General features: G+C 36.1%; 1 protein-coding gene across 2 annotated transcripts; it reads left to right on the top strand.

Moving 5' to 3' along the window:
• The first annotated feature begins 62,573 nt into the window (after positions 1-62,573).
• LOC104896336 (phosphate transporter PHO1 homolog 1) lies at positions 62,574-70,970 on the top strand. 2 transcript variants are annotated; one of them, XM_010683079.3, is made up of 14 exons: positions 62,574-63,101; positions 63,204-63,498; positions 64,458-64,851; positions 65,442-65,490; positions 65,585-65,656; positions 66,424-66,553; positions 68,287-68,410; positions 68,627-68,876; positions 68,973-69,077; positions 69,173-69,217; positions 69,317-69,469; positions 69,557-69,835; positions 70,392-70,528; positions 70,619-70,970. In XM_010683079.3, the coding sequence occupies exons 1-14, from the start codon at positions 62,874-62,876 to the stop codon at positions 70,707-70,709; spliced, it is 2,352 nt and encodes a 783-aa protein (XP_010681381.2). In that variant the 5' UTR covers positions 62,574-62,873; the 3' UTR covers positions 70,710-70,970. The 2 variants fall into 2 exon arrangements, with proteins under 2 accessions (XP_010681381.2, XP_010681380.2); XM_010683078.3 differs by having other exon boundaries at positions 62,575-63,101; positions 64,455-64,851.
• The last annotated feature ends 1,119 nt before the right edge of the window (positions 70,971-72,089 follow it).

Below are 72,089 nucleotides of genomic sequence, written 5' to 3'. Positions count from 1 at the left end.
ATGGCACTACGTTCAAGCCATTCAACATTTTCCTCACACTTCTCTCCCTTCAAAGCTGCTGCATAATCACTTTTTAGATCTATCTCTCCAAGTGACTGCCTAATTTTTTCAGTCTCCTCCCCAAGAGCTCTTGAACTCATTATTCTGTGCTTTGTTGGGTTGGGTTTGGCTGTGGTTGAATTTGTAGGTTTCAGGTTTTTTTCAGGGTTTGATTCGGTTTGTTTAATGATGGGAAAGGTTGTGACCTGAGCTGCCTCCTTATACGATCGATTATCCCTGAGAGTGAACTGGACATTCTTGACTTTGCTTTGATTTTGTTTATGGGATGGTGGTTGGGGATTGAGGTTCATGGTGGTATGTATGAGACCTGGTTTATCTTGTTTGGCTGGGAATACAGATATGCATTTGTTCCCTATCATTCTCTTGGTTCATCTCTTATTGCAGTTTTGAAGAGATTGGGGATAATAAAATGAACAAAAGCATATATGGTGTTGAATGTTTTTGGATCTGGGTATATGGATATTGGCTATGGCTCCATGTATTCTGAATATTTTGGCTAGGTCTGAGATGTTTGTGGATGTTGGTAGGTGATTAACAAAACAAGTTTTTGTGGCAGATGGTTGAAGGTTTCTGGGTTTTCGGCGCTTCACTTCGGTCCATTGAGTTCCTCCATTGTTTCTCTCTCTAGGATTCCTCTCCATCTCTCTCTACCCTTTAACGATTTTCTTAAGCTTTAAGTTTTATCTCGGCATGCGTTCCTTATTAATAATCTTAATTTGACCAAACTCCTATGTTCTTTTTTAATCTTGATGCTCATTTGGTATACATGAAAATTTAATTCCTGTAGTTAGTTTTATTTCCTAGGAAATTACTTCCCTTAATTAATTTCTAAAAAATGGCCTAAATTTGTTTGGTTGACATCAAGTAATTTGCATTTCCCATGAATTCTGATTTACCAAGGGAGGGTGGGTAATTAAATTACCAGATTTTATGGGAATTTCTATTGCACCCATTTTCTCAACTTCCTATCAACCAAACAACTTCTCAAATGAGAAATTCATGAGAATTTTCATTGCACATTGCATACATAAATTGATGTCAACAAAACGAACTATTGGTATATAAGTCCTCTTATCCTAATTTGAACAAACTTGGTGAAAAAGTACTGTCAATACGCGATGGAATAATGTTAGCCATTACGTTTGAATCTACTTTTTAATTTTTAAAATTTTAACCAAACTTCTTTCTATTTTACACTTCTAGCCCTTTCTTCTTCTATGATTTTTATTCCTCTTTTTTTTTCCCATGAATTCTTTACCCTTCAATTTCTCCAAATTTCAACCCGTAAGAAAATATTATGATGCAAGAAATGATTACTAAAATTATGAGACAAATAAAAGATCTAGTAATTCAAACTTAGAAATGCAAGTACACGATCCCCAAAAATTTAAAGAAACGATATTTCTTAACTATGAAAGAAGGTAGAGTATGATATATATGTTTTAAGTATATTTTAATTTTTTTAGAACGTGTTTAACAATATAAATGATCAAATGTGTGTCTCAAAAATTGTGATAAAAGAGGTAAAATACAAACAAAGTATATTAAAAAATTTCCCCCCTAACTTTGAATTCCTGGCTCCGTCGTCGATATCCATTCTTCCTATTTTTTGTAAGTATAGTGGGTAACCTATAACTTAAATTTATGGGCTCTTTAGTCTTTCCCACTCCCCGACGTTTTGCTACATGAGATGAATCTAAATGTTGTAGTGTCCCTTAATAGGTAAACCCCTTTACCCTCTCTTTCCCTTGAAATTGGCTTTTAGTAGAGTTCAACCACCACGATTGTCGATTATGCATGCATGTGCCCTTTTTGATGCCCTTTCATGTTTCGCTGGCCTTATTGGATGTTTTATATGCCCTTTCATATTTAGTTAGAGGTAGCAAACGGATCGGATACAAGTCGAGTTGAAACGGGTCGGGTCATAATCGGGTCAAATTTTTGTCCGTGCCGGGTCGGGTTTGTTCGGATACGGGTTAATATCGGGTCCATGAGATGTCGGGTCATATCGGATCGGGTTAAAACGGGTCGGGTTAGATCAGGTTTTCAATCTCCCATATAAATAAAACACATATAAAACTAATGAGAGTAGATTAAATAACTTCCTCTCTACACATAATCTTGCTACTAAAGCCAGGGAAAGCTAATCCCCTCTCTTTATCATGTTTTACCCTTTGTCAAAAAAAAAAAAAGAGTAAATAACTCATGGACATTGGCTAAATTATATATAATATTTCAATACAATATTTTCCTTACATTTGTTAAAAAAGTAACTAATATAACAACTTTTCGGGTCGGGTTCGGTTTGTGGTCATCATTATTGGGTCATTTTCGGGTCCAGTAGATTCGGGTTTGGGTAGATTCGGGTTCGGGTCCTATTCGGGTGTATTTTAATTCGGGTCGGATTTGGGTTGGGTCGGGTTATTTCGAGTTTCGGGTCATATTCGGGTCGTTTTTTTCGGGTGAAAAACGGATTTCGGGTCGGATCAACAAGTACGGGTCAATTTTGCCGGCTATATATTTAGTCACCCTTTAATTGCCCCTTTTGCACACAGTAAACATAGGAACCAAATTATTTTGCATGTGTTGTTACTATAAATAGAAAAGATACTTGTAGTTGCTTGATGTAAATAGAACACATCTGAATCAGTAGTTAAATATTGATTAACGTCACATTATATAATCAATCCACAACCACGTTAGGAATAAATTCCTTCCATTTGATAGTAATGGTCTAATTCTTTGTTAAATAAACATGACTATTATTAATTACTGTATCTCATTATTTATTCTTGAGATACCTTGTTCCATTTTGTTTTGCTTGAAGTTACTTTATTGAAATTTATCTCCTTTTGTGTATTTCCAATAATACACATACAAGGTTAGCCATCAATTTCGTCTTTTAGATTCTCGTGGCCCTATCAATACACAATATATTAAAAGGCGTTTCTATCAAAGGAATGGTTACACGTATGTAAAAATATTAACAATATATAGTTTTAGGAAGCAAGACTTCATATCTTCCCGTGAGCAAATTGTGAATTTGTGATATTAAAAAGAATATTAGCCTAAAAAATGTCTAGCGAGAGAGAGAGAGAGAGAGAGAGAGAGAACCAGGAAAGAGAGAACCTTAGTAAGGAAAATCACCATGAAACATGGATCAAAGTCTCACGATCTAAACTCCCTAAAACTAAAAACCTCAACCCCACAACAAAAAAAACAATCTTCATTTCTCAACTTCCTCCTGATACTATCCCACATGACATTGACAACATGTTCATGAAGTTTGGCAAAATTCTAAGCATTGCCATCCCTCCCATCCCAAACCCCAAACCCAGATTTAGATATGCCTTCATCATTTTCGCTGAAAGTCAATCTGCTCACCTGGCCATTCGAGAGATGAATGGAATCAAACTAGAAGGGAGATGTCTGAAAGTCCAATTTGCAAAATATGACAAACAAACTCACCACCAAAAAAGCAGGCCGAATCCTCAAATAATACCCCATAAACACCACCCCCAAACATCGAATCTACGATTCTCATCCTCCCTCCGTGACCACAGATCATACAAAGAAGCATCCATTCCTACCCCTCCAACCAACCCCACTCCAACAGCCCCTATCCATGAAAATCCAACCAGCCAGCATGAACCCCTTGAACTAGCCAAAAAAAACATCCAAAAAATCCAAGAAATTGATCCCCAACCTGATTTTGTTCTCAAAAACCCATCAGCATCCCGTATAGCAAGCACCAAGGTGTTAGGTGATGCTACGGTGCAAGCTAGGAATGAAATCGAAAACGACAATATTGATGATGAATTTGCCCTGATAATCAATGGCGAGCGGAGCTCTGAGAATCAAGACCTGTTCACAAGAAGCCTAATTGGTGTAGCCCACTCCTCTCAGTCATCTTCAGACATCTTAGAAGGCATTCTGTCAGAAGGAGTAAATTGCCTCACCTTAAAACCACTTGGGGGCTTGTTACATCTAATTATTTTCGAGACGTATGAGGACAAACTTGCAATGTCTGAAAGCAAGTGGTTGGAGAAATGGTTCATTGACTTAAGAAATGTAAACAAGTCAGTCGCCCAACAATGGAGAGAAGCAACTATAATCGTTCGTGGAGTGCCATTGTCTGCATGGAGTTACTCAAACTTCCATAAAATAAGCAGTGTCTTCGGTAGAGTAGTGTCCATTGATTATTCAAATTTCATGGATGCAAAAATCTCTTTAATCACTGATTGTTTATTCAAGATAAACTGCAAAATGTGGTTTAATCTGGAATCAAAAAAATACCCAATCTTCATCTCCGAGTTTGACCACCAAACATACCCAATAAAACAACCTGAAAATCCTCAACAATGTCAACAGCCAAAAGTCAAACCAATGGAAACAAGTCAGGGAATTTCTGAGGATGATGATGATGATGTCCTTCAATACTGGAATACCAACAGCCCAATACCACCTTCACCTTCCCAACAACTCACACCCCCCCAGCTGTCATCTCAAACGTCATTACCAAAAAAAGAGGCAAGTAGTGATTGCCTCGGGTACTCAAACACACGTCACTCTGAGACATTCATTAACCCACTTTTTGAAAAATGTGGGATCCTCTTCAGCTACCCGACAAAAAAACCACCCTCCCAGCAAAAAAAGCAGAATCTGTCCTCTCCATCATTACCCAATCATTCCCCGTATAACCTCCGTACTAAATTGTCCCCTCCTCCTTCCGTAAGTCCCATCAAACCTTCCTTATCCCAAAACCTTAATCCAAAATCACCTAATACCACAAAGATCAACGACCAAAAAAATTCCCCCCTGCCAACAGTAAATAAGTTCAAACCTCTCCAGTGGCCCAAATTTTCTTGCTCTTCCTCATCACTGGACTCTGGCCCACTCTTCCCTCCAGGGTTCGAAAACGCCATCTCAACCCCCATCAAATTCGCCCATGAAAATAGAAGGATGAGAAAACTAAAGAAAAAGAAGCTGAAACGAGAAAAGAAACAGAAAGCTCCCTCCTTTTCCCCCTCAACCTGCTCATCTCCAAATCACAACCAAAATGCACCTTTTATAACCCCACCCATCTCGTCTGATGATGTATTATCTTTAGCAAACCAGCTAGGTCTCATTTATCCCGGACCTCAATCGGAACTCAAAGGAAAAATTGAGGCAATCCTTTCAAATCAGATGGCTGACTGGCAAGCAAATAACCAGTAAAAGTTCATCTATCATAAATTCACAAACCATAAATGAATTTAATATCCTGGAATATTAGGGGCTTAGGGGCCAGAGTGAAGAAGACTGCCCTAAAGAAGCTCACATCATCAGAATCCCCGTCCTTCGTGTTCATCCAAGAGACGAAGCTAGAAAAAATCGATCAAAAAACAATCCGTTCATGTTGGAATCATGATAAACTTGGTTTCGTGGCCAGCCCTTCATTGGGTAATTCTGGTGGAATCTTGACCATATGGGATCAAAACCTCTTCTCTATGGAATCCTCAAAATCAGAACGACATTGGATAGCCATATGTGGTTCATACCAAGCAAAGAATTTCAAATGTATGCTGATAAACATATATAACCCTTGCTGCGTAAGTCTAAGAAGAGAAATATGGAATGAAATTGAAGATTTTAGATCCCTCATGAACATCCCTTGCCTCATCATGGGGGATTTTAACGAAGTTACAAGCTTTGATGAGAGGGGAAGTTCAGCTGGCTCTCAGCGAGGGGTGAATGATTTCACCAACTTCATCAACACAATGGACCTGATTGACATCCCCCCCTCAAATGGGAAGTTTTCATGGTTTCGGGGTAATTCCAAAAGCAGACTTGACAGACTTTTAATAAACCCAGAATGGATATCTCACTTCCCAAACATTAAAACTACCCTTCTAAACCGCACCATCTCTGACCACTGCCCTCTCCTTGCAACCACATCCGAAAAAAACTCTGGACCCAAACCCTTTAGGTTTATGAACTGCTGGACCACCCACCCAAACCTCCTCAAAATAATCCAAGATTCATGGACCTCCAACCCCTCTCAACCCCCAACCTCCAAACTCAAAGCACTCAAAACAACTTTGAAATCATGGAATAAATCGGATTTCGGGCATATTGAGACCGAAATTAAGAAGCTTGAATCATCAATAAATTCCTATGATAATATCGCACATTCGAGGGAACTCACTAGCCAGGAAATTTCAGCAAGAAAACTCGCCCAATCTGATCTTTGGGAATGGCTCAAAAGGAAGGAATCAATGTGGGCTCAGAAATCACGAAATCAATGGCTCAAAGAAGGAGATAAAAACACCCGCTTCTTTCATGCCATGGCATCCCTCCGAAAAAGGCGAAACGCAATCGAATCAATTGTTTACAAAGATGTGATTCGTGAAACCCCTGAGGAAATAAAACACGCAGCCGTAGATTATTTCAAAAACATCTTCACTGAAGAATGTCTGAATCGCCCTACCTTTGAAAACCTACAGTTCAAAACTCTTACCCTTGACCAGGCATCATCCCTAACTGCCCCCTTTTCCACCGAAGAAATAGATTGTGCAGTCTCATCCTGTGCTTCAGACAAAGCGCCTGGACCTGACGGGTTCAATTTTCGGTTTATCAAATTTGCTTGGGAAGTCATTAAAAATGACGTGTACACAATCATCAGAGAATTCTGGGAAACAGCAAAACTGCCCCATGGAAGCAATAATGCCTTTATAGCTTTGATCCCAAAAACCGATTTCCCCGAAGAATTCAAGGACTTTCGTCCTATCAGTATGGTTGGCTGTTGGTACAAGATCATCACTAAATTACTGGCTCGAAGAATGCAATCTATCATGGGCCTCATTATTAGCCCCTCTCAATCAGCTTTTGTCCATGGTCGCCAAATTCTTGATGGCGCGTTGGTAGCGGCAGAAATAATTGATTCTTGTAAAAGAAGAAAATCACCAACGGCAATCCTTAAACTTGATTTCAATAAGGCTTTCGACAGTGTTTCATGGCATTTCCTTATATGGGTTCTCTCTCAAATGGGCTTTCCACAAAAATGGTTAGAATGGATTTGGTCATGCATATCATCTGCCACTGCCTCTATTTTGATCAACGGCTCACCATCAACTCCCATTAAATTGCAAAAGGGGCTTCGCCAGGGCGACCCCCTTTCCCCGTTCCTTTTTAATGTTATAGTTGAAGTTCTTCATCTCATCATTGTAAAAGCTACCTCTATGCGACTGTGGGAAGGAATCGAAGCAAATCAAGGAGGACAAAAAATAACACATTTGCAATATGCAGATGATATCGTTATGTTTTGTCCTTCAAATCTCAATTTCTTGAAAAACATAAAAAAAGCTTTGATTCTCTTCCACCTTGCATCCGGCTTAAAAGTTAATTTTCATAAAAGTTCAATAATGGGTGTTAATGTTACTGATGATTGGTTGAATTGTGCAGCAACTGAATTATTGTGTAAAAAGGGCTCAATCCCTTTCACCTACCTTGGACTGCCTATAGGTGGCTCATCTTCCCGCATCAAAACATGGGAACCAATTATTCAGCGCATAGAGAAGAAACTGGCTTCATGGCATGGGAAACTCCTATCAATAGGGGGAAGACTTACCCTAATAAAGTCTTCTCTCTCCAATCTGCCCCTATACTTCATGTCCTTGTTTCCAATCCCTCAAAGCATAATTGCTCGAATCACAAGCATCCAACGTAAGTTTCTTTGGAGCGGGAACCTCGAAAAACTTTCCATGCCGCCAATTGGATGGAATTATGTGCAGAGCCCTCGCTGCTTTGGCGGATTATCGGTTGGAAATCTCCTTCATAGGAACTGGGCCCTCTTGTTCAAATGGATATGGAGACTTTTTTCGGAGCCCGATTCTTTATGGGGCGCTGTGATAAGGAGCAAATATAAATACTCCTGGCGAATGTCATTCGCGGATCTGACCATTCCAACCCGTGGCGGGCCTTGGAAATCAATCTGTGCCACAATCATAAAAAACCCAACTGCAAAGCAACTAGCTTATAGTGGGCTGAGGAAAAAGGTAGGCAATGGGAGGAATACCTTGTTCTGGGTAGACTCATGGTTAACACAATACCCACTTAAAACTTGCTTCCCAAGACTCTTCTCAATCGCCTGCCATCAGCAAGCATCAGTCGGTTCACTGGGCTTTTGGAACGGCACATCATGGATGTGGGCCTTCTCCTGGACCCGCGAGCTCAGAGTGCGTGATATCATTGAGAGAGATCGTCTCTCATCTCTCCTTGAAAACGTATGTATTGCCCTTGATGATGATGATGCATTAATATGGTCCCATTGTAAATCAGGTCGGTTCTCCGTCAAATCTTTTGCTACGGAACTTGCTAAAGCCGATCAACCTCATCATCATGATTACATTGTCGGGAAACTTTGGAAAGGGTTGGTTCCTCCAAGGGTCGAAATCTTCGCTTGGCTGGCATGTCAAGGAAAATTAAACACTAGGGCTAAATTGGCAAAGCTCCACATAATTGACCCTTCCCAAGATTTGTGCCCTCTTTGCAATGAAAAATCAGAAAGCGTGGATCACTTACTTATCCACTGCTCATACTCTTGGCGTGTGTGGTGTTGGTGGCTTCGTCTTTGGAATTTCTCATGGTCCCTCCCTGCAACAGTAAAAAGTGTTTTTGAACAATGGGTAACTCAAGGTTGGGATCCTTTTTTCAAGAAAGTTTGGGGGTCTGCCTTCTACATCATCATATGGTCGATCTGGAAGGAACGGAATGCTCGCATATTCAATGATGTCTCGAACACGGTAGAAAAAATTTCCGAACTCATACTCTTGCGCCTGGGATGGTGGATTAAGGGATGGGGGATCCCTTCCCTTACAACTGCGCCGACATCATAAGAAATCCCTACTGCCTCCGTAAATGCAACATGATCACAACATCTTATAGAGCTGCAACCAAAACCGCAATCTCATGGAGCCCCCTCCGGTAAACCAATTGAAATGGAACGTCGATGCTTCCTTTGACCCTCTTTCCTCAAGGTCGGCTGTTGGTGGGATCCTACGAGGGAATAATGGGAATTTCATATGTCTCTTCTCCAGTCCAATCCCATGCATGGAGATAATAAAGGTCTCAACTTTGGGTAATAATTTTTAAAAAGTCTGAACTATTGATTAACCTGTGTAGGTCCCAACTTTAGGGGGTCTTAACTTTTAGCGAGCCTTAGTGACTTAAAACTTGCTTAATATGTCATCACTTGTAAAACTTGGGTCACATCAGAAGGGTTAATTGAGGGAGGGATGTAGGAACTAGGTGAGATTTTTTTAAAAAAAAATCTTCACATTCTCTTGCCATAATTCTATTGAAACTGTTTTTTTCTACACCTTAGAAGTTCTTTTAGAAAACAATTTAGGAAAAATTGATAATAAAGGTCTCAACTTTGGGTAATAATTTTTAAAAGGTCTGAACTATTGATTAACCTGTGTAGGTCCCAACTTTAGGGGGTCTTAACTTTTAGCGGGCCTCGACGACTTAAAACTGAAGATTTTTTTTTTTTAAATCTCACCTAGTTCCTACATCCCTCCCTCAATTAACCCTTCTGATGTGACCCAAGTTTTACAAGTGATGACATATTAAGCAAGTTTTAAGTCACTAAGGCTCGCTAAAAGTTAAGACCCCTTAAAGTTGGGACCTACATAGGTTAATCAATAGTTCAGACCTTTTAAAAATTATCACCCACAGTTCAGACCTCTATTGTCAATTTTTCCAACAATTTATTATGTTGTAACGTCCATTTTTCAATTTCTCATTAAACAGAATATTACGAAAAGCTAATAATAATCATAATACCCACAATCAAAACCTTAATATGTTGAATATTTGGAGCTTATAAATGTGCAATCGTCGATGATTTTTCCTTTACGATTTGGGTCAATTTTTATTTTGAAGGTTTTTACCATAATCACTGTTTAAATAATTACAGAAGAGAGAATAGAGAAATTAACTGCAACTTTGCTATTAAAAGAAACTTTGGGGATGGAAAGTAGTAAAATTTGAGTGGAAAATTGAAGCGTATATCTTGGCCTTCTTGATAAATTAATATTAGTATTAGAACAGAGAGATAGAAGTGTTGATTGTTACTTCCTCCGTTTCAAAATAGTTGTACCATTTGGCATTTGATCACTATTCATTAACCAATTTTGACAAATTTTTTTTCAGCATTATGTAAGAAAAAACATAATCAAGTGGGATCTTGTTAAATTTATCTAAATATGAGAATTTCAAATATCAACTTTTTATAATTTTTAATTAAACACAATTAGGGATATTAAACCTCAAAAAAAGTGTCTTGGTAAATGTACAAAAGCAAGTGGTGCAACTATTTTAAAAGGAAGGAAGTATATGAGAAAATATACAAGTATTTTTTTTTTGACGATTGGATTTAACACTGAAATTGAGTCCTGAAAAAATGTGACCCTGTGTTGTAAGCCTTCAAAGCACAAGCCACAATCCTGCCCTGTTAGCCATCTTTGAGATTATGTTGCAGAGCTAAGGTGGTTGATTATATGTTCAACAATGTTAGCGTTCAAGTTTAGGAAGGAAGATAATCACGAGGAGGAGAAGAGAAAGTGATTGATGAACTTAAGGCCGAACAAATATAACATTATAGAGAGGAAAAGGAGGAGAGGGCAAATAAATGTCTATATTATACTCTCTTTCACTTTGTATTTTTTTTTATCTTTCTTACTTAGAATCTTGACACTGTTCACAATTAGAGAGAATCATTTAGATTTTTCTCAATATATAAGAAAAAAAATATAATCATTTGGGGTCTTGTAAGATTCGTCTCAACGAGTACTTTGTCTCAACGAGTACTTTATTAATATTCAATTATTATATTTTGTACAATTATGTAATGAAAGATATTTAATGTAGGATAAGTGCATTGGCAAACGTGCAAAGTCAAAGTAGAAAAGATAAAAAATACATTTTTTTAAGTAAAATAAAATAATTACATATCAAATATATTTACACTAATTAGAATAACAAACTACTAAGGAAATAAAAAACCCTAGCCGCACTCCTTTCTCTTTTCTCTCTCAAACCCTAGCCTCCCCTACCTTTTTAACCAATTAGGGACTGCCGTGGATGATTTCATCGATGGTAAGCCATTTTTTCCCTTTTATTTTCAGTTTTTAATTCATTTATTTCTTGTTTTATTAAATAAAGTAGTCTCTCTTATGAGATTTTCTCAAACCGTGTTATGGGATTTGTAGTCTCTGTTGTGGAGATCTCCTTCTCCCCCATGGGAGTTGTGAGTATGGTTCTTTTGTCTTCATGTAGGAGAAATTGTTCTCATTGTTTGAAGTACGACACTAAACAGGAAGGTATTGGAATCTCGGATATGGTCAATATGGCTAGATCAAGAATGTTCTTCCCAAACTATGTCATAATGATAGAATTCCTCATCAATAGCTGCTTGATTCAGTAAATACAAGAGGATTGCACTGTATTGCTCGATGGTTTCATTGTAGTTTCTTGGAATATGAATTTGATGTAACCTCGTTTGATTGGATTTTGTTTTCCTTTAATACTTATTGTAGATGTCGTTTGGCCTTCATTAATGAAATTTCTCTTTTAAAAAAAACTATTACGGAACTAATGCTTGAATTAAGTACACAAGTAAAAACCTAATAGAAACTAATATCTAATAACTTAGATTGTGTTCCAATAATATTGATAATAAAATATAAATGACAATTCCACTATCATCAAGATATTCAATAAATTTAAAATAAGCTCTGATTGTACGTTCAATAATTTGCGTGTATATTTTAATATTTCTTGGCGAGCATCGAGCGCCAAATAACATAATTTGATAAATTTAACACAACTTTAAATTTAAATCATAAATTCTTATATATGTGGTTAATCACACCTATATTTATAGGTGTGACGAGCCCATATACCCCCATTCTGTTCTTCCTCTCCGTTTTTCGTGATTTTCTTATCTCTATCTTATCTCTCATGTTTCCATTCTTTTCATTCCAATACTCGACAACTTTGCCCAAGATACAAGGGAAAGACTCCTTATTTGCTTGCCAAATTCGCACAAAATTAAGGTGAACTAATCGAAGACCTTCGTTCTTATAGCATACTTCGCCTTTTTATAGTTTATTGAGCCTAAAATTGTAATTAATAAGTCAACATTTCACTGTTATTCCTAAAAAAAGTTAACATTATGATTGACTTAGAATAAATAAAGTTTGTGTGAGTATATACTTTAACTAGTATTGGAACCCGGACAAATGCCCGTTTTTTTCGTGGAGAAGATGTAGACTTTTGAAAATTTCACATACCTATTTGATCGTATTTTTTTTCCGACATACAACAACAAAAGTTATATGTAATAACCTGAATTTGAATATTCTAATTCTAAAATGAATAATTTTTGTAGAAAAATCCAATTTTTAATTGCAATTTGTAACTCCAATACATAGCATAGAATTTTTTTAAAAGTTACTTTAATGTAAACTTTAAATAAATGGATCTTATTTTAAAGTATATTTTAAATACTTTTCAGTGGTGCAAATATTATAATTCTCCGAATTATATATTAAAACTTATAATTGATTTACTATATTTCAGTTTTCCATTGTGAACCCAACGAATCCTAATAGATCTTATCCTACATTGTACAATGTATACATGTATTTTTATTAATTTGAAATTGTTTTCTAAAAAAGTGACATGACACTTAATAAGTGTGACATATGACGTCCAATGAAGACACCAAATGTCCCAAACTCGTGAGCTAGCTTTTGTGCCTTAATTCTTATTAAACTCCTAATAATTATAATTGTATTTATGATGCATTTTAGAGCTTATCAATGGTATTTCAAGCCAGCTCGAAAAATGTCGGGGGTTAGGCAGAACTGTCACCTCGATTTTTTAGTATTGGGGACGGGTTTTGGACAAGTTGAAAATAGATTTTAGCCTAAATTTCAGTACGTTCCAATTTCAACCTGGAAAAGCCCGCTATTTTTGGCCCAGAAAAGTGGAATATGGGCACAAAAATTTGACCGAATTTTGACCCGGCTCGGCCTAACTAATGGACAATTTCTTTTATACGTGGCCCAGCCCGAACCCGACCCGACCCGCTATTTGATCACCTCTATTCAATACGTACTATAAAAAATATTTCTTTATAAACGTTACTTCAATATAAAATTTAAATATAGTGTAAAGTATTGTTTAAATAACTTCCAATGGTGCAAAAATTATATTTTTCGGACTACTCACTCCGGTTCTTAAAGATCCTCCTTTTTACTATTACTAAAGATACCAAGGAGGATCAATTTGTATGGGATGTGGGGTGGGTAAAGTAGGAGAGAGAAAGGGGCTAAGGAAAATAAACAAATAAAAAGGGGTTAAAGTAGGAGACAGAAAAGGAGTAAAATTAAATTAATAGTGTAATGATAAAACATATGATATGGACATGAGAGGGTAAAAAGGGGAATAAATTGCAAAATAAGGAATAAAGTAACAGAGGAAAGATCTTTTGGAAACACCCTTAAACAGAAAGAGGGAGGATCTTTGAAAACCGAAGGGAGTTTATATTAAAGTTATATTCGATTTACTATACTTAAGTTTTACATTGTGAAACCAACTCAATTTCTTCTTATCCTCAACTAAATTTTTTTAAAAAAGTGACAAGTCACTTAATAAGCGTGACATGTGGTGTCCAATGAAGACGTCAAATGTCGCAACCTCGTGAGTTGATATTTCTTTTTACATGTTACTTTAATACAAAATTTAAATATAGTATTAATGAATCTTTTTTAAAAGTATTTTTTAAATCCTTTCCAATGGTGCAAAAATTATAGTTTTCAAAACTATATATTAAAAGTTATAATTGATTTACTGTATTTAAGTTATAATTGATTTACTGTATTTTCAAAACTTTGTTTCATTTACTGTATTTAAGTTATAATTGATTTACTGTATTTTCAAAACTTTGTTTCATTTACTGTATTTAAGTTATAATTGATTTACTGTATTTCCAAAACTATAAAAGTTATAATTGAATCCAACTCTATTTATTCTTATCCTAAAATTTATATATGTATTTTAATCAGTTTGGGACTCTCTTTCTTTTCAAAATAATGACGTAGTACCTAATAAGCGCGACAAATAACGTCTAATAAGAACTCCAAATGTCGCAATCTCGTGAGCTGGCTTTTGTAGTCAGTTTTATATATTAGTTATATGATATGATTGAGTCAAATAAACTACGACCTTAATATCAGGTTACTGCCACCAGTAAAATCCCTCAACCTCCATAAACACCAACTGCGAACACAAAATTCCAACCTCACCTATTCTTTCTCCCTTCCTCGCCATTACATAACCACCAACACTACCGTTGTCTTTGCTTATACCATTGACCGACCATCACGTACACGAAACCACCACGCTAACCCTCCACCACCCAACTCACCACTAAAACAACCCATCTAACTTCCTGACCACCGAAACCCACCTTTCCGCCCTTATCTTTTCACTATCGACCCCTTCTAGTAAGTCTCGATCATCTGCTTAGAGCACAAAGAATCCATTTCCACGCAAATTATCACCAGAAAGCATAGTACGCAATCGCAATGACGTTTTGTGTAAAACAACGTGTAATTTATACTTCTCCACTTAAAGAATTGATTAATCAAAAGTAAAGGGAATTGAACCAGGAGTTTAGTGATGTCGGCCTTATGACCGGTAGTGTTAGAATGCGAGTTGTTTAGACTTTAGTGATGACGGTTGAGATTCTTCGTGGTATGTTATACAAAGGGTATGAGATTACTATAGGGATGGTGGATATATATTGTTTGGACCCAAGGTCTGGTCCAAAGGTATTATCCAGTGCCCACCTAAATGATCAACTCAGCAGGCTCCCCAGGGCCCCACCAGCCTTTCACGCAGGTAATAACTTTACCATAAGAGGGAGACAACTTTCCCAAAAGTAAAGGTGTCCCCTCAATAGGGTTTCCTATCCAGGAAATCCCCAACATTATCAAAGCACCAGACCCAATCAGTGAACAGGTATTCAATTTTCACCTAACAAAACCAGAGCATCTCTCTCTATAATTACTCACTTTCTTTCTCTAACCCAGTACTGACTTGAGCGTCAGAAGATATTTTACGGGAACACCCGCGGGCCAGTTTTCCTTGTTTTCCAAGGCTTTAAGTGACAGGCTCGGGATCACACTCCAACTCGGGATTTAACTCTCATCAACCATACATTACTATTTTGACTAGTTTCTAGGTGGAAATAGTTTCGCCCCGTCTGTGAGGAGACTACATTTCAAAGTTGCGTATCGAGAGCAACATGACAACGTGAAGCAAAAAAAACCGAGCGTCGCTACCGCACCAACCCCCACCGATTCAGTCCCAACAACCTCATATGCTGGTCGAATCCTTAGCAATAAACGATGAAGGATCTACCCTTTGAAACGAAGAGTATTCCATTCCCGGGAGCCATTATTCCATCCAAATCCAACTCCTATAACCATGGATGACATAGAAAGGGTAGCCCAACAACTGAATGCTAACATGCAACACAGTTTCGGGGATCCCCCAACTCAACCCAAGGGAACCCCAAGAGCTTACCTAGGGAGAGTGTGGAGTCAGGGGTAATCTCAAGGCTCATGTTCCTAAACGGGGTGGGGAACAAGCGTGAGGTGAGAGATCCCAACAGGCTAACTCCCGGAGGACACTGAATTTGGATGCTCAATGGATCATCGAGGAGAACCGTAAGCATAGGATGGAGCAGGATGCTCGGAACCTATTCAACAACAAAAGAAGAGCGGATCGCGAAAAAACTTACCAAAACGAACAAGCCCATTCTCGGACCCCTCGAAGGGGGAGAGAAAGATCCCCTCTCGGGTCCAAGAAGACGAGGGTTGAAGACGAAGGAGATTCAGGACCCCCTCGGGAACAAGACTCCCATCTTGGTCAACCGAGAGGTACTTAACTTCATGACCCCTTTCAGTCGGGAGATCATAGAGGTGCCTAACCCGAGCAAGGTTAAGGTTCCCCTGATCCATTAGTACTCGGGAAACGGCAATCCCGATGATCACATGGCGGACTATAAGGCCCAGATGAGTGTGAAAACCGAGTAAAAGACTACTTGGTGTCGTTACTTCCCGACGACTCTCAAAGGGTTGGCCCTGTTGGTTCTCGGGACTCTCTCCCGACATAATCACAAACTTCTCACTGTTAGAAGCATTGTTCCACCGACACTTCATGGCCGGGTGTCGGCATAAGAAGAAAAACATTCACTTAATGTCAATCAAGCAGCAAGAGCACGAGAGCCTAGCGGACTATATCAAGAGATTCAATGAAGAGTCCCTGAAAATCTCCGACCTCCAAGATGGGGTAGCCTTCACGGCCTTAATGACAGGACTCTATCCAAGCAAGTTCAGATGGGCCTTGGCTGAGAATGTAGTCACTACATTCATTGAGGCCATGAGTCGAGCCCAAAAGTTCATTAAAGCATCAAACATTTGCAAACCTGTCGTAGAGAAGTCGAAATAGAGAAAGAAACAAATCCCTTACCGTGAATCCAATAAGAGCGCTAAGAGCAGCCAAAAACTCCTCCCGAGAGCGGCGGATAATGGGAATGATCCCGGCTTCAACAGAAACAGACGTGACATCTACTTAGATTTGAAACACGAGTCGGTATTACCCATTCCTCCCCCATAAGAACTTTAAAGGAAAGAAGGGATCAACTACTTTGGTGTGAGTACCACCAGGAATGTGGCCATACCACCAAGGACTGTTGGGAATTGAAGAAGGTCTTAGACCACTTAGTTGATCAAGGTAAGTTAAATAGATACATTAAGCACTCTCGGGAAGAGAAGGGGTCGGAGAAGGAAACATAAAATAATAGTGAAAACACCAACGGGTATGTCAGGGTAATTGCAGGGGGGCCATGCCTCGGGGGACCCAACCGGCCGAGCCCGCAAGGCTCACCTCCAAGCAATGAAGCAAAATGTCTTAGAAGTCGAGCCAATGAAGGTGGGGTCTCCTGTCATGACGTTTGGGAGCCTCACCGGCACGTTCATACCCCCATGGCGACCCCCTTGTGATATAGATGAAAATTGTCAACTCCCGGGTTAAAGGGATTCTAGTCGATTGCGGCTCCTCAGCGGATATCTTTATCCTATATTACTAGCGGAAGCTTAAGTACATCGAGAAGGATGTAACCCCGACCAGCCAGCCGCTGATAGGCTTCGGGGGAGGATCTATATACCCCCTCGGGTTTATGAAATTGGCGGTAAGACTCGGGGGAGAGAGAGAAGGGTAGAAGCCTACAAGTCGACTTCTTGGCGGTTGACACCTCGCTGCACTATAAAGCCATCATGGGTAAGCCCACCATGAACAAGATCAAAGCAGCCATCTCGGTATACCAATTACTCTTATAGAACGAAAGAGATGAAGGATAAGTCGGGAAAATCTACGGAGACCAGCAAACTGCCCGGGAGTGTTATACAAACAACTTCAAAACCAATACTTCAGAAGGACGCCCAAAAAAGAGGAACAGGGAAGACCCCATAGACTACCCCACTGGTCTCGAGGTCTACGTTTCAGAAAATCCAAAGTCATATGAATGACCCCAGCAGGTCGAGGAGGACGAAGAAGTAGTAATAGATGAAGATCTCGGGCATGTATTGAGGATTGGCACAAGTCTCATCCCCAAGATCAGAGAAAAACTCATCAACACCTTGCGGGATTAAAAGGATGTATTTGCTTACTTTGCCACCGACATGCAGGGAGTGGACCCCAACTTTGTATCCCATGAGCTAAATATCAAAGAGGGTTTCCGCCCCATCAAACAGAAACTTCGACATCAAGGTTCCGAGAGGAACATAATATTAACATCAGAAGTTAAGAAGCTGATACAGGCGGGCTTTATTGAAGAATGTCAGTACATAGAGTACTGGCAAATGGGGTTTTGGTGAAGAAGGTCAGTGGAGCTTGGCGCAAGTGCGTCGACTTCACCAACCTAAACAAAGCATGTCCCAAGGATAATCATCCCCTTCCTAAGATTGACAGGCTAGTTGACTCAACCGCCAGTCACGAGTTGCTCAGCTTTTTGAATGCCAATGCGAGATATCACCAGATCGATCCCGATGGCGAAATATGACCGAATACACACAACATTCCTTACCACTCAAGGTGTGTACTGCTACAAAATGTTGCCCTTTGTTAGTCTTGGACGAACACTTAAGCAACTACAAGAGGGGGGTGAATTGTAGTTGGAGAGATTTTCAAACTTTTGCGGAAATAAAAGAATGATTGAGTAAGACAGAAATAATTGCATGAATTAAGAAAGAACTAGGAACACGAGATTTTTACAAGGAAAACTTCCTAGGCCCAATAGGAAGAAAAACCTTGACCACGAGGGATTTTGACTCAATTTTCTTTAATCACTTTTAGGCCAAAAGACTCGCTTTTGTACAACCTAAACTTGGACCAACTCTGTTCCTCTAGGAACTGGTTTCCTGTCAGCCTGTTCCCCCTGAACAGTTGACTTCTCCCTTGACTTCACTCAAAGTCTTTTCTCTTTCTCTTTTTCTCTCAAAATAATTCCAGACTTAGATTCACTCAACCCAATCTATAATACATCAATTTCTAAGAAGAAGAAAACCGAATGTACTTTCTCTAAGAATATTACATAAAATTCTGAAAGTATATTTTTGAGATCATTACAAAACTCTATTTGTAGGGACCTTTTCTTCTCGAATTCTTCTCCACGATCTTCTCCAAGATCTTCTCCATTATCCCACGTAGCTTCAGCCACTTCTCCACAATGTATCCGTAGTGATAATCCCGTTGGTAGTTGGCTTCCTTAGACGTAGCCACTTCTCCACGTTCGCACGCCTTAAAAATAGAGTAGATGTTGTGGTTCCTAAAATGTAGGAACTACCTCAACGTTCTATTTTTAAGCGCATCCTTAGGTTAGTGATTGGCGGCTCCTAGATTGTAGGCAACCGAATGAAGATGCTGCACACATACTAACTCATCACAATATTATGGAACCTTAATATATTCAATTTGTTACATCCATAATATTAACCGGATATCACAAATAAGTTATAAACAACTTAATCTTGATTAAACACCTAATCAATTCGTCATAAGTTATTTAACATGTTATTTGTGAAATATAAAGATAACTAAACTAATTCAAAACTGAAAAGAATAAATCTAATAAAATAAAATAAACAAAACAAGAAAAATAAATCTAAGACATATAAAAATTACTTCTAACATAATAAACTAAAACCCAGATTTAATAAACTAAAATCATGTAAACTTTAATTATATGTCATTATCAAAATAGTGAAATAACAATATCCCCCTTTTTTATTATGACAAATAATTAATTTTTTTTTTTAAGTTTTCATGTTTTTGAAGAAAAGCTACAAAGATTAAGAAAATAAACTACACAAACTATTCACAATCTAACCTAGTTAAAACTCTACTGAGAATGGGAACAGGAGCAGACGTGACTAGGAACAGGGATGAGAAAAATATACAAAGGAACTAAGATAAGAAAATTTTTATACACTTATATCTCTTCCCCCTTTGTCATTATCAAAACCAAGGATTGTACCTGCAGCACTAGAGAGTCAATAGTCTAGGCAACAAGCAAGTTACTCAAATAGACATCTCATAATATTAGCCATCCAAACACACAAACAGAATAGGCATGCAGAGAGCAACATTATAGACAACAATAATCAGTCAATACGCAGAGTAAGGCAAAAAGAAAGTGAAGAAAGTAAAGAGAAATTAAAAGTACTTCATGTGTCTTAGAAGGACACAAGAAGAGAAATCCAAAAGATTGTTTAATAATTATAGCAAAAAAAAAAAAAAACTTGTTCAAATTGTCCAAAGTTAAGAGAAGTTAGGGTTTGGTTCTTTTGAAGAGAGAGGAGACCACATAATCTATCTTGGAGAGCACACCATCCACCTTGTTCCTGATCCCAATATCAGCATTCTTAAAAGCAAGCATTTGATCTTGCTGCTGAGAGTCCAGAACATTGACAGTAGCTTCAATGGCATTTATCTTGGTGTGCAGAAGAGTCAAGGAGTCCTGAATTTCCCGGAGTAGCTTGTTAAGCCCAGTTGTAGAGAGTAATGGAAAATCCATAGTGGTAGAAGGGACAGGATCAGAATCTAGGTGAATGAATACTGTGTCACCTTGATCCTGCTCTTTCTGGAACTTGGACCCAGCCAACCTTTTGCTCTTCCTGACAGACCCACTGGCAACCCCTTGTTCATCCAACTTTCTCTTACTACCCACTTCAACCTTTATCGAAGTTTCTTCTCTCTCAAAATCTATCTTCCCATTTACCAACCTCAAGCTCAGCCTAGTCAGAGTTTCTTTTGTAAGATAATTTTGAGCATTGGTAACTCCATTTATGTTCAACTTAGCCCTACCCTTAATGTAGTCCTTGTAACCCTCATGCGGAACATCAAACCATTCCCCCAGTTTCTTCTCAGTAATGGTAACTACAGACCCATTGACAATTGACACACACACACGCCCTCAGTTATGGTAAACCCAGAACAAAAAGCTTTCATCTCCTTTTCATAAAGACCCTCATCTATGCTAACAATTTTTAACCACTTCTGAAATTTTAAAATTTTCAATAACTCATTCCACTTAGACTTTTTGCACCATGCAATGTCTACACAAAAGCCCACAAGAAATTGTGAAGATTTTGTTTTCTTACCTCGTTTTGTAGGTACAGTATTTTCTTGTTCTTATTCGCTTTCAATCTCGTTATCACCTTCTTCCTTTTTCGGAGAGAGAGAAACAGGTGTAGAGGATGCCGATTTTGACCCGAAGAATCTGCGTCATTCTTGGATGATTCTTGAGCACTTAATTCATCATGAGATGGTGTTTTCTCTTTCGGGAAATTTTCATGATCACCAGAATTTTGAGTTTTGGAAGACATGGTGACAGAGTTTTGGTGTGAGGTTGAAGATGAGAATGAGGAGAGAGAGAGAGACTTGTGAGTTGATGTGAGAGAGAAATTATGAGGGTCAGTGATTTGATGTGTTGGGTTTATAAAGTAATCATGATTCCGTGTGAAAAAAATGGAGAGTTAGGTTTAATGAAACGGTTTAGGTTTTTGGAAGGCAATTAATGAAGTTTCTTCATTTAACCTTAGATTAATTGAACGTGTAATTTTGGCCATAATTCAGATTAATGTTTTTAATTTTTGGACGAAAAGGTGTGAAAAGAAAAAGAAATAAGGAAATGTGGAGGTAAATTAGAAAAATGGAAAAAAATTTACTCTTGCATATGATAAAAATGTGTCCATAATATACAAACTACATACGTACCAAATATGTGCAAGGACACTAAGGGTAATATTCAGAGACATATGTGAGTCCTTATACTTGACCCTAGGTGTATGAAAATTAATTCATGAAGGTTGCAGGACATACTTAGTAAGAAACAATTTGGGGGGAATCAACATCATGTATTACATTTAAACAATTTTATCATTCCTAGTTCCAAGCGTATCTTTTCAAACCTGTCCCTAGATAGAGGTTTAGTCAATATGTCAGCTATTTGATTTTCAGTAGGACAGAAATCAACTTTGACTAATCCCTTCTCTACATTGTCTTTTAGGAAATTATGCCTTATGTGAATATGCTTGACTCTAGAGTGATGAACTGGATCCTTGGAAATGCAAATAGCACTAGTGTTATCACAGAATATAGGAACACACTTGAATTTCATGCCAAAGTCACGTACCTATTGCTTGATCCACAATACTGAGAACAGCATGCAGCAGCTGCCACGTATTCAGCTTCTGTGTGGAAAGAGCAACGGTGTTTTGTTTCTTTGAGCTCCAAGAAACCAAGCTTGATCCTAGGAACTGGATAATCCCGATGTACTTTTGCGATTCACCAAGTCTCCAGCATAGTCAGCATCGGAATAGCTTACTAGATCAAAGATGTCACTTCGAGGATAGAACAAACAAAGTCATCACTTCCTTTCAAATATCTAAGAATCCTTTTGACAACAATCAAATGGGATTCCTTAGGATTTGATTGGAATCTTGCACATAAACCAACACTAAAGGATATATCAGGCCTACTAGCAGTTAGATAAAGTAAGGAGCCAATCATACCTCTATGAGTTTCTGATCTACGGACTTACCACTTTGATCCTCATCTAACCTTGTACCTGTTCCTATAGGAGTATGGTTTGTTTTGCTTGATCCAGTCCATATTTTTTCAATAACTCTTTTACGTATTTTTGTTGATGGATCATTGTTCCTTTTCAGTTTGCTTGATTTGCAAACCGAGAAAGAAGTTTAACTCTCCCATCATACTCATTTCAAATTCACTACGCATTAACTCAGCAAATTCTTTACAAAGAGATTCGTTAGTTGCACCAAAAATTATATCATCCACATAAATCTGAACCACTAGGATGTTTGTTCCTTTGGATCGAAGGAACAGGGTCCTATCAACTTTTCCTCGTATAAATCATTAGAAAGTAAGAATTTTGAAAGTCTTTCATACCATGATCTAGGAGCTTGCTTAAGCCCATAAAGAGCTTTATCTAGCTTATAGACATGATTCGGAAGATCCGGGTTTTCAAAACCAGGAGGTTGTTCCACATAGACGTCTTCAATCAAATATCCATTTAAAAAGGCACATTTGACGTCCATTTGGTACAACCTAAAACCCATGAATGATGCAAAGGCAATCAAAATTCTTATTGCTTCTATTCTAGCTAGAAGCAAAGGTTTCATCAAAGTCAATACCTTCTTGTTGATTGTACCATTTGGCTACGAGTCTGGCTTAGTTTCTTATGACTGTTCCATGCTCGTCTAGCTTGTTCCTGAAGACCCATTTTAGTCCAATCACCTTTTGGTTTTTAGGCTTGGTCTCAAAGTGCCAGACCTTGTTCCTCTGGAACTCATTTAGTTCCTCTTGCATGGCGTTTATCCAGTCAGACTCCAGTAAGGCATCATTGTGATCTCGTGGTTCTGTCATAGACAAAAAGGCATGGAAAGCACAGAAAATTTTTCAGTTGGGATCTCGTTTGAGTTCCCTTTTCAATATCACTTACTATTAAATCCAATGGATGGGATTTTAAGTGTTTCCACGGTCTTGGTTCAAATCTTCTTGTCTCTGCTCCTCCAGTTTGAGGAGCTTCATTCATGTCATCTACTGGATGAATTTTTGGTGCTTGTTCCTCCTTTATACACTAGTGGAAAAATGAAGAAGGGCTGCGCTAAAAAAGGCATGTAGGGCTGCGCTTTTTGACAGCAGCCCTTTCAGTCGCAGCCCTTCACTTTTTAAGTAGGGCTGCACTAGAAAAGCGCAGCCCTTAAGCTAGAAGGGCTGCGCTAGTTAGGAAAAAGCGCAGCCCTTCTAGCCCAGAAGGGCTGCGCTAGTTAGGAAAAAGCGCAGCCCTTCTGGGCTAGAAGGGCTGCGCTTTTTCCTAACTAGCGCAGCCCTTCCTACCAAAAAAAAAAAATAAAAAAAAAAAAATTTTTTTTCGTCATTTTTTTACTCATAATCTCACATTTTCTGAAATTAAACAGAAGAGAAGAGAAACGAAACGAAAATACTAAACCCAAAACAATAAAAAGAATGAAACGAAAATGAAAAAAAGGAACAAAAAACAAAATATACAAAGAGAAGTATACAAGAACATTAATCAAAACAAAGATGAAAATACAAAAATTATATCAAAGAGAAGTATACAAGAACATTAATCAAAATAAACAAAGAGAAGTATACAAGAATAACATTAATCAAAATAAACAAAGAGAAGTATACAAGAACATTAATCAAAACAAAGAGAAGTATACAAGAACATTAATCAAAACAAAGAGAAGTATACAAGAACATTAATCAAAATATAAAAACAAAGAGAAGTATACAAGAACATTATAGATCTGAAAATACAAGAACTACAACCTAATAATGTTTAAATACATAAAACAAAACCCAAATACATAATTTAAGGGAAAAAAAAAATTTCGGAAAAACTTAAAATGGGTATTTGGAGGCTTAAACGAACTCGGATGGCTTAAAAAGCCTAAACGTCACGGCATAGCGGTGAGTTTGACTCGTTGGCTCGTTCCGCTTCCGAAAAGGTATCACAATAGGCAATCGGACTCCGTTGCCATGTTTAGTGCAAATCATTTCAAGGTTTTTGTCGCAAATGTTTATGGGAGTTTTTGAGAGAGAAGAGAGGATGAGAGAGAAGAGAGGATGAGAGAGAAGAGAGGAAAGGAATAATGAGGGACGTGAGAGAGGAGAGAGAATGAGGGATAATATATTTGACGAATCCCGCTCAATATTTCAAAGCCCGCGATTCCGAAATTTCAAATTTTTTCAGGAAGGGCTGCGCTTTTTTAAAAAAGCGCAGCCCTACTAAGCCGAAGGGCTGCGCTTTTTAAAAAAGCGCAGCCCTTCACTTAGTAGGGCTGCGCTTTTTTAAAAGCGCAGCCCTTCTTACCTACAGAAGGGCTGCGCTTATTTAAAAAAGCGCAGCCCTACTAGTGAAGGGCTGCGCTTTTTTTAAAAAGCGCAGCCCTTCTGCTTAGTAGGGCTGCGCTTTTTTAAATAAGCGCAGCCCTTCACTAGTAGTGCTGCGCTTTTACGAAAAGCGCAGCCCTTCCTGCGCAGCCCTTTATGTTTTTTCCCCTAGTGATAACAGGATCAGGAGCAGCTATCTCTTCTTCAGAAATATGCTTTTTGTCGGTTTCTGCAGGTGTTAGTTCCTCATCAATATTTACTGACTCCTCAATACGAGTCAGTCCTATTTCAAAGTCATTTTCATGACTTGGTTCCTGCAGAGAGTTAGTTTCATCGAAAATAACATGGACACTTTCCTCAACACACATTGTTCGTTTGTTGTAAACTCTATATGCCTTACTACTTAAAGCATATCCAATAAAAACAGCCTCATCGCTTCTAGCATCAAACTTTCATAAATTGTCTTTACCATTGTTATGTACAAAGCATTTACAGCCAAAGATTCTAAAGTACGAGATATTGGGTTTTCTTCCTTTGAGTAGCAAATAAGGGGTCTTCAAGACAATAGATCTTAGCATTACTCTATTGATTATGTAGTATGCAGTATTCACTGCTTCAGCCCAGAAATTCTTCGAAAGATTGCTTGCTATGATCATTGTTCTTGCCATATCCTCCAAAGTGCGATTCTTCCGTTCTACCATGCCATTTTGTTGTGGAGTTCTAGGAGCTGAGAAGTTGTGATCAAGACCTTCATTTCTGCAAAACTCATCAAATTTTGAGTTTTCAAACTCCTTACCATGATCAGAACGCAAGTGCTTAATTTTAAAACCACTTATTCTTTGAGTTCTTTTTGCAAAGTGAACAAATTCATCAAATGTCTCATCTTTGCTATGGACAAAAATAACCCAAGTGTATCTTGAATAATCATCAACTATTACAAGCACATATCTCTTACCAGATCGACTTTGGATTCGAACAGGGCCACACAAGTCCATATGAATCAATTCAAGAGGACTTTGTGTGCTTACCATTTTTTTTGATTTGAACGAGGATCTAACTTGTTTACCTTTTGCGCAAGGTCCACAAACTTCATGGTTTGAGACTTTGGTAGTTGGTAATCCAACCACCAAGTTCTTACCACTTAGCTTCTAGAGTAATGCCATACTTGCGTGACCACATCTTTTATGCAAAAGAAGTGGTTCATCATCGACGGCACTTAAACACGTTAGATTGTTCCTAGGAACAAGGTTGAGATCAACAACGTAGGTGTTCCCTTTCCTTGTTCCTTCTAGGATTTTGGTACATGTTCCTGCATTAGTTACTACACAATGTTCATCGGTAAAATTTACACTGTTTGCTTTGTCGCAAAATTGAGAAATACTAAGCAAATTATGTTTTAAACCCTCGACCAAAAATACATTGTCTATGGAATGTGACTTAGACTTTCCTACCTTCTCAATTGCAACTATGTTACCGGTAAGATTGTCTCCGAAGCTCACAGTTCCTCAATCATAGGCTGAAAGCGAGAGAAATTTCTCTTTATCTACTGTCATGTGTTTAGAACAATCGCTATCGAGGTACCACAGGTTGTTTTCCCTCACTTTAGCCTGTATCAAAGCGATCCGTCAGTGGTAGGAACCCAGTTTGACTTGGGTTCCTCTGTCAGGCTTGCATTTCTCTTAACTTTCCAAACTTGTTTAACTAAGTGGGTGTTCATTTCAATATGTTCTTCTTTGGAGGAACAGTCAGACACTAAGTGTCCACTGTTCCCACAGTAAGAGCATATTCAGCTGCTTGGAAGATCAACATATTTTTTTCATTTTGTTTTTCTTCTTGTGATTGAAACCTAGCCCACTTCTTACTTCATTTTTATATTTTTGTATCCAGCTTACTGGATCAGGAAGAGTCGTTCTTGAACATTCCATTTTCTCTTTAACTTTTCGAACTCGGATCTGGTATTTATAGAGGAACTGGTTCCTTCGGGAACGAATAGTTTCAATTCAGCCATTTCCATATTCAAGAAATAATTTTCATTTTTAGTATTTTCAAAAGCTTCTCGAATACGTCGCTTTACATCAAAGACTTCAAAGAATCTTTCCTTAATGTTTGCATTAACTGGTTTAAACCAATTTGAATGACCTTCGGTGACTTTTAAGGCTTTTTCTAAATTTTCTTCTCTAAGACAAATGGCCTTGTAGTCATCCAAGGTTTCCAAAAGTAGTTTTATTAATTGATTCTTTGAAAGTTCTTTTAACTCTTCTTCAATAACATTTATGCGTACCTTGTTGTTTGGCAAGTCTTCTTCTTCTCGTCTTTTTTGCCATGAGACATAAATAAGCTGTCTCCTCTTCTGGTTGTTTGCTCCTCGTCTGAATCGGATTCTCCCCAGGCAGCTACCATGGCCCTTCTCATATCAACTTTTGAGAAAGGTTTTTGTTGTTCCTTTCCCTTCTCCTTGTACTTTCCTTCGCTCTTTTCATTTTCCCAGAGAGGGCATTCCTTTATGAAGTGATCCGGACTTCCACACTTGTGACAGCTTAACTTTCCTGGCTTTTTCACATTCTTCCCTTTGTTTTTCTTGTTGAAGAACTTTTTGAATCTTTTCACGATCAGTGCTGCCTCTTCATCGTCTGTTTCTGAATCCTCTAGGTCATCGGACTTGAGAGCCAATGCCTTAGGCCTATTAGAGTCAACCTCATGAGTTCCTAGATGGATTTCATGTGTCAACAAGGAACCGGAAAGTTGTTCGATATTGAATGTGGTGAAATCTTTTGTGTCAAGCAGGGCAGTAACCTTTGCCATCCATTTTTCATCCTAAGGAAGACTTCGTAGAACTTTTCGTACTTGTTCCTCGGGAGTGATGATCTTTCCTAGAGATTCAAGTTCATTAATGATGTTGGAGAATCTTGTGAGTATCTCTTGAACAGACTCCTTAGGCTTCATTTGAAATAGCTCATATTTGTGCATGAGCATGTCAATCTTTGATCTTTTAACTTCGTTTGTTCCTTCGTGAGTAACTTGAAGAAGTTCCCACATTTGCTTGGCTGATTTGCATCCCATGATTCGATTATGTTCATGGGGACCAAGACCACAATGGAGAATCTTTTTGGCCAAGTTATTCATCTCCATCTTGTCGAAGTCATCCTTATCATATTTGGAGAGTGGCTGGGGATTTCTTCACCTTTTTCATTTCTCTGTGATTTTGAAGTCACCGATCTCTATTACTCTCCAAACTTGATAATTTTCGGCCTTGATAAATATTTGCATACGATTCTTCCAGTATGGATAATACTTGCCATAAACATTGGAGGACGCTGAGTTGAGTAACCTTCTTCCAATCTTTCTGCTGATGTGTTCATCATTTCCAGGAACTAGCTCCTCAGTGTTAACTGATTTTGGAGGAACTAGGCTCTGATACCAATTGTTATTGGACGAACACTTAAGCAACTACAAGGGGGGGGGGGTGAATTGTAGTTGGAGAGATTTTCAAACTTCTTGCGGAAATAAAAGAATGATTGAGTAAGACAGAAATAATTGCATGAATTAAGAAAGAACTGGGAACACGAGATTTTTACAAGGAAAACTTCCTAGGCCCAATAGGAAGAAAAACCTTGAGCACGAGGGATTTTGACTCAATTTTCTTTAATAACTTTTAGGCCAAAAGACTCTCTTTTGTACAACCTAAACTTGGACCAACTTTGTTCCTCTAGGAACTGGTTCCCTGTCAGCCTGTTCCCCTTGAACAGTTGACTTCTCCCTTGACTTCACTCAAAGTCTTTTCTCTTTCTCTCTTCTCTCTCTTTCTCTTTTTCTCTCAAAATGATTACAGACTTCGATTCACTCAACCCAATCTATAATACATCAATTTCTAAGAAGAAGAAAATCGAATGTACTTTCTCTAAGAATATTACATATAATTATGAAAGTATATTTTTGAGATCATTACAAAACTCTATTTGTAGGGACCTTTTCTTCTCGAATTCTTCTCCACGATCTTCTCCATTATCCCACGTAGCTTCAGCCACTTCTCTACAATGTATCCGTTGTGATAATTCTGTTGGCAGTTGGCTTCCTTAAACGTAGCCACTTCTCCACGTTCGCACGCCTTAAAATTAGAGTAGTTGTTGTGGTTCCTAAAATGTAGGAACTACCTCAACGTTCTATTTTTAAGCGCATCCTTAGGTTAGTGATTGGCGGCTTCTAGATTGTAGGCAACCGAAGATCCTGCATACACACTAACTCAACACAATATTATGGAACCTTAATATATTCAATTTGTTACATCCATAATATTAACCGGATATCACAAATAAGTTATAAACAACTTAATCTTGATTAAACACCTAATCAATTCTTCATAAGTTATTTAACATGTTATTTGTGAAATCTAAAGATAACTAAACTAATTAAAACTGAAAAGAAGTAATCTAATAAAATAAAATAAACAAAACAAGAAAAATAAATCTAAGACATATAAAAATTACTTCTAACATAATAAAATAAAAACCAGATTTAATAAACTAAAATCATGTAAACTTTAATTATATGTCATTATGAAAATAGTGAAATAACACCCTTCGGGCTAAAAACGTAGGAGCTACTTACCAACGAGTAATCAACAAGGTCTTTCAGGAGTAACTGCGGAGAAACATTGAGGTGTATGTGGACGACATGATCATCAAGAGCAAAAGAAATGGGTGTTCGAGGTAAAATGGGGGAAGTGCCTCGGGTTCCTGTTGGATGAAAGGGGAATTAATTGAGGCTAACCCCGACAAAATTAACACAGTGTTAAACATGTCCTCGCCAAGGAATGGTAGAGAAGTTCAGAGGCTAACAGGGTGCCTAATAGCGTTTGATCGCTCCCTATCCCCCTCAGTTGACAAGAGCTTACTATTCTTCAGAGCACTCAAAAGGAAAGAGTTTGACTCGGATGACGAAGCTGGGCGGGATTTCCAGCAGCTGAAACAAAACTTGGCAAACTTACCCAAACTCATATCACCCTTGCTGGGAGAAACGCTCTACATCTATCTATCGGTATCAGAATATGCTCTGAGCACCGTGCTTGTAGCGGAGAGAGAAGAAGCTCAACACCCAATGTACTTCATCAGCCACGCTTATAGAGGAGTTGAAGCAAGATACAGCCAGATTGAGAATATAGTTTTCACGCTAATATTGGCGAGTCGGAAGGTGAAACCATATTTCAAGCGCACCCTATCAAGGTCCTAACCGGACAACCTATCAGAAAGGTGATTGAAAGCTGGAATTATTCGACTTGAATGATCTGGTGGGCAGACTTCAGGCTGGAATATGAGCCTCGAAGAGCAATCAAGACCCAAGCCTTAGTGAATTTCTATCAGTAAATATAGCTCCCGATCCATTGACGAAGAAGAAAGAGGGTCGTGGGAATTACAAGTGGATGATTTAGCAACCAAGGCGGGGAGTGGCGTCGGGCTAGTAATCATATCCCCACTCGGGGATGATATGAAGTACGCTATAAAGTCGACTTTTGGCTCAAACAATGAGGCGGAATACGAAACTTTGATCCTCGGTCTCCAAATTTGTATGAACTCACGGCTCAGACAATGACGGCCAAATCTGACTCGCAGTTTATAGTAGGCTAGGTCTCGAGGGAGTACGAGGTCAAGGAAAATAACATGAGGATTTACCTCAATAAGATTCGAGAACTTACCAGGAAGCTCTCCTCATTCAACATACATCATTTCCCGAGATCGGAAAACCAACAGCAGATGCCTTTGCCCGTATGGCAAGCTCACCGGAGGGGTTGACCCCACAAACATCATCTGGGAAGTCTAGGAACAGTCGAACATTAACTCACTCGAAATCCACACATTGAATAGAATAGATACCTGGATGGAGGAAATTATAAGCTTCCTCAGGGATGACACGCTGCCCCCGGGAGATATAGAAGTAGAGGCCTTGAAGAAGAAGTCGGATTGTTTCATCTAGCACGAAGGGAGCCTTATACAAAAAGTCCTACACTCATCCCTTACTGACACTACTACATTTAAAGTCTAATGCAACACCTAAAATCCGTTGCATTAGGGGCCAAATACCGTTGCAGTAGACCTAAGACAACGACTTCCAACCTTTGCATTTGAAGGCGTTGCTGTAGGTCTAATGCAACGACCTTTTGGACATATTGCAACGGCTACCACAAAGCTGTTGCAATAGGTTTAAATAATCGTTACGTTCTCTATAAGGTCTATTGCAACGCCTCCATATCTATTACAACGCCATTCGATAGCTATTGCAATGACCCTAATATTCATATTGTGTCCCATTTTGGCTTCTATAGCAATGCCTCCTTATATATTGCAACACTATCATATAGCTATTGCAACGCCTTTATGACGGAATTTTTTTTTCATTTCTTGTGGGGATATTGCAATGATTATTACTGTAACCTACCGAAAACCTATAATATTACATCCCTGGATATATATTAGTAACGATGCAACAAATGCAAAAATACTCTTGAAATGCCAAAAGTAATTATCATATCTGTATTATAATTTCCAAAAACTAATTAAACTAAGAGTATACATGACAAATCCTAATTAACGAAAATTAATGGACTTAATCAAACTCAACTAATATATATTTGTTTTAGTACCACAAATGCTTCTAATAAGTACATATAGATCATTTTTCTTCTAACCACCAAGTACCGCATCACTATAATATTGCTAGCTAAATCTGACCGATAGTGTGTATAATGAGACGTCTATGTTTTGATCTCCTCCAGTTGGTTCATTATTCACTTAAAAATTCAAAACATTGTAATAGTTAGTAAACGTACACCATCAACAACACAAAAAAAGGAGACAAACGCATTATTGCTATAATAAGAATAATGTGGGATGGAGATGACAATATAAAAGAGACAAAATTACAGTAGCTTGCATTATTAATCTGAATAACATGGAGGCAGCTCTTTCACACAACAAGAATCCGTGCTTTTAGCGTCTGAATTTACCGTCCGGCACCGTAAGCGGACGACAAATTCAACATTACCGTCGGATAACAATCTGACGCAAATTAGAGTCCGTTTTTCTAAAATTAGCGTCTGTTTATGGAGCAGACGCAAATTAGTGTCCCTTTATCAAAAATTAGCGTCCGACTTTTAACCAGACGGTAATTAGCGTCCGTGCTTGATTAATTAGCGTCTGAAAATGCGGACGCTAATTATAATCCATATTAAAATAAAATCGACCATATACCCGTTCAAACACGTAGGTGGCAGCCCTTTGCTTTCATTCTCCTCATATAATAAGCCGCTCAAACCCTAACTCCCTCAAACCCTAACTCCCTCCTCTTTCACCTGTCAAACTCTCATTCTCTCTCTCTGACTTACGCGGCCCTCCCTCCCCTCTCTCTCCTCTTCCGACCCTAAATCCCTAAATCCCCTCTTCGGATCTAACTACCATGCGGACACAGCCTCAACCGCCCAAAACCATCAAGCAACTCCGCACGATCCATCGTTTTTGTCGCGTCATTGAAACTATTTGTCGCCGCCGAAAGTGCTCGTCGCGTTCATCGAAGAACTCCGCTCAGCATCGAAGATCCGGTGGGTTTTCTGGTTTTTTGGTTCGTGGGGTGGGTGGGTTTTCTGGGTTTTTATTAAAATTATTTTTTTTTATATTTTTCGATATTTTTTTTGTTTTTCGGGGGTTAGTATTGTGGTAGATCTATGTTTTTTTATGAACATCTTTGTCCTTTTTTTTTCTAAAAAAAATTCCATCTTCCCTATAAAGTATTTGTATATATTTCAGTTTGTTTTTTAAAAAAAAAAAATTGGGTTTTGTTGTTTTTTAATTTTGTTTTTTAATTTTAATTTCGTTTTCTGTTTTTTTTTTTAATTTATTTTCTGTTTTGATTTTTCGTACTTATTTTTTGTCATTCTGTTTTTATTATGAGTTTCGGGTTTGTGGGTTATGGGTTCGGATTTTATTAATTTTTCAGTTAATCTTTGGTTATTTTCTTGTTAATTTGGTTAATTTTGGTTAATCTCATTTAATTATGCTTGGGTTAAATTTTGGTGTTAATGTTTTGTTGTTTTAATTCTATGGTTGCAGATCTTGGTGGTTGCAGATCAGATGTGTTCAAGGATTATTTGAAGAGATTGAATCCAAATATTAGTTGAATAGATGTATTTTTCTTTTTAATAAGTGAATAGAAGTATTTTTGAAATACTGTCTTCCATATGAGAAGAGATTGGTTTTGTTTCATATTCTAGTTGATGTAATCTTTTTCTTTAACATTTTAGTTCAAGTAATTTTGTTCTAGATATTACTGAAGGATGTAAAATATATTGCATTTACCATAATAATTAATAAGAAGTACTTCCATTTATGTTTCAATTTCATGTTTCAATTTCAATGTTTTTTCTTTTCATTTTGTGTTCACATTATTGGCCATTTAGCGCTGATTGTACTGAACATTTAGCGTCCGATTTTGTCCATTTAGCGTCTGATTTTCAGACGCTAATTAGCATCCGTCATTTCAGACGCTAAATGGAAAAATCGGACGCTAAATTTTTAGCGTCCGCTTGTCGGACGCTAATCCAAGTATTAGCGACCAAGGGTTTTGCATCCGACGTTTAGCTTCCGTTGACGGACGCTAATTCTTTTAGCGTCCGATTCCGCTTTTTTAGCGTCTGATTTTTGCGGACGCTAAAGGTTGACATTCTTGTTGTGTCATATCATAAGAAAATGAATGAACAAGGGATTATCTGTGTTTTGAAAACATATACGGCTTTGATGCATAATAACTCTATTAGCAAATTAAGAAAGACATTGATCCTGAATAATTTCAGTATCATTATGTGACCTTACTTGTTTCACATTGGTATTATATCAGTGGAGTCCCTTGCTACCTCACTAGGCAGGGTATGATTCTCCCACTTCCATCTCAGATCTTTGCATGCCTTCTGAACTGTTGATAATTTTATTTTCACACTTCATGCGTTCATTGATTCTCCACTGCATTTGTTTGATTGCTCAAGCCAGACAAATGCAGTTTACATATGAATCAGGTAGTAATATACGTTTCCCGGGCTGATAATTGACTTTAAAAATTTTCATATTGATTTTTAGATATAATTGACAGTTTAAGGCTTGAGGTTGGATTGTGTTTGTATGGCAACGACCTCGAACAACACATCACACCTATTGAGGCAGGAATGACATAGCCTGTTGGAAAGAGGAGGAGAGCAGAAGGTGGGTTTCTTGGTGCAGAATCAATACTCAAACAAATAGTTGATGGTCCTTCAAGGAGGCGTGTTGGGTTTATATCTTCAGGGCCACCTGCTAGAGGTCATAGTGAAATTCAGAATGAAAAAGGACAAAATATTAGTGAAATCACTACTGGAGGATTTAGTCCTTGCCTTAAAAAGAACATAACCATGGGTTATGTAAAGTCGGGGAACCACAATGCAGGCACCAATGCTAACATTGTGGTAAGAGGAAAGCCCTATGGAGGAGTCATCACTAAAATGTCGTTTGTGCCCACCAAATACTACATGCAACTTAGTGAAAATTCCTACCCTCCTGGTTCCTTATATTGTTATAAAGCTTAACATGTTCATCAGAACTCAGTCCTGGAATCTTTTTCTTGTTCTTGATCGAAATTCCTGATCTGATTATAAAATTTCTTTCTCTGCTCCTTGTAGATATTACTTTGCTCTTGTTTCAAACACGTGAGAAAGCCAAAGATATATAATGGCAAAAGGCTCCCAACAACAACTAACAAATTATGGTGTATGTGGTAAGGCCATGGGACACAAAGAACAGTGGTGGTTTGTCACACCAATCCATGCATACATAGACCCATCAATTCAATCATAATGTCAAGATACATGGCATAATTGCACCAGCAAGATTCAGGAAATGTTAGATTTTATTAGTAGTTAGTCACTCCTCACAATGAAGCATAGCAACCAAGGCAGCATAATTGGTTCTGAAGTTCAACTTTCCAAACAAGTTAACCTTAATATCATAATATACTTCAAGTTGATCTAAACATTTATTGCTAGTTAAAGTAGAATTCTGAAACTACACATTTAACAACCCTATAATTTTAGGAAGATAGGAAGTTTTAAACTTTTGTAGAGGCAAAACTAGAAGTTATAAACATTTCTATACACAAAAAGAAATAGTATGTACAACGTTATAACAGGTGAGATGGATTTCGTAATTAAGTATAACTGTCAAAGTTCAGCACCACGGCTTTCAAAACCATCCATTTAGTGGCTATCACATAGCTACAAGTTCAGAGTTCACGTTTTCGAATTAGCGTTATGCATAGAACTTGACCATTTAGTCCGTTAAATATGTAAAGCCACTACATGGACCCATACAACTGCTTTTTCTGTTAGTCTGCCAAGCTTGTTCTAACTTGTCCTTGCCCATTCCCTCCCCCCCTTCTGTTCCATTATATGGATCTGCTAAAGCTTATATCTGTTTTGGCAACAATAAGCGTATAAAAAATGAGACCTCGAGAAACCTACACCCCAGATGAGACCTGTGATCAAGACCTAACTGTATTCCGTTCTCTAATAAACAGTTGCTTTCTACCAGTTTCATTTAAAGCTAATATTCATTAATTTGATTCTTTTTCTTGACTACAGCTAATCTTACTAGTCCTAGACTCCAGTCCCACCATCAACCCCAACAACCACGTCAAACCTAGCCACTAAGCTCTATTTTCAACAACATAAGTAACATCCTTGCATGTGATATAAAATCTCTTTCCACACACACACACAACACACACACGCACACACAATGTGCAACACGCGCGCGCATACACACACACATGTAGAGGCGCGCGCGCACACACACATTGCACACACGCGCACATACACCCACACACACATGCACGCATGCGGACACACACATAATAAAGTTCATGTAAGAAGGCTTTCTCATGAAACAAGTGAGAACGAGATGTAAAACTAATTGACAAGTGATGTAAGTCTAACCTCAAAAGAAAAAAAAATTATATTTTTTGTGAAACAAAATTTATTATCGTGTAATATATGTGAGAAGTGTTGTAACTCTAAAGCAGAATTGTGGTAGCAATAATTCCTTCAAAGTTCACACCTTATGACCCTTTCTCACCAGATCTCGACTCTCCCTATATGTAAACAGATGGTTACATAGATACTCCTTTGTCCCTTATTGTTTTACCCTATTTTCTTGTCAAACTTCTGTAACTTAAATTCAATCTGATAGTTAAGAATACACAAATTCATGGAGAAAACACAACTTCTTAAAATTTGTCTGGTTTTTCAGCTAAATTACAGCTTATGTCCAAAAACCAGAAGAATTATTCAACCCAGAAACAAAAATAACATCAAAAATAAAAGGAACAGTTACGCAAACCTTGTTGTTTCAGAGTAGAGACTTCAAAATTGATCACTTAGAACTTAATTAATACTTAGCAACTGTCAATTTTTTGCAGTTGAGTGGTGTAAATCAGGTCAAATAATTTCTCATCCTCAAGCTTACATATTTTACGAGAGTTTATTATTTTTCTTACTTCATATTAAACTAGATAGATTTGAAAGCCATTCAGACTCAAGGACTGTTTGTTATAATAGTGAGAAGCCATGGTTCAGAGATATTAAGGCATAGAACTTGAAGAAGTCACCGACCCTAAAATTTTCATAATAATTGAAATTGAAGAACATACCTCTAAAGCTCGACTGGTAATTCAAATTGCGCCTCTTTGCTTGAGTTTTCTTGAATAATTTGGCCTACTTTCTGCGTTGAAGACTTGAATTTCGGAGGTATTCGTGAAATCTTGAATTCGTCTGCTTCCTTTGTTTTGCAGATACTCGTGAATTTAGGAATTCATGAATTAAGAAGCTCGGGAATTCCAGAATTCCTCTTCCTCTTAGTTGATAATCACAATTCTCATACATTAAGCAGTTGAAAGATTTTGGAGATTGAAAATTTTTTCAAGCGGATATTCTTAGGAATTCTTAATACTTGATCAGTTACAGTGTGAATGAGTTTTTCTTACTTTGTTTTACGAAAATGTAAGGGTATTAAGTTAGAAGTCCTTTTTTGTAAAGGTTTTGAAATTTCGTGAAAAAAATAGAGGGAAAGATCATTGTTGCCATAAATAATTTCAAATGCAACGACCACCCTTAATTGTCTTGATGTATAATTCCATCTAATTCAACGACAATAAGCAAGTCGTTGCAACAGATATACCTAATGCAACGGTTATTATAAAGTCGTTGCAATAACTTAATTCATGAAGCTAAATTGAAACGAGCCATTGAAATAGATGATCCTACTGCAATAGCTTACTTTAACCATTGCCTTTGATTAAAAATGTAGTAGTAATGAAGATAATGTAATTGCCAATAGAACTATATTTATTGAACAAAAAAAATCTCGTGCATCATGCACTGGCCCAACATGATCTATAAGGAATCTGTTGATGATGAATTATGCAAATTCTTAGATTGGATCTAAGCGTAGGAGACAAAAAAAGTTGGGTGTCCTACCGATGGTGAAGCCATAATGGAGGTTGCAAAAGATATCCTTATAGATCTTCAATTTCATCAATTGTTGATAACTACATTTTTAATCAAAGGCAATAGCTAAAATTAGCTAATGCGAGAATTATTTTTTACACCGGTGCAGTAGGAGCATCTATTGCAACGGTCCATGTCAATTTAGGCTCATGGATTGAGGTACTGCAACGGCTTCATAATGACTGTTGCATTAGGTATATTTATCGCAACGACTTGCTTATTGTCGTTGCATTAGATGGAATTATACATCAAGAGAATTAAAGGTCGTCGCATAAGACATTATTTCGGGCAACAATGATCTTTCACTCTATTTTTTTCACGAAATTTCAAAACCTTAACAAAAAGACTTCTAATTTAATATCCTTAAATTTTCGTAAAACAAGAAAAAAAAAAAGGCATTCACACTGTAACTGATCGAAGTATTAAGAAACCCTAAGAATATTTGCTTGAAAAAATTCCAATTTCCCAAATCTTTCAACGGCTTAAGGTATGAGAATTGTGATTATCTACTAATAAGAAGAGGAATTCAGGAATTCACGAGATTCTTAATATTACAATTCAAAAGGTATGTTCATGAATTCCTAAATTCACGAGTATCTGCGTAACAAAGGAATAGGAAGAATTCAGGATCTCATGAATATCTTCGAAATTCAAGTCTTCATCGCAGAAAGTAGGCGAACCATTCAAGAAAACTCAAGCAAAGAGGTGAAATCCGGATTATCAGTCGATCTTCGGAGGTATGTTCTTCAATTTCAATTGTTATGAGAATTTTAGGGCCGGTGACTTCTTCAAGTTTTATGCCTTAATATCTCTGAACCATGGCGTCTCACTCTTATAACAAATAGTCCTTGAGTCTAAATGGCTTTCATATCAATCTAGTTTAATATGGAACAAGAAATATAATGAACTTTGGAGTAAAATATGTAAGCTTGAGGATGAGAAATTATTTCACCTGATTTACACCACTTAACTACAAAAAATTGACAGTTGTTAAGTATCAATTAAGTTTTACGTGATCAAAAGTCTCTACTCTGAAACAACAAGATTTGCGTAACTTTTCAAGATGTGTATCAATTAAGTTATTTTTGTATATGTTGAATCTTGTTACATTACAAGTATTTATGTTTCGGTAATGTATACTGTCGACTGATGCACAAGTATTATGGGCTGCAATATCATCCATTTGATTCCAGGCACGGCATGTGGTATCATAGGCAGCACTTGGATAAATCAATGAGCTACATAGTTTAAATATATGGAATTTCCATGATAAGATATCCATAAACTGAAAAATGACCCTGACTAAGATAACCTAGATAGCAAGAACAACTTGCTTATTCCAAATAACAATTTATTTTCCATGTATATTGTAGAACTTTGAACCGTATGTATTCTTGAATCTTCCTATGCTCTTAACATTTCTATTTTGAGGAGTGATCCCCTTGGATATTTCTAACCAAGTCTCACACTCTCCTTAATCCATATACTAGAGTTTAATTGCAATCCAAAAGTAAAGCAACTGCATCTGAACCATATCCCGAGTTCAAGTTGCATGTTCCAGACGGAAACTAGTACAACATAAATGATTAAAACCTTTTGTGCTTTTCCAAATTTCACCACTCGGCTGTCAAATTTCAGCATGAAGCGAGAAGTATAAAAAGGAGAAACTTCACCTCATATTTATTTGTACACGTCCAGTTAGCCTATGTTCATGAACATGCTTTCTCATGCCCTATCTAGGGTTAACATCATGAGCAGATGGATCATGAAGGTTGAATTCCAATGCTTTGACATCTCAATAAGCACACAAGTTCTACAACCCAATGGCCAACATGGACAAAAATAAAGGCTATGTGTTTTCCTACCCCCCCCCCCCCCTCCCCAAGGTTAAGAAGTAAAACTTGATATTATTTTTCTGGTTATAGATTGTCCACCACGAGTCAATATCCTTGTAGGCTTATAGCTACCATCATAAACCAAGTTGGTATATTTATTCCGTTAGTTTAGTCAAAGGTATAGGGTGTTAGTTGCACCTATATATTTTGTATATCCCCCCATTATTTCATGGCTTGAAAATGATACAATTTTCAATTGAAAGAGAGTAGCTAATATGTATAATAAAAAGAGAATTCATTAATCTTATGCTTTGTTCCAAGATTACAACAATTAATGAAATTATTTTCCATGGATTGAATATGTTAATTTCTTTTAACAGTAAATATAGCTTATTATTGTAGCTGCTCATTCCCACAGAAAAAAAAACTCTAATTCATTCTTCAAAGAATAACACAATTTTCAAGTTACACAATCTTTTAAAGTATTCTTTCAAGTTTAGCTACATTTTCAACGATCTACACACTTTTCCTTTTTGTTTTTGATGTTATTTTTGTTTCTAGGTTGAAAAATTCTCCTGGTTTTTGGACACAAAAGCTGTAATTTAGCTGAAAAACCAGGTAAATTTTAAGAAGTTGTTGTGTTTTCTCCATGAAATTATGTATTCTTAACTGTCAGATTATCAATTCTGAGATCTACTGTTAATAGCTACTGGTAATGGGCATTGCAATAGCTTTTGCTAATTGGCGTTGTGATAGCCTAACCGTCGCATAATCTACATGAAACCAATGACTCGCATAGTCGTTGCCTAAAATGTTGGTCTAGTGCAACGGTTCATTAAGTTGTTGCAATAGATCCGAAAAGTCATTGCACTAGGCCTATTGCAACGCCTCCAAATGCTACGGTTCAAAACCGTTGCAATAGGTCTACTGCAACGACTTTTGGGCCTATTGCAACAATTTTCGTGTGTTGCCTTTGCCCTTTAATGTAGTAGTATACATAGAACTACAAGAGCATAGTTGGGAAGCTAAATACTTCCAAGAAAGAGCTATTTTGGCGCCAACCAATGAGATAGTGGAGAGAGTCAATGATCATGTTCTATCTACCATTCCTGGATAAGAGAAAGTGTATTTAAGTTCGGATAATATAAGTAAAGAAGAATACAGTTTTAGAGTACATGAAATATATCACACTGAATTCCTCAAGATGCTTAGGACCCCCAAATCATAGCATACGATTAAAGGTTGGTGCGCCACTTATGCATCTAAGTAATATTGATCAAATATCTGGATCATGTAATGGCACGAGGTTAGTTGTTAATCATTTAGGCAATCGTGTTTTGAAGCTATCGTTATTTCCGGAAGCAATGTAAGGTCGGAGAAAATTATTTTATCCCAAGAATGACACTAACTGTGTTTGACTCCACCAAATTTCCTATCAGATTTCAGAGACGACAGTCTCCTTTAATTTAATGGTTTATCTTGCTATGACTATAAATAGATGTCCAAGACAATCTTTGTATCATGTAGGTATGTATTTCCTTAGACCTTTTTTCAGCAATGAAGAATTTATGTTGCCGTTTTCAGAGTTATAAGCAAAAAAGGTCTCAAGATCCAGGGGCGGATCTTTTAAGGGGCAGGACTGGGCCTGGCCCCTAAAAGATTTTGCGGAAAAAAATATAATACAACTTTAGTATATTATCTAGCCCAATAAAAAAAGCCCAAAATATTAACTCACAGCTACTGACATTTCGTAAAGAATCAGAAGTAGGAAATGGGGACCCACTATTGTCAATACTGACATGTGATGGTGATTGGTGATGTTTTGTTATTTTACTTTCCTTCTCTTATGTAATGAAGTACTGACATTTCTTCCTTTTCATTTTTTTTTTCATTTTTTTTGAGGCGTTTTTTTTTATTCATTTATTAATTATTACTAATGATTTTTATCTTTATCCAAATTTGTCATACATATTTTACTTTATGATATATAATTCAAACTTTAACACTAATTACTTATTAGGTGTAAAAACTAATTTACAGTTTAATTAGTTTATTTTGATGTTTTTATACAATACATTTATTTCTTTATTTTGGACCTAGAAATAATATTCATATGTTTTTATAATTTTTAGAATTTTATAGATGTTATTTTAAATTTTTTTGCCCCTAGTAACAAAAGTTCCAAGATCCGCCACTGTCAAGATCCTTTCGTTTGATAAAGAACACGGTATGCGTACAAGTACAAGAAATGTTTACAAGGAAGTGTTTGCAAACATATAAATTGATTAATGCATTTATATTTGTAATTTGTGCTCTTTACCACTCTTATATTATGATTTCATTTTATTTTTGTAATTTGTGTGATTGTTATTAAGTAACTTTATTTATATATGTAATAAAATAATAAATATTTTCGTGCATTATGCACGGGTCATAAAACTAGTTTAAATATACATTTAATCAACCGTTCAAGATTACATTAACGGCCCGTTTGGTAATAGGTTATAAATGGTGGGAATGATAATGCATTATAGTGTAAATTTGTACTAGAAATCCAATGTCATTACGATTATGAAAAATTTACATTAACGGCCCAATGGTAATGCTACTTAATCACAAGATATCCATTTTCTTCCTAAAATCTCGTTACTATCCATTACCACTTGGGAAGGTGGTATTGGGTGGTAATGAAAATTTATAAAGGAAAACCCATGTTTTGTGATAAAGTTTCATTCCCATGGTTATGGACATGTGAACATCTTTACAAATTTACACTAAATTTCATTACCATTACCATTACCATTACCATTACCATTACCACTATATATAACCACTAACCAAACGGGCCGTAATATTTTCCAATCTTGAAACTTAACGTATACTATCTCGCTAGGGAATAATACATAAGAGATACTTCCCAAAGGATGAGGAGGTGATAGGGGAATATAGATGTGGAAAACACAACTTGGGGCATCATAATTCATATGCCATCCTACTCACAACATCATTTTTCTGGGTTCTCAGTGGCTCCATGTTCTTTGCTTCTCTAGTGCTCGTAATATCTCCCCTTTGTTATTTAACCTCTCTACGGTAAGTTTGGGAATATATATTGTGAGCCTGATTAAATATGTTTATAGGAAAATATTTTGGTACGTAAGAATCTGTTGCTATCATAGGGAATTATGAATGCATTTTTCTTTGGATGGATTATGCTAACCATAATTGTAAGGGAAAGAAATTGGTTAAATAGAAAAAATAAAATTGACTTGAGCTATGTAATACTCTAAACATGAACCTTAGTGTTAATCGTGCAAAATGAATCAAAGAGTTTTGGCGATGAATTCTCGATAAAAGTTTTGTTGAAATACTTTTAAATTATTTTAGATCATAAAAGAAATAGTATATATTAATCAAAATAAAGGAAATTAACATAATTTAGAAAAAAACATCATTTATATTTTCTAAAACTCTGAAATTAATACTAACGAATTTTAGCGAACTTTTACATGTAATGATTTTGGTTTGCGTTATTGTTTGCAGTTCATCTTCTTTTACTGGCTCTGCAACTAATTTTATTTTCTTTTTCACACATTAGTGAAAGTTTATAATATTTTGAACAAAATTTTCTTTCTAAATATGCTAAGCACTAGTTCCATCCCTTCAAAGTAGCTTTTATTGACTTTCATATTCAAACTATGCCCAGTTGACCGCTAATACTTTGTCATTATATCACAATGAAGATTATAAATCTTTTTTAAAAAAAAATGAATCTAACACTATTATTTTCAAATCTTAATTCAGCATATTTTTTTTGAAAGAGAAATTTCATTAATTGAATGCCTAACGGCATCTACAATAGATATTAAAGAAAAACAAGATACAATTAAACAAAGTTAAATCAAAATCGTCTTCGAATAAACTATAATGAACCAGATCGAGCAATACAGCGCATCCCTCTTGTATTTGCTGAATCAAACAGTTATTGATGAGGAAGTCTATCATTCTGACATAGTTCTGGAAGAACATTCTTGATCGAGCCATATTAACCGCATCCGAGATTCCAATACCTTCATGTTGAGTCTTGAACTTCAACCACTAAGAACAATTTCTCATACCTAAAAACAAAACAACCACACTCACAACTCCCATAGAGGAGAAGGAGATCTCCACAACAGAGACTAAAAACCCTCTAACAGGGTTTGAAGAAATCTCATAAAGAGATACTAATTTATTCAACAAAAGAAGAAAATAAACTAAAAACTGAAAATAAAAAGGAAAAGGGGGCTTACCATGGATGAAATCATCCATGGCAGCCCCTAACTGATGAAGAATGAGTAGGAGAGGCTAGAGTTTTAGAGAGAAAAAGAGAGAGGGGGAGGCTAGGGTTATTTAATTCAGCATATTATTTTTGAACAAACTTAAGGTTTAATTTGGTATGCTTTATTTGTTAAATTAAAAAACAGAATATTATTTGATTTAGAAGTATAACACTCAAAGAAATAAGAAACTAGAGTTTGAATGTTTGATTATAAGTTTATAACTACCTTTCTATTGTAGATTAGTGACCCATCAATACTTAAGGAAGAACAAACTTGGTAAAAAACACACTATATATTTTATCGGTTGATATCATTAAAAAGTCACAATACATCCAGATAGGAAGATATGGAAATAGAGGAGAGCAAGGAAGGTATTAGGATAGATATATATAGGGGTGGGAAAGAGTAAGTAAATCGATTAATTAAATTTTTAATTTTTGAAATAAATCATATTCCCAAAATATTGGAAAGAAAATGAAAGCTTCTTTTCCCCCTTTTTTCTGCTCTTAATCTTTTCTTCGGATGGTTCTTACAAACACCTATATATAGAATATGATTTTTTATGCTTTCACCGTTTTTTTTAGATGTTACACTTTTGAAAAATTCGATTACCTAGGCAAAATTTCAATGAGAGATTAAAAGAAAGTAAGGGTGGGGATTAAAGGGAGTGTGGAATACCAGTGAGCCGCCACCACCACCAGTGGGCCACACTAGTGCGCCACCGCCGCGACCACCGATGGCACCAAATCGACCACCGACACAACAAAATCAACCATCGACACCTTCTCCCTCCCCTTCCCTAGCTGAACGTGCAACCCCCCCTTCCCTTCTCCTTCCCGTGCAGTCGCGCGACTAGGTTTTCGACGGGTGGGGTTTTCAGCGGGTGGGGTGGGGTTTTCGAGGGGTGGGTGGGGTTTTCAGCGGTAGGGGTGGTGTTTTCGAGGCTGGAATGGGGTTTTCGGCGCGTGGGGTGGGTTTCGGTGGGTGGGGTGGGGGGGGGTTTCGGTGGGGGGGGGGGTTTCGGTGGGGGTGGGGGGGTTTTGGCGGGTGCGGTGGTGGGGAGAAGGGCTACTACAGTGGTGGGGAGGGGTTGAACTGCTAGTGTGGGTGGAGGAAGGAGGGTGGTTAAGTGTTAATTACTAATTTAGGTTAAATTTTGTTAAATTAAATAGGTTTAATTTTGATTAATTGTTATAATAAGGGTAAGTTGGTCATTTTACAAAGAAAAACTTACTAAATTAGGGAAAAAAAGTGTAACATCTAATTTAAAACATGTCGTTTTAGAAAAGTGTAATATCTAATAAAAAACAGAGGAAGTAATTAATTTACCGACTTATTACGAACAACGAGTTACACAATATTACTTATGAAATACAAAGAAGAAAACAATAGATCTTGGTTATTGACGAAAATTATTTCCAGAAAGTGTTTGTATATTGAAGTTATCTAACAGTGTGTTTGGTTCATTTTTAATAAAGGAAAGAAAGGGAAGAGAAAGGAAAAAAAATCTTAATTTCCCATGTTTTGTATAAATTTTCTCTTTCCTTCCGAATTCCCCCGCTTTTGAGAGGAAATGAAAGTGAAATTTTATTAAAGAGTCTTTCCTTCCAATTCCTCCCATTTCCTTTCACTTAATTTTTTTTAATGAACCAAACATTAAAAAGTAATAAATTTCCTTCCACTTCTTTTCCTTTCCTTCCAAATTCCTTCTACCAAACAATCTGTAAGTGTTAGAATCATTTGACATGATCCTCTACACACAAGATTCCCCTCTTAAAATTGTAGCAGAAGTACAAAGGAAAATGCCCCAAACAATGAATTAATTGTTTGAAGGTTATTTGTATAATAATAATAACCTTTGTAAACTCCATTTCTTATTTATCCAGAACAATAGTTATCCATTTTCTTAAATTTTAAAAATATGTGGTGTTTCCAATAATATAAAAAAGCCTCCTTTATATAGACAAATATTAGATGATAAGTTATGGCATTTTAATTATCAATTGATAAGAGTAAAGGGATATATTTCCCACGATCATACTAGTATTGAAAAAGTTTAATAGTCTACTTGAACTCAAGCAAACTAAATCAGTTAGTCAAATCGATGAATTTCAATTACACATGGTTAATGGATTAGGTAATGCAATGGATATAAGGCTCGTCTAGTCAAAAGCGCTATTATTGGACAAGGTCGTTAACGAAATTGGTCATAATTGAATACAGTTGATACAATTAGACCACGATTATATATTTAAAAAATTTCAAACAAGAAAGGGACAAGATATATAGAAGCAAATCACATGAGAATGCTTTTTACATGAGAAACGAGAATGAATCTCAACTACACGATTGGATTAGAGTTACAACACTTGTTCATTAGAGTTATATCCCCTAAAAAAAATTCGAGTCCAAAAAAAAAATTGATTTTTTTTAATATTCTTTTTTTTGGAGTTACATCACTTCTTCATTAGAGTTACATCACTTATTCATAAGAGTTATAGCGCGTAAAATTCATTCTCATTTCTTATGCAAATATGCATTGTTAAATTTTTATGTGTATTCATTTGTCCATTTTTCTTATCCCTTATATCATTACTTTTCTATCGGCCCTCATATTATTAACAACCCTTGTTGCCTCACTCCACTATCAACCTCCGCCGATCCAGCCCGATCCACCTTATAACCAAGTCTAATATCGAGTAAAGTTAAGTAAGTCCGATCGGATCCATTTACAATCAACTACAAACTCTAATAGTTTTCAACGTAGGTATTGCTTATTTTAAGATCAATAGTTTTATATATATTAACACTTGGTTTTTATATTTGTATATATTTTTTTTTTTATCAAAAATTCAACTATATTTATTATCATCATCTTTAGAGGTGCTTGTGATGCCTAGTGCAAGTACACCACTATTTCTAAAAATTATATGCGCCCCTATTCTAATTATAAGGATTTTCTTCCAAATCTATCAAATAGGGTCTGTTAGAAACTATCCAATCACCATGTGGTTGGAGATCCTTCTAGTATCTTGTATTTGAATCTCCGATGAGATACTGCTGATTATATCCACTTTTATGACCTTAATATAGTAAATGAAGTTGATAATATGACTAAAATTTCCATATTAGGAAATATAAGCAAAGAAGCAAAGATTGAAATTAAAATATAATTAGAAGTAGAAGTGGCAATGTCTGCGCAGGTGGAATGGAATAAGATAAATAGAAGACCAGCATCAATCTTATGTCAATCTACTTGCATAGTTACATCACAGTTTACACCACTTATACTTTAAATTTTTATATGAACCCAATTAAAAAAAATTCTCAAAGGCAGATTTGGGTAGTCCATTATATTCACCAATTAAGAAGCTTTACTTATCGATTCCGTAAAAATCTAGTGGAAATCAAGGTGGTCTAATTGGAAGAGACATGTGTGGTGCCAGTATCTAAAGGCTCGGCTAATGATATTTCGGGTTATGCACCCAAATGTCTCCACCAGCACTTTGCATGCTTACCAAATTGCTCATGCATTCTACCCCTCTTTCTTGACTCTTAAAGCACCATGTCATTCTACAAAGAAAACAGTTTAAAATAAAAGAATGGGCTATCATTACAGTGTTAATTTGCGATTATGACAAGATTTGACATAACCAATGTGGGCAGTGCAGCTTAATCTAGTGGTTGGAACTCTATGTTGCGACTTTAGTTTACGGCTCAGAAGGTGATAGTAGTCATCTTAATATTTTGTTGGGATAGCACTCTTTTAGAAGTGTATATTTGATGGAATTACTCCAAAATTGCTACGGGCTTTCATACAATAGAATTGCTCAAATCAATGTCTTCTAATATGGTTTTCTAACTGGTTGATAGAAATAACTTTCTCAGCCTTTTTTCTTCTTCCCCATGACAATCCCCCGCCCTATATTATAAAAAAAAACTGTAATCTTTTACACTTGTGAATGTTCTTTATGTTAGACATCTGATGTTGAATTTGCACATTTTGATCCATAGTGCTTACTCTACTTCAACTGAGGAAGCAATAGCTTTATCATCTCTTTCTTTGTCACAATGCTTTTCCTGCAGTGACATGCATGTATAATGTTATTTACCTGCATACTATTGAAGTATATAAATTTAAGTGTTTATGTAATCTCTAAGGTTATTTTTGTCAATTTTAGCAACTTATGTCAAATTGGAATTGCCAATTAGCACATATATAAGAAGGCGAACAACATACTGAAACAGTATGGTGTGTTAGAGCAGATGGAGGGCTAGATGGTTTTTCGTTTCAACTTTGGGGTGCAGTGGCTGCCCATCTGCAAGTATATCTTTGAATATACTTTTATATTTCAAGGAGCTATTAAGGATATTGAAAATAAGTTCTTTATCCATATCATGCATGTAGATCTGATTCCAGCAGTAGGTAGGAGTTTTTCCAATTGGCTTCCGACTTTCATGCTAAAGTTTCTTCACCAGACTCATTGAATTTTATTATCCTTTTGATGAATGGACCTGGTGGACTATGTATCCTCATTCCTTTTTTTTTGTGCGAGCATTTTAAAGAAAAAACGCTGTTTTAGTAAAACTGATAATCTCATCATAGTAAAAATTCTGAGTTTTTCCTTTCCTTTTTTCTGTCTAGGGGAAAAATTTCTGAGTTTTTTGGAAGTCTTAAATGAGGAAGGACCTCTAAGAAAGAAGAAGTGGAAAGGAAGGGGAGGGGAGGAAAAAAAATCATATGTAAATAAATACTTTTTCCTATTTTAAGGATTAATTTATAGGAATGATCTTATATTTGTGCGGGCTTTTGAAAATGGTCCATCTTTTAATAATTTCAAAATAGTTCCACTTTGTCATCGAATTTATTATAACGGGTCAAAAACTGGTGGTAACTTGTATAAGAGGTAATAGTTTGACGTGTCTAATTTTAATTGGCCTAAATTTTTTTATGCTTTTATCTTATTAAATCACTATTTTCTCTCCTCTTTCTCTCCACTTCTCATAACCACCACCACGACAATGCCAACCCCACCACCGAAATTCCTTCCTCTACCACCACTCCATTAAATCCTTCCTCTCCCGCCTCAATATCGCTGAAAACAATTGCAAAACAACAAGTCCTCCAGTGATTCTTTTTCTTCTTCCTCTTCTCTCCACCACCGCCCCTTCCTTCACCTCACACATGTTAGCACCCTAGTCCTTCTCCAGCAACGACTTCATCGATCACCGATCTCTCTTCTTCAGTCATCATAACTCCTTTCCCAATTCTATCCCTCTTGCTCTCCAATATTTTAACACTCGATTTAGTTTTTCCAGAATTCAATTTGATGAAAACGATAAGAGAAAGATGAATGATAATAACAATAACGATTCAATTGGTGGGAAGGAGAGAGGGAATGTTGTTGATTTTACATTTTTTGGCGAATTTGGAGTTGGATCAATGTGATGCTGTTGCATTGATATTTCTAATGAGTGTGCTATCTGCCGCGTAAGTGTGGGTAATTTTAGTGTTTATGGTTATGTATTCGTGGGCACTTGGGATTGTGTTTGAGTTTATTGGGAATTATTAACGTGCAGTTGGTGGTGGGATCCATGGGAGGCAACATCAAGGGGGTGGGGCAGGGTGGGTTGAGGGTGGTGGTGAGGGAGGAAAAGGAAGGGGAATGAGGGAGGGGGGGGGAGAGAAAAAAAAGGAATTAAGTGAATATAATATGTTCAACTGGTTCCAAGTAAGAAGAGTCATATAAAGAAGATTAGGTGCTAAGATGGAATTATTTTGAAATTATTAAAAGGTGGGACTGTTTTAAGAAGAATGTGTAAAAGTGGGATTATTCATGTCAATTGATTCGTAATTTTATAACCTTATCTATTTTTTTTGGGTATAAAATTTTAGGAGAAATAGGTATCTGGGTCATAGAATAAAAGAGAAAGTATTAATTTATTGGAATATTATGTTGAAGCTAATGTTGTGGCCAAGAAAAGTAGAGTGCGAAAGTTAAAAAAAACAAAACAATAACTGGTTGGATCATTCCAAAAGAAGAGAAAGAAGTGGGTAAACTAATAACGGACGATCCAAAAAGGAAAATGGATAAACTAATAAATTCAAATAGAATAATAATTTATTTCTCATTAAGTATTATTTCCTTCATTTTTTTGTTCTTTCTATATTGACTTTTTTTGATCTCGCAATAAGATTCTATGGTGGAAGAATTAACAGGAAGGAGGGAATATGTGCTAGGCAAAACCCAAGTCATACTTGTTTATTCCAATTGATGTATGCATAATAATGTTTGGCAATTACTCTCTCCGTGTCATTTTAATTTACTCACTTCACTTTGGGGGAGAACCAAGGAGAAAGTACAAAAGGTGGAGAGAACTGAAAAGGTGGAGAGAGAAACTGAAAAGTGTGAGAGAGAAACAAAAGAATAGGTTAAAATATTAAAAAGTGAATGACATGGGTGGAAAAAGAAGATAAAGTAGATGTGATATGTTACCAAAAATGCAAAAAGCAACAGTTTGTAGATTTAAAAAAAGGATTTTTTTCACCAAATACCCCTGATAAATTAACAAATTTACAATATACCCTCAATGTTTCAAAAATTCACCATATACCCCTGACTTTTTAAAATTGTGCACCAAATGCACTTTTTCTAACCACCGTTAAGTGATCGTTAGCTTTATTTACGATTTTGCCATTATAAATCTTAAATCCTAATTCTAATCTAACCCTTATCCTTACCCTAATCTTAAACCTAAACCCTTACCCCAAACCCTAACCCACGCAGCCCACCATCCCTCCACCCCCAGGCCAAACCCCCAGCCCTATCCCCCTCCCCTCCATCGTTGTATCTCCCTCCCCCTCCCCTCCCTCTCTCCTACGTCACAACCCCTACCCCTACCCCTACCCCTCCCCCTCCCTCCCGCAGCCCTGCATCCCCCATAGCCCAAAAATTAGAAAGCCACAAGACCTCCCCCTCCCTCGTTGCCCAGAAATTCGAAAGCCCCCCACCCTCCCCTTTGATGTCGAAAAAACGCAGACCAAACGGACGGGTGTGTTTTTCAAGGGGGAGGGAGTTCTTCGAATTTTTGGGCTACGAGGTGGTGTTTTTCGGGACCTTCCACCATTGTTGAGAGCTTCAAAGGAGGAAAAAGAAGATTGAAGCTATAGAAGAGGACTGGGAAAAGGTGTGTGAACCATTTCGCGAGAAATCGAAGGGGAAGCATGGCGGTTGGAGAAATCAACGAGGATGAGGAGGAGGAGGAAATCGGCGGAAAAGGGGTGGGGGAGGGGAAGCACGGTGGAGTGGGAAATCTACGGAAAGGGAGGGATGGGGGTTGTGGCAGTGGAGTGGAGGGGAGGAGGAGGGGTGGGGGCTGAGGTGGAGGAGAGGAGGAAGGGTGGGGGCTGGGCTGGCATGGGCTTAGGGTTATGGGTGGGGTAGGATTTAGGGTTAGGGTTATAATTAGGGTTAGAGTTACGTTTAGGTTATTAGGATTTTAGGGTAACTAGTTAATGGTGGCACTATCATAAATAAAGCTAACGGCTACTTAACATCCGTCAGAAAAAGGGCATCTAGTGCACAATTTTGAAAAATCAGGGGTATATGGTGAATTTTTGAAATATTGAAGGTATATTGTGAATTTGTTAACTTGTCAGGGGTATTTGGTGAAAAAACCCTAAAAAAATGGACTAAAAAGGAAAGTGTGTAGATTAAAAAGAAACAGAGGCATTATAATTTAAGCTCAAATTTTCAATGTAAACGTTTCAAGTAATTGGTATTGGTTGAGATTAGTAGTCAAATAATGTGGCGATGAATAATTTATGTATAATTCTAGTGCAGCCAGTTACAAATTTCTAATGGGTTTAAACGGGAATTTGAGAAGGGAAAAGTTATTTTAGTTACGTCTACTTTCTTATATAGAGTAGAAGTATAGATTAATTTATGACTAATATATATAAATTGATTTTATCAACTTCTCCCACTCAAAGTCTCAAAATTATTTTAATAGTCAACTTTAGATATTTATTTTCGTTGCACTTGATTTAAACTTGGTTTTAGGTTAGATATAAAAATGGCCTTGAAAATTAAGAACTGCAATTGTCTTAACACAAATTATTAAAATAGGCAGATTAATTTTAACATAAAATTAGACGAATGTAATCCAATATTAAATTTTTCTAACAGGCCCATTCCATTTCACTCTAATCCAATATCATCCTAGTCATTCATTCTCTTCTCTTTCCTTCGTTTTCTTAATTCTCGAACTACAACAGACAATTTCAAACAAAAAAACTAGGTAGTCTTACAAAACATATTAAACTAATCACTAAATGGATAAAACTACTCACTGAACGGGTTTGAGAAAGTCATTATTGAATAGATTAAAATGGTCACGAAATATATTAAATCGGTCCCTAAATAGATTCAAATAGTCACTGTATTAAAAAAAAAGTGACATGTTTTCTTCTTAATTTAATATGGACTTGGGTCGTGCCTAATATTAAACTAAAAGTGGGTGGTTTCTTACAAGACCTATTATTGTCTTAAATTAAGAAAACATCAAATAGGATGAAATCTGATCACGGGTCATAAAAAGCGGGGTATGTTGGGTCTTAATGCGATCTAATCATATTGCGGAAACAAACCTTTTGTCAGGATTCATGTATAATTAAAACCACTAAATACTAGAGAAAAATTATACCTTTAACGAATGCTTATTATTACACAAGGTTGCCTTAGAATCAAACTATACAATTCCTCTATGAGTGTCCACCATAAGATCGAATCCCCCTTGAGAGTTTCTTTTTTTTTATAACAATTGTAAGTTGTTATTGAGGACCAAAAAAAGGTTTGGAATACACCCTTAACCAACAAGGAAAACAACCTCATAAGTGACAACTCCCCCCACCTTCTAAGAAGGGTTTGAGGAGAAGACACATAAGGCAATGACCCCAACTACACCTCTGAACAAGCTCAGAGAGAACAACAAAAGCAAGAAAAGCAACAAACTAAAAAAACAACCAACTAGACACCAGCTGTAACAAGCTGGTAACAGGCTAGTAACCATAGCTTGATTACATGACAAGCAACACTAAAAACTATCTTCTTAAATAACTGATGAGCAGGAAGTATTGTATCATCAAAAAAATTCCTATTCCTTTGAATCTAGATGTGATAGACACATTCCACAAACATCATATTATACAATTCAGTTGTTTCGCCAACTTTCCTGCTGATTCTAGCAGCTGTCTCCACTTCTGTAACTTGTTGGCCGAGTCTGTTGATACCAATATGCTGCAAATACAGATTCCAGAGTTCAGTATTGTAGGTGCAAGCAAAAAATTGGTGCTCTTGAGTCTCTCTATTGCTAGAACATAACACATAATCTTGATTATCACCTATCCCCCATTGAGCCAATCTAACCTTAGTAGTCAGCCTTCCATGTAGCATAAGTCATGTAATAAAAAAAGCCTTTGGGTTGCCTTTGCTTTTACAAACAATTCTCCTCCATGACACTTCTGGAGTTTCACCTCTGAAGGTCCAATAGAGTTTTTGAATGGAAAATTTTTCATTATGGACGTACCATTAGCAGGTAATAGAGTTAACCACAAGATCTCTAGCAGTTATAATTTTCCTCATAGGCCAAGAAAGTCTTTGAGGAATGGCCATGTTCCAAACATTAGCATGCTTTTCATGGTCAACCTCAAATTCATGCAAATCTGCTTCACTAATCTTCATGTTTGTTGCTTCCACGGTTCCAAAGAGAGGAGAGAGAAAAATAGAGTAGGTTGATTTTGAAATAGGGTAGGTTATAAGAATGAAATTGGAGGGAAAGTTAATACCAAGTAAAATAAAAGAGAGAGATGGGGTAAAAAAAAAGTCAAGGCCGAAAAATCTCAGTCAATGCCGGAAAATAGGCACCAGGTCTGATCTTACAAAAAAATTGAGTTTAAAGGTTGTTTTTCACCAAAAAAATAATATAAGGTTGTTTCTCACAAAATGACACTTTTAAAAGGTTGTTTCTGACAAAAAACTCAAATGTAGGCCATATTTTCCTACGGGATTTTATGGTGATTGGAGGGAGTATTGTTTTCCTATAACTTCCAAATTTATGATGGAGGTTACAAATCTTGGTTTAATCTCCTAATTTATGGTGAAGGTTATAAACTATTTAATTTTGGAAATTAAGTACTACATATTCTGCTCCTATAAATACCTCATACCTTAAGTCATCTTTTCCGCAAAAAAACTTTGAAGAACTCATACTCTCTTACTTCAAAGTTCTTCTTTCTCTTCCTATCTTTTCAAGTTTTATATTTCTTATTCAAGTTCCAATTTTCTTTGTTTTAAGAAAAAGATTTTTTATGTTTCTTACTAAAAAAGATTATGCTCATGATAGGTTATTTATATTTACATTCATGATTAAGGTCATGTGATAAGTTACTTATTAGATTTTATATTATTGGTTTGTTAGGATATTGTTCATGATTAAGGCTAAGTGGAGATACTAGTATACTATTTGTGCAAGATCAAGGTATATTATGTAGCTAGATCTTTTGAAAGGTGATTTTATATGATAAAGTTGTTTATTCATCTACTGGTTGGATCGGTTTAGAAGTTTGGTTTAAAATGGTTACAATATTTTATTATTCACACTTGGAAGTGAAAAGAAGGAATGATTTTATTAATCATTTTTATATATAGAAGTTATGTTATCCTTTTTGAAAAATTAAATTATTTTTACAAGGAAAGGTTGATTGATTTTTATGAACTTTGAATGTTCAAAAAGTTGTTTATGAGGAAAGAAGGTTTATTCATGACTTACAAGTTATATTATTATTATTATTTCTGCTTGATTAACATCAAGAGATTCAAATTCCACTTGTTGGCAATTATAGTTACCTCTTGATATAGCTCCATGATGGGATGACTAGCTTGGAGGGTGTGCACTTAGCAAACTAGAAGGGGAGATAAGAAGAGGAATTGTTTTCAGAATTATTTTTAATCCAAGTTGTTTCGAAGAGTTTGTTCTTAAAAGGTTATTCTTGAATTATTATTCAAGTGTTTGGAAAGAGTTTGTTCTTAAAAGGTTATTCTTGAATTATTATTCATGTGTTTGAAAAGAGTTTGTTCTTAAAATATTATTCTTGAATTATTATTAAGTGTTTGAAAAATAACTTATTCTTAAAGAGTTATTCTTGAATTATTGGTGATGGAGTTTTTGAAATGAAAAGTTATTACGAACTAACAAATGTGTTACTTATCTAGTACATTTCGTACTCAGTTTTATACTAACGCGTATTTCCTTTTTCCTATTTGGCTTTACCCTGTTTACCTTTTCGGTAATTAAGCAGATTTGCAGGTGAATTTCGGATGTGCATGGAAGCATACTAGGAAGCGGATCTTAATCTATATTAGAGTGTTTCATTTATTTGAGTATTGGGGGAATATTTACTTTTATTAATAAAGAAGTATTATTATTTTTGGTTAAAGTCTTCCGCTGCAAGTTATTTTGTTAGTTAGTAGTTGGTTGTCGAAAGCGTGTTAGTCACGTGGCGGTAATAATCCTAGATTACTCAAATATTATTTACTAAATTACTTATTTAAAAGCGAGTAATTTGGAGGTGTTACAAGACATATAGGCTTTGTGCTTCTTTTTGTAATCAAACACCACTTTAACCTCTTCATCAGCTAGCATGGGATTTCTAGGGTCAGCATGTAATTGTCGCTGAACCCCTTCCATGAAAGCAACTGCTTTCATAACTTTAACATGAATCTCCAGAAAAAGAGCTTTATTTAACACCTTTCGCCCTTAATTCACCTTTTTCAACTTCTGGAGGACTCTATACATCCTATGACCAGCTATATCTTCTTGCCAACAAGCTTGAATGATTGACTTAAACTTGGGAGAATCCTTCCACATTTTGAAATATTTAAAATGTCTCTTGCAAGACACATTTCCTTCAAAAAAAATGACATTACAAGGGGTATGACGAAACTCCCCCTCATTTCGGAAAGCAGCTCCACCATGAGCATACACTTCTTCCTATTTTTGTGTTTACCAACACTCTGTCTATCTTAGAGAAGACCCTAGCACCCGCTTCCTGCTTCTTATTCCAAGTAAACTTGTTCCCTGAACTATGCAGATCATGCAACTCACAATGAAATAAACACTCCCTCATAGAAGTCATTTCCCCATTCCTAAGAGGGCCCCCCATCCTTTCATCACTATTTAAAACATAGTTAGAGTCACCACTCACCATCCAAGGACCCTCAATACTCTGAGCCAACAATTTCAACTTATTCTATAAAGCCTCCATCGTACTTATTTCATTAAAAGTATAGACAAAGATACAATCATTTCACAATCCCATTCTTAGGAGTAACATAGAAACGTATTCATTGACTAGCACCACCTCTATCTGATATCAAATGTAAAAATACATGGATTCCTAGCCTATAGAACTCTTCCACCATTATGAAAAGCTAAGTTTGAGGTGAAGCACCAATTTTGAAACATGACCTGATAAAGACTACCTAGACCAGTAGTTTTTATCTTTAATTCAAGGAGACCAACCAGACCAATAGAATGCTTGTTCGGGAATTTTCTCACAACCCTCTGCTTCCTTGGACTGTTCAGTCCTTGAACATTCTATACACAAATCATATCCATTAGAGGAGGAGGAATTCCTTCTTCCGGCGCTGCTCCCACCACATTTTCATCGACCACATTTGCATCCACCACATTGTCATCCAAATCATCTGCATTTGCCATAACATCAAAAGAATTCCTCGCTACTGAGCTACAAGACTTGTAGATACTCTACCTGCCATTGTAGCTTGTCGAAATCCCTCATCATCTAGTCGTTGAGCTCATATAACCTGATGTTCAGCACTCTATGGCACTGCAACCCCTCCATATGCATTCTTAGAAACCCAAGCATGTGCCTTCTTCTTCCTACATGTCTTCTCCTCATGTCCAAATATCTTACAAGTTTGACAAGATAGATACTTTCAATCATATTTCACATATGTATCATGTCCAAATTAATTCTTAAAGATTATTCCATCAGGAAATTCCTGAGCAACATCAACTTCTACTAACATTCTTGCATACTGCAGTTTCTCCCTTTTCAATGTGGCATTATCCACCTTCAAAAAAGTTCCAACATCACTCGCGATTTTAGTCAAATAACCCCGTCCCCAATATTTGAAGTCCAAATTCAATTGAATCTAAATTGGAACTTGTCTAACTTCATCTCTCTTGAAATCAATATTCCGATTCCAAGCCTTAATCATCACTAGCTTACCATCAAAGAATGGACATCCTCCATTAACTACCTTGTCCCTATTTTCCATGGTATGAAATATAACAATGAAAATCCCTTTTTCAACCATAGGAACTTTATCAAATCCTAAGGACTTCCAAATTCAACGTAAAAAACCATCCACAACCATACTAGGTGGATTAGCACCTACAACATAACATATAATGGCAGAATTCCAATAATCTACCTCTTCATGAATGTCTTCAAGATCAATTTGAATTTTTGGCTTATCAATTTTATTGTTATACTTAGGATTTTCATCAGTAGCCTCATTCATTTGTTTTAATATGGAGAGAGGATTGCTTTGACAACATCCTGATGGTTGCTCACCAGGTGAACGACGAATCTTGGTCATCCATGCCGAAAATGTACGATTCAACTGAATAATTGATTGTCGAGGTGTTAAGATATCACCAACCTTGTACTCACAATGCTTTTATACCCATAATCTTATCAACGGATTGTGTTTTCTTGGCCTGAGAATCCGAAGTAGGACCACTCGGCTTATTAATCACAATCACCGGCAAACTCTCCACATTTTCCGACGAGATACCTCGCTTTTGGCCCCCCTTCTCTCCCGTCATGGCTACAACAGGAGCTGAAGGAAAGTTAGGGAGTTCTTTGATTATCTACTTATCTCAAAATATTACAATTGAGATATACTCCCTCCGTTTCCTAAAGATCTTCCCTCTTTCCGTTTAAGGGTGTTTCCAAAAGATCTTCCCTCTTTTGTTTTATTCCTTATTTGGCAAAACAAATTTCCCTATTTACCCTCTTATGTCACTATCATATGGTCCACCATTACATTATTAATTTAATTTTACTCCCTTTCTCTCTCCTACTTTAACCCCTTTTTATTTGTTTATTTATATTAACTCCTTTCTCTCTCCTACTTTACTCACACCATGCCCCACACAACTTGATTTTCCTTGGTATCTGTAGGAATAGTAAGTGGGAAGATCTTTAGGAAACGGAGGGAGTAGATAGTACTCGATCTTAACTAAGTAATTTCTCCACATTGAGAATTATGATTCTAAAATTTAGGAAAAGCATTTCAACAAGAGAAAACAAACATAACATTATTTTGTTTATCTATTGAACTTCTCTTGTCTTTTTTCTACTATTTAATTTATTATGAACTTTTTTTATTTTCTCTGAATTTTTCTCATTTTTTGAACTTTTCTTAGCTTTTCCATTAATTTCTTATTTATTGTGAACTTTTTTTTTACTTTTATTATATTTTATAAAAATAAGCATAAACAAAATAAATAAAAAAAACAAACTTTTAATCACCTAGAAAAAAAATAATTAAGCACCTTTTAAGCATAGTGTTTGTTAGGTTTGGTGGAGATGATTGAAGCAAGGCATGACGAAGAGCGAAGAGATGAGCGAAGGAGTGCTGCCAGCACCAGCAACCCGAGCGAGAGGCTTGGATGCCCAGGCATGGCACTGCAGGGACCAGGCGAGCGACTAGTTGGCGTGGTTCGTGGATCAGGTGAGACACTGAGTTGGTGGTGTCCTCACCCCGGTCGGGCTCTCTAGGGACGGGTGGCTTGGCCCGGACAGGCACCTATCAAGCCTTCGGGGCAGTAGGTTGGTTGATGCCTGCAACCGGGCAGGCGGTTCTTCGAGCCTGTCCGGGTAGCTCAGATCTGCACGTGTTTTCTGTGGTTTAAGTTATAATCATGAGCCCATTGATTGCTTTTAGTTATAGGAGTATAAATACCCTATATCCTGGATTTAGGAAGAGCAACAGACATTCTCATTGTTCAAACTTGATATATCATATTTTCTAAGGTTTCAGAAGAGAGAGAGAGAGAGAGAAAGAGAGTTTGTGGGAGTGTTGTATGTTCACCATTTTTCTCCATTGATTCCATAGTGCAAGTTTGTGGGGGGTTTTCTCCCAGAGCTCAAGTTTCCCATATCTATATTGGTGTGCTCTTTCTTGTTTTCTCTCTCTTTGCTTTACTTGGTTGTTTCAACTTCTTGCTTGTTCTTAATTATCGTTGATTGTCATAACGAATTAGCACTTGTTTGTAAATCACAACAGTGTTTTCTTTCCTTACCTCTAATCTGATTAATAAGTAAAACCTTTTACGAAACTACATAGTGACGTTTATACAACCACGTCATGTCCCATAGTATTACTATACCATAATTCACCCATATCATTTTGACTTCCATTTGACATGGAGCCTAGCCTCAATGTTATTAGGATTGAGATCTTACTTTGAATTGCAATGGTTGGTAACATCAAACCGGCGAGATCAACGATCCTACAAAATTGGGTAAATAATGATAGTATGCTGCAATATGGTGAAAAGTCATGCTAAAATTTTATGCACATACTAATAATGATTTTTTTCATTTGTAAATGGTGATAGTATTTTCATACTTTAAGATTGAAGTAACATGCAACCAAAATCTAATAGGATAAAGACAATATATGAAATTAGTTTATGAATTTTTATGTTAAAATAGGATCGTAAAGTGGTAAGATCATACGATCAACTTAAGATTCTACCAGGTGAATTTTTGTAGCTAGGTAGGATCGAAAGATCCTAAAAGATTAAGATTCTAAATAGGATCGAGATCAATGAGGTTCTTCTAAATCGTATAATCTTAGGATCGTGAGATTCAAACCGGGATTCTACTAGCAATGTAGCCCGTAGGCACTACATAGATCACTAGACCAAGTTGTATTTAGTGATATCATATCAAAGTACAATATTAATAAATGAAATTTTTCTTACCCGTGGCATAGCCCATGCCTAATAACTAGTTTATACTCAAATAGTTAACGAAGGGCCTAATTAACCCACTTTAATTACAAGTTTCCAATTAAAGGTGTATTTTTACGATGCATTGGGTCTAAGCAAGTTTGAACATAAAGTATAATTAAAGTTGATTAAATTCAAACATGTCTAATAAATTATGTTTAAGTAAAGTCAGTTGAGGACAACACAATATAGATTACTGCTTCTGTTGCTCTATATGCATTATTAAGGAGGAGTTGGGGTGAAACTGACTAATTAATGGCTAGCTAGAAATTACTGTAAGATATGGGATGATTGTATGAATTGTGTGAGAAATAGTGTGGGAACCAAGTGCCTGAGATTGGGAACCTGTTAAGCATAAAAACATGTTATCTTACAATGGTATAAAATGCATCCAACATGACAGATGATTCTCCTGAAATTTATGTTATATTCGAGAAGCTTCCCACCGTCTTCGGCGAGTGGACTAATCTCTTGCATGAGTTTGCATGTGTATCTCAAAGGGCAACATCCCTCCCAGTTGGAATTTTCTCCATACCCAAAGGTTCGAACCCAAGACCTTGGTTAAGGAGCGAGAGACCCTTAACCACTCATGCCAGCTCCAACTGGTAAATGTATGCTATATAAATATACTACTTAAAAACTTATACTACTTAGCGTATCCAACAATTTTTTAGGCACATTTAGAGTAGTACTAAGCAATCACCTTCCATTAGAATAGATTCGTTCTGTTTTAAAATATAAGGCATTCATGTTTTATGAAAATTTGTTTTGATATCTCTTATATTATGATGAACAAAAATTAATTAAATTATACCATTAGATTCGTCTTGAAAGATACTATGACAATATTATTTTCTTATTATTTTCAACAACATTAATTTGTTTTTTTTATGCAACAAAAATTGTTATTAATTAATGGTCAAAGTTCAATCTCAAATATCATGCATGCATTATATTTTGAAATGCATGGAGTATAGAAATAAAGCCATCTTTGTAAAAAATTGCTCTATAGTATGTTTTTTTTTGGCAAAATTATTCTCAACATCACGAATTATGCGCGGGTGGACCTAGCACCACCAACTTTGACTAGTAGCCGACCCCAAACTATCGACCTGATTGAAGCTAACTTATCTTGCCAATGATGAGAATCTGTATTTATTTTTTTATTTTTTTCAATTTTCCCTTTTTCTTTCATTTATTCTATTTTTTCATTGATTAGATAGAAGCTTAAGTCACGTGAATATGTGTCCTGAAAAGTTGGTGTAACCCCACCATACCTTATGGTGTTGAGGCCAATTTTACCTTTTTCAATATTTGTGGCGAGCTTTAGAGTTTGGTTTAACAACTCCTATGATTGATAACCAAGTGCTCCTTTAGTTATCAACAATATCATGCATACATTATATTATGAGATGAAGGGATATTCATGATTTGGATGTCATGTACTCAAACTCCTTTAGGGGTTTTTTAGGACATGTAAATTTCTTTATCCTCCCTCCAAGCCGCTACTTTTGATGAACCTAATTAGTTAAATCGTTGGATTTACTAGGGGAAAAAACAGAAAGGGTTGCGCAGGAAGGGCTGCGCTTTTCGTAAAAGCGCAGCCCTATTAGTGAAGGGCCGCGCTTTTTTTAAAAAGTGCAGCCCTACATAGCAGAAGGGCTCTGCTTTTTCCTAAAAGCGCAGCCCTTCACCTAGCAGGGCTGCGCTTTTAGGAAAAGCGTAGCCCTACTAAGTGAAGGGTTGCGCTTTTTAAAAAAGCGCAGCCCTTCTGCTATGTAGGGCTGCGCTTTTTAAAAAAAGCGCAGCCCTTCCTGAAAAAATTTGAAATAAAAAAGTTCACGGGCTTCAAATATTAAGCGGGATTCGTCAAATATATTATCCCTCATTCTCTCTCCTCTCTCACGTCCCTCATTATTCCTTTCCTCCTTCTCTCTTATCCTCTCTTCTCTCTCATCCTCTCTTCTCTCTCAAAAACTCCCATAAACATTTGCGACAAAAACCCTGAAATGATTTGCACTAAACATGTCGACGGAGTCCGATTGCCTATTGTGATACCTTTTCGGAAGCGGAACGGGCCAACCGAGTTCGTTTAAGCCTCCAAATAGGCATTTTAAGTTTTTCCGAATTTTTTTTCCCCTTAAATTATGTATTAGGGTTTTGTTTTATGTATTTAAACATTATTAGGTTATTGTTGGAGGTAGTTCTTGTATTTTCAGATCTATAATGTTCTTGTATACTTCTCTTTGTTTATATATTTGATTAATGTTCTTGTATACTTCCCTTTGTTTTGATTAATGTTCTTGTATACTTCTCTTTGTTTTGATTAATGTTCTTGTATACTTCTCTTTGTTTTGATTAATGTTCTTGTATTTTCATCTTTGTTTGATTAATGTTCTTGTATTTTCAGATCTATAATTTCTTGTATTAGTTTTTGTTCGTTTTTTTCATTGTCGTTTCATTCTTTTTTTTTGTTTTGGGTTTAGTATTTTCATTTTCGTTTCGTTTCTCTTCTCTTCTGTTTAATTTCAGAAAATGTGAGATTATGAGTAAAAAAATGTCAAAAAAAATTTTTTTTTTTTTTTGGTAGGAAGGGCTGCGCTAGTTAGAAAAAAAGCGCAACCCTTCTAGCTCAGAAGGGCTGCGCTTTTTCCTAACTAGCGCAACCCTTCTAGCTTAAGGGCTGCGCTTTTCTAGTGCAGCCCTACTTAAAAAAAGGGCTGCGCTTTTTCCTAACTAGCGCAGCCCTACTTAAAAAGTGAAGGGCTGCTACTGAAAGGGCTGCTGTCAAAAAGCGCAGCCCTACATGCCTTTTTCAGCGCAACCCTTTTTCATTTTTCCACTAGTGATTAATTTACAGAAGGGTGTTGCTCCAATAAAGTCCTTCTCTTTACGATATGTGCTCTAATCAACAAGAGAGAAAAGGAAGAAAACAACCAACAACACAACTTTTTTAACAAATAACATAACAATGAAGGGGGGGAACTTTAAGATGGAACATATATTTGAATTAGGTAGGGTCCCAATATAATCCCATGTACATTAACTTCACTTTTTGCTTTACCAAATCTACATATAAGAGCATATGTTGGTAGAGAAGAAGTCACCATATCAGTTAAGCAGTGGCCAAGGGAATTTTTCCGACGAACCTTGCCATCAATTATTATTTTTTTTACCTATTTTCTCTCTTTCTCTACCCTCTTATTTACTAGTTAGTGGAAAAAAGAACATAGGATATCTCAGAATGTGCCTCTAGAGAATCATTCCCATTTCATCATCTGTCAAATTCCTTCTTCCTCCATAAATACTCTGATCCTAAGCTTCTTTTAAACACTCACACTTACTCTCTCATCGCCTTACAACACCCAGATACTTCCTATTCTCCTCTCTTCGAAAACGAATTCACGCGAAAAGATGGTGAAATTCTCTAAACAATATGAGGCACAACTTGTTCCGGAATGGAAAGATGCATTTGTCGACTACGGACAACTTAAAAAAGACCTTAAGAAGATTCAACTTCTTAACTCTAACAAAAACTCTTCAAAACAACAAAAGAGTGTCTCTTTTGCCTCTTCCTTCATTTCTTCCCTTGGGAAGATTAACTTATTTAGCCAGAAACGTTGTGATCACGGCACAATTCAAGTACATCCCCCTGTTTTTTCTCTGTTCTTAACTATGTTTCCATTGATTATATGATCAACAAGTAAAAAATAACTAATGACATGAAATTTTGACGAGGTACAGGTTCATAGGAAGTTAGCATCCTCAATAAGCAAGGGAGATATGTATGAGACTGAATTACTGGAGCAATTCGTGGATGTTGAGGGTGCTGGTGAATTTTTCTCTTGTTTGGATACCCAACTGAATAAAGTGAACCAGTTTTATCGTTCCAAGGAGAAAGACTTTGTTGAGAAAGGAAATTCAGCAAAGAAGCAGCTCGATTTTTTGATTGAGGCCAAAAATAATCTCAAGCGTAAGAAGGATGCATCTTCTCAGGACTTTAGTGATGATCCCTCCATTTCAAGCCAACTCTCAAGTGGTAAGGATCTTAGTATATATATTTTTCTACTATCACGTAAAATTTAGAGGGCGAAAACCACAACATATAATACAAACACTCACACTCGTTTTTCGAAAATATGCTACATTTGATTCGGGGTCATATTTAGATACTTGAATTGAAGTGTCACAATTATCGTTCTATGTAACTTTTTACTTATCCGGCCACCACGTTACAAAGTAGTTTTAGTAAAAAGTTTCTTTAAGGGTAATAATATAAAAAGTTATAACTTAAATTAGAAAGTGGTCTAATATGTTGGGACGAACTACATAAATTTTTCCCGCTCTTTTAAATGCATATTTACCCCTTGAAGAAGTAAAGTTAGTTAAATCTATACTAATATATTAAAAGGCGTGCGTCAATCAGAAACGGTGCCACGTGGCGCTCTCCCTAGGGAATTTTAGATCATGTAATCCATATACAATAAAAAAATTAGAAATTGCATAGTATAGGTTTTGATCCCGTGACCTCAAGTTCATGTACTAAAGTTTTAACCACTAGACCAAGTAGTATTTAGTGCTATCATATCAAAGTACAATATTGATAAATGAAAATTTTCTTACCCGGGGCATAGCCCGGGCCTAATAACTAGTTATCTCTCTAAATGTATACCAACTAGTATTTAGGCTCGGACGTTGTTCCTGGTTAGTACTGTCTTACAAATTTGATATACACTTCTTTCAATTCCCATTAAAATATATTAAGAAAAAAACTCAACATTTAAAAAGTACAAATATAATAATGTGAAAACTTAAATCATGATTAAAAATTGGTTGAGATGGTAATTGTGTCATATATAATTGCAAGAGGTCACAGGTTCAAATCTTGTTGCAAGCTAATTCGTGGCGTATATACATTGGCACGCATGTCTTTTAATATATTTGTATAGATTACCAACAGGCCTACTCATCTAATTTTGTCTATATATTTGACAGTAGAGCTCGAATTGACCGAAGAAACAGGGCAAGAACAGGGCCAATATAGCTCAACGGAAGAACAAGATAAAAGTGGCAGTGAAATTTCAAGATCAGATGAATTGGAAAGATCATCAAGAAGAATTAAAAGAGATGAAAGTGGTTCAAGGAGTTTCTCTAGTAGGGTTTTTAACTGCCAGGGAAAGAACTTAACCATTAACATTCCATTAACGACGCCGTCTCGAACGTTCTCAGCAATCAGTTCTTTGGTTTGGGAAGATGTTATAGGCCATTCTTCAAGGAAGGGAAATCAAAGAGGAATTCAGATCAACAAAACTAACCTACATCATGCAGAAAAGATGATACGAGGCGCTTTTATTGAGTTGTATAAAGGACTGAGTTACCTTCAAACTTATAGGTATATTATCAACTTAGAAAACCTCCTATTTTATATTTGACATATGCACATAGTGCATATATATATCAATGGCATTCTTGGTACTTTCTGAAAATGACTCCCCGAAACATACCCATCTTTCTTGGAAATTCTTAAAACGCCCACACTTTCTAAAAAATTATCAAAAATGTGATCACTGATACATTAATCTTTTGAGTACTCACATAGTTTATGACTAATAATCACATGTTGGCCGTCTTGAAGATTTTGGGCTCCGGTTCTAATATGAAAATTGGGCCTCTAAATCTATATATAGAAAATAAAGAGGGAAAGTTCGAGTTCTAAAGACGAAAAGTAAAAAATCTAAAGATAGGTCATTGACAAATTTATTATGAGTAGGAAACAAGTGTGGTTTTTTTAAAGATTAATTAAAATTTTCAAAATAAAATATTTTTTAACCCCTTATAATTTTAGGATCGTGTGCGATTAGACTCTATGCACACTCTCATCTACCCCTTGTTCATATGGAAGTTGCGAAATGACTCATATGCAACATGCATACGTGAAGTATGTGAAAACTAATGATATTCCGTGGTAATTGTGTTCTACAGGAACTTAAACATGCTTGCTTTTGTGAAAATATTGAAAAAGTTTGACAAAGTAAGTGGTTTCTTGCTTTTTTAAAGTCTTTTTACAGAACTAATTGTTGCTTTGCTGGAACGTGTGACTAACCTCGGAGATTTTGTTGTTTCAGGTGACTAATAAAGAAGTGCTACCAATTTATTTGAGAGTTGTAGAAAACTCCTATTTCAACACCTCAGACATGGTAAATATCTAGTTTTCGAAATATCTAATGCATGCAATTGTTTTACATTAGTATTAGACAAGGACTTACAATAATTTCATAAGATGTTAAAAGTTCTCTATTTATAGATACCTAATTACCATTTGGTATAAAAAGTAGCCCCGATTATACAATAAACTGTTATAAGTCCCCCTCATATTAAATTTTGTTATTGATATATATATATCCTATCTTACACAACCAATTAGCTTTAACAAAGTATAAAACTTTAAATTTTTCTTTTCTTTTGTAATCCAATTCTCCTATACCCATATGTTGTAAGTTTGTAACACAAAGAAGATGTGACCATAAAATAGGAAATCGCCTCATTTGAAAAAAAAAATATGAATAAAGAAAAAACCATTCTTCTTTTGACTAGTAAGCTTTGCATTGTTTTGTCCCCGCATAAGATTGATTGATGAATCATTTTATCTTTTGAGGTTTGTAAATATATCCCAAATCTATCGAGAGACAATTTCAAGTGGATATCTAGCTTAATAGTGAAACACTCAAACACCACAACAAAGCATTAAGCCTTAGATTTTTCTACGCAACAAAAAGATGCTTTTACTTTGTGATATTGAGATTAAATGTTTGAATTTTGCCGCCAAAACACGTTTTATAGTTAGGTTCACCTGATCCATAAAAGTCGAAAAGTTCAATTTAGTTGGATAATTCATCTTTAATTTTGTTGTAAAAAAACTATTATCATGATCTAATAAGTTTACTTCTTAAACGACTTTTGACAGGTGATGCGATTATCAGACGAGGTTGAAGAGCTATTTGTTAAACATTTTGCCAAGGATGATAAGAGGAAAGCCATGAAATACCTTAAGCCAAATCATCGCAAAGAATCCCATGCAGTAACCTTTTTTATAGGTATATTTTTAATAACTAAAATTATGTAGTTGCATGTTTCTTTATGCTTCTAAGCAAAGTCATCATTTTAATCAATAATTTTAGAAAGCTAATCACGAAGATAACATATAAATTATAAGAATGACCTCTTTTTGACCCATCCATCTATGATGTAAATTGTTTATTACTTATTTCATGACTTTGTCACAATTACAATTGTAATTACAAAAGACTAGCATGAAAGAAATAGACAAGGTGGGCCCATTAAGCCACTAAAACATGATCAGAAGGGCCGTACATGGGCCACCTTTAATTTTAAATGGGTGGGATTGTAAAGAAAAAGGTGGCTTAGTATAGGCCACTATAACTGAGGGACAAAAACATGATCTTGCTTGGTCTCAGCCCTGAAAGAAAAGAATGACCCAATAACAATCAAGAGCACCAGACGAAGAATTTGATTGATTTGTAATTTTTTGGTGTTATAACTATAACAATATGCTCCTATCGGTCGTCTATTGGATGCATGTTAGACTTCCACTATAGTTTCAGAATCCCTCCAAATAAAATTGAAGATCTGATCGATCAGACAAATGTATGCTCAAATATAGCACTGCGTAGTCCGTTTATCTGTTACATTTGTTTGTGCATAATTTTCACTATTAAAAATTTTCGGTTATGCTATATACAGTTCTTAGGGTTGCATATAAAACATAAATATACTATTTTAAATGGAAATAAGTTGTGAATTTATGGAAAAATTTTGCATCAACCGATGTAATAAATGATCAATTAATGCAACTTACTTCCATTTTTAGCTTCTTATATACAGCCCTTAGGACTGCATATAGCTTTTTCCAAAAAAATTTAATTAACACTACAAAACATAAGATTTAGAAGTTCCTATGAAGTAAAATAAGTAGAGTTGCTTGGTTTCACGAAAGATCTAAGAAGTTTTAATTTCCACAAAATAAAGAAAGTTACTCACTTACGTTTACTAGTAAGTAAATAGTTTCATTGGACATATTACTTCTCAAATTCAATAACTAGACCATCAACTATTTGTTAGTAATAATTATGAAGAGGTGATATTATGAAAATATTCATCGAGATATATCCAATATTTTATGCAAAGTTATTTTAATAGCTCTAATTAAATTTCAAATTGTTGCAATTAAATTGATAAGAAGAAATTAATATTTTGGACGAGTTTAGAAACAATTGCATACAAGGTTAATAAGAAGTTAAATTCTACTAACAAGTTACTTTAACTGAACTCAAGCTTGAACTCGACTCTAGACCTTAACGAGTCAACACAAGCAGGCTTGTGCTCAGTTCTAAAAGTTTGTAAGCGTAATGGCTTCACTTTAGTTGAGTTTTGGTGATAGATCTACCTTAACGAGAAAGGAATATCAACACTTTTCCTTTTACTGTATATCTACCTAAATGTCTATAATGGCCATGCATATACATCAATAATACACCTCTATAAGGTACATATTTTAAGTCCCACCCATAAAATAGAGAAAAGGCTTTGAAAGGGAACAAAAGGAAAAAGTGTGCATCATATATGCTCCATCTTAATCCAGACATAATTTGGTTAAGAAATGAGACTTTCAAGCATGAGTTGGGACAATATAATTAAATATCTTAGGCTTTTAATGGAGATGTTAAATTAAGATTATATTAAGGATATAAAGATTCATCAAGGATGTTTCTTAATTTAACATCACTTCCTTTATGTTCTGCAAATCCAGGTCTATTTACAGGCTGCTTTATTGCACTTCTGGCTGGTTATGTTATCATGGCTCATCTAATGGGATTGTACACTAAACAATCACCTGACACTGTTTACATGGAAACTGTATATCCTGTCCTAAGGCAAGACATTTTTTTCCTTCCTTTTCAAATCTATGAATGATTCTTTGGTGATCATAATCTAGTGTTTCCGAATGATTTTTGGAGCCCTTATCATGAATGCCAAAATTATCTGAAACCATTAGCTTTGATAATTAGTATGACCATCTAACAATTTTCTATAATCTACCGCGTTCATTTTCTTAAACCAAAGACTGACTAATTTTTACTGATTTACAGCATGTTCAGCTTGTTGTTCCTACACATCTTCTTGTATGGTTGCAATATTTTCACATGGAAAAAGGCGCGTATAAATTACAGCTTCATATTAGAGCTAGCTCCTACTAAAGAGCTTAAGTACAGAGAAGTGTTTTTGATCTGTACAGCTTCAATGACTGCTATTATAGGGGTGTTGTTCATTCATTTATCCCTTGCAGCCAAAGGTTACTCTTCCATTCTTGTTCAGGCCATTCCAGGCCTCCTATTATTGGTAATTTCTTAATTCTATACTTCTCATATACAAATTATTAGACAAAGCATTGTGTATATTTAACAGCAAACTACAACACCTTTCTTTTCTGTGCAGTCTTTCCTACTGTTACTGTTTTGTCCTCTCAACGTTGTCTATAAACCAACTCGGTACAGATTCCTTCGAGTTATAAGGAATATAGTTTTGTCACCTCTATATAAGGTACTAAAATCTCTCAATCATTTAATTAATTAGTGTAACACTGATGCTATAAGAAAGCATTTTTCAGTACTTAATGTGGTTTATTCATTTTGTAGGTTGTTATGCTAGACTTCTTCATGGCTGACCAACTTTGCAGCCAGGTAATCATCCGAAGATCAAAATCAAATTAATGTAATAGTTGATTAAAAATCATATAGTGTATGCTTAATATCAGAAGACTAACTAAGAACTCTTAACAGGTGCCACTCCTCAGAAATCTTGAGTATGTGGCTTGCTACTACATCACAGGGAGTTACAAAACTCAGGATTTTGGATACTGTGTGAGGACTACACACTACAGAGACCTGGCATATGCCGTTTCCTTTATACCATACTACTGGAGGGCAATGCAGGTACCGAAATTTCTAGAAACAAAAGAAAATTGAAATTTTAGCATAATAGTTTTAGAAAGTCTGATGAGTGTTACATGAAATTTGCAGTGTGCAAGGAGGTGGTTTGATGAAGGGCAAGTAACCCACCTAGTAAACCTGGGTAAATATGTGTCAGCTATGCTAGCAGCAGGGGCAAAGCTCGCATACGAGAAGGAGAAGACGACAGGATACTTATGCCTTGTTGTAGCCTTGTCAAGTGGTGCCACAGTGTACCAATTATACTGGGACTATGTTAAAGATTGGGGATTGTTACAATTTGATTCCAAAAACCCTTGGTTAAGGAATGAATTACTTCTCCGCAAGAAGTTCATTTACTATTTCTCCATGGTATACCATCAATAATCTATCATTAACTTTCATGCGTTTCTCATAAAAGTGTTCCAAAAACGAAAAGGCATATACATTGTTGTAGTCTTGTAGAGTAACTAAGCATGCTTAATTAGAAATAAGAAGAATAACTTCCATGTTCTAGAATATGATTTTTACTTTGAGCTCAAAACCTTATTTTTTGTGAAATTGGGAGAATATATATGAAAAGGGTCATATAACTAAAGCATCAAACACGAGGTGTATCACATTCTTTTCCTTTGTTTTGTAAACCACGGCTGAGTTAGTAAGGGTAAGAATGTCAATATACCTCTTTATTATGAGAAGAATGGTTAGTTACAAATAGTCTAGTGAATAAATTTTTGGACCATACCCACTTGTGAGGATTATTGTGACCCTCACCCATGTAAGTCACTAAAATGGTGGGTCCTCCATTCAGTTAAGGCTAATATGACATTATTGGTTTATTTTCTATTCATACTAGAGATTAGAGAAAAAAAAAACATCAACAGAAATTGTTTTCCAAGACACTAATTCAATTGGGAAATCTTTGCAGGTGTTGAACTTGATTCTAAGGCTTGCTTGGCTACAAACAGTACTCCATCCGAGTTTTGGAAATGTCGATTACAGAGTGATTGGGCTATTTTTAGCAGCCCTTGAAGTTATCAGAAGAGGACAATGGAACTTCTATAGGTAAACTTTTCATCAATGAATTACATTACTTGACTAGCTACAGAACTTTCAAGTACTGACAAAGTAAATGAAATATTTTCATTCTTTCAGATTAGAGAATGAGCATCTAAATAATGCCGGCAAGTTTAGAGCAGTTAAGCAGGTGCCACTCCCTTTTCATGAAGTGGATGAGGAAGAATGAAATGTTTGTCAAGGCCAACAACAACAACAACAACGACTGGAAAGGAATGCAGTTCTAAATCCAAGAGGTGTTGATTCGAGTCCTAATGTTCTTTCGGTTCTTCACTGCACTTTGAAGCCAGTTGGTGTCACAAGGCATTGACAGAATTCCTTTTGTTCCCGTCATCAAGTATAATCCTAGGAGTAATACTTCATAAATGTGCATATACTGATTCTTCAGACTTTGTCAATGGAAATATATATTAATTCTCTTATGCATTAACCACACTTGCGTGCTTTACTGCTTTATAACTGTGATATACATTTGCATATCACGGGAGTATATAGAGTCAGTGGATGACTGGTACAAGGGACATTATTATGAGAAGTTCCAGGACTAGTTGGAGATGCTTTTTGGTTATAGGGGCGCTTTAACACCTGTGTTAACGCGCCCTAGTTCATGTAGTTGTCGTGTTAGCATGACATGACCATCAAAATCTGCAGGTGATTTGGCAGGAATTCTTATTCTGAAGGTGCCAATACATAAAAAGGAAATTTGATTCAGGGAACTGATGCTATATTCTTTGTTCCATTATGCAATTTAAACAGCATCAAAACCTTAAGTTTGGTTAAAATCTACCCTTGGGCAAGCTTATTATTGGCTCTGGGCTCAGATTTGTATGTCTAAGATGCCAAATGCAAGTCGACATAATCAAAGAAAAGATAGCCACATATACTCGGGATGACTTGACAAATCTTTACTACTACTAGTAGACAGTAGTTGCCCACTGCAGCAGATGCTGTTAAATTATTCCATTTACATGATTAAAGAGATCAATGGATGCTGACTGTTACCTGACCCAGATGTCCAACTTCACATCTGAGCTAACTATAGCTAAAAATAAGTATCTACATAAACATGTTTCCTCCAATATAGTAGAAATATCATTTAGCTATGCCAATTGCCAAGGGCACTACTCTTGCAACTTTTTCATATAGTTTCAAACTGAAAAAAGATATAACCATTTTACATATATCTAGGCTGGTTGAACTTAGTTAAATTTGCACTAATAATGAGAGCATTGAAATTTTTGCATGTATTTCTTTTTTTGATTTTTTTTTTTCAAAAACCACATTATAAAACATGAAATTTGTGACAAACCACCATATAAATTTCTTTTTGCGAGAACAAACCTTATGCCAAATTCCGATCATTGTGGGAAACAACTAGTCTAGGTAAAGGAATATGCATTTTAAAATAAAAAAATGTGTCTATTTTACCATTTATAAAAGAACATATGTCATAGTGGAAGGAATGTATATAGCAAAAGATAATTTAGTATAGATGGAAGGAACATTTGGCAGTGTCAAACAGATTCTCAAACAGGTGCTGGATATACCC

Source organism: Beta vulgaris, chromosome 6, assembly GCF_026745355.1.
Source record: "Beta vulgaris subsp. vulgaris cultivar EL10 chromosome 6, EL10.2, whole genome shotgun sequence".
Lineage (NCBI taxonomy): Eukaryota > Viridiplantae > Streptophyta > Magnoliopsida > Caryophyllales > Amaranthaceae > Beta > Beta vulgaris.
Note: the sequence above shows the minus strand (reverse complement) of the source record. Positions and strands in the feature narration are given on the sequence as shown.

What these genes read in the sequence shown, in the direction of transcription:
- LOC104896336 (XM_010683078.3), top strand. Translation starts at nt 62,874, where the DNA reads ATGGTGAAATTCTCTAAACAATATGAGGCACAACTTGTTCCGGAATGG. An exon ending in ATTTCAACACCTCAGACATG is followed by an intron (nt 65,657 to 66,423) that starts GTAAATATCTAG and finishes GACTTTTGACAG; the next exon opens with GTGATGCGATTATCAGACGA. An exon ending in TTCCAGGCCTCCTATTATTG is followed by an intron (nt 68,877 to 68,972) that starts GTAATTTCTTAA and finishes TTTTCTGTGCAG; the next exon opens with TCTTTCCTACTGTTACTGTT.